Below are 72,089 nucleotides of genomic sequence, written 5' to 3' on the forward strand. Positions count from 1 at the left end.
GAACCAAATCAAATATTTCAATATTGATTGGATTTGTCACTTTCAAGATATTAGTATGAGGACAAGCAGGAACTGATTTTTGTTTTTCTTGATGAGTTTCACTATTTAGTGTCTTTAAGTTAGAAATCCCTGACAACATTGTCTATTTATAGAGACTTCGTTGCTGTTTTTACTTGTGTTGAGGTGGATGATAAAGCCAACTTTGGGATATTCATGCTAGAAAAATTAACTGCTATGCCTATGTATCTTTGACATTGGACTTTGATAAATTCCTTACTATAGCAACGATGTATGTAAAAATAAGACAAGTAATTTACACTTTTGCAAGGTTTGAAAGCGGATATCTGTGCCAAAATGTAGAGATTTTATACCAAATAGTTTGGGTTCCATCAGCTGAGATATATGCAATGATAGTATCAAGAGCCAAGCCATGGTGAAAAATTAAAATCGTGTAAAAGCGTTTATATTTCTTCAGGTTGCATCTGAACGTTGTTGCACAATGGATTCTTTTATTACTAAAAATTCAATCGCATGTGGTGTTCATTATCATACTTTTATTTATATTTAATTTGATTTTTACTTATATTAACCAGTCAGAAACATTGATTAGTTATAGACTTATAATTTGAACTAGTGTTGAGGGACCTCTACGATTTTATGGGTTTCAAATCACTTAGAACACTTGTGAAGGGGGGCAACGTGTATGAGATTAGTCCCACTCTAAAAGAATACGGGTTACTTTTGAGAAATCAAAAGGAGGAAAAAAAGAAGCTTATGGTTGATTAGGCTTGTGCCCTTGGCGTGTTTGTTCTTTCAGTTTGCAGCCTGTGAGAGACACGAGAGAGAAGCAAGTACAGTTGTGGAAAGATCTTATTCTAGATTACTGCAAAACGCAGAAGATATTTGTGGTTGGTCTTGAAGAAGAATTCCCTCTATTTTCAAATCCTGCCATTGAAAGTAAGATCATCATTCTTGACTGCTTATTGATTTTGTAGGATCATTGAATTGAATTGACGGGTCATACAAAGTGCTTCATTAGTTGTCTATGTTGCTTATTTCCATCTTTTGCCACATGGATTGTTTTTTGATTTGTTTATAGTGCAGGGTCTCTTAGTCATGAAGCCAGAGAAGCCTTCCTGTCTGCATTAGTTTCAGAAGGTTTGTGGTCACACTATTGAATTTGCATTTCTTAAGTTTGGTTGAGAGAAAACGCATAACTTTAATTCTGATTTGGCAGGACGAGCTGAATGGATGGATAAAGGACGAAAAAAATGTCTTATTCTCTGGCACCGGATTCAAGATTGGGTTGACATTATTGTACAGTTTGTAAGTTTGATTGTTAGTTTAATAATGCTGGTGCTCAGGCTGCTATTTAACGCATTTTAAGTTTTTGACTGAATTTTCCCCCATATTGACTAGGCGAAGGATAATGGATTGGAGGACGGTGTTGTGACAATAGAGGAATTATGCTCAGGGACTGAATCTCAAGGAACAGGTAATTTTCCGACCTGTATGGACCCTGTTTAGTACAACAAACATGGTTTAGTATAAAAGTCATCCTTCCCAGAGATTTAGCTTTTCAAAGGGGGTCTTCAAGCTCAGCTGAACTAAACATATAGTTATATTCAAGTATTCAACTGTCTAATATTTTTTTCCACTTCTATGCTTGTTGCTATTGAAATTGTGGTCGAAATGTTTTTTTTTTTTTTTGACGACAATTGACTTTCTGGAACTTTCTGATGTGCTGAAGAGCTTCATGGGATAGATCGCACCATCTTGAATCGTGCTTTGAAGCTGTTAGAACAGAAGGGGAAGCTTGTCATCTTCAAGGGAACTTCAGCTGATGATGAAGGTGTCAAGTTTTCTTTATAGTTTATAATTTTTTTGGGTATGTATTAAGAGGATACCTATAAACTGCCTGCCTGATTTGGCTGGATTGTTGATTGTTAAGATCAAGCAGAGGCCATTGTGCTGTTATATTCTACTTTGACTTCTTCCTTGTGCCAAGGCTCTGATCTTGGGGTAACTCTGGTCATACACGCTGAAGAGATGCTTCCTGTGCGCACTAAGGTGCAAGGATCAAAATTTGCCCCATGTTTTTTAAGTCAAAATTACTGTAAATAAATTCATTTGTCGTCTCGTTTCGTATGTTATTATAATTGAACTCTTGGTCTTGGCGTTGAAGGGCTGCTTTATAAACGTTTTTGATCAGGAATTACATAGTTGGAGAGGGCATATGATAAAATTGAGTGGAATTTTTCTTGCTGACACTCTGGAAGACACTGGGCTTTACGGGAACCTTATAAAGATCATGAGTTCTGTTGAAACAGCCAGATTGAAAATTTCGTGAAATGGCAAAGAATCTGAAGCTGGAGCTGTTGGAACGAGCAAGGGTATTGGTGAGGGCCATCTGTAATACCTGCAATTGTTATGCTTCGTACTTAGAGGCTAGGGCATCTAATTGAAGAAGTAATTAGACAGGATTTGTGGAAGAACATTTCACTTGGAAGAGAGGACCTTCTAAAATCTAGTGATCCGTTTTGAGGAGGCTTTATTATGTTATGTTTTAAAATCAATTGTAAATTCAAAACTATATATTTAATTTGTAATTAATTTTGAAGTGCTTGGATATATTTTCATAAAATTATAATTTTAATCTTTAAAATTCATCAAGGGAAAATATAACTATTGATCCCTCAATGTTGGTCTCTCTATTTATAAAATATGCCAAGAGAGATGATAATGTAGGATAACTAGTGTGCAACGAACATTATTTCACTATGCGTCAAATGGAGATTAGATTTTATTTTATGTGATTTTATATACATCAAACTTGTTTCTGTCTTTGTTTTGGTTTCATTTCCAAACCAAGATACTTATTTTTTAGGAGGCATTCAAACTAGCACCATGTCATCAGGATGCTACTCAAATGCCCAAAGATCTTCACTAGAAGGCAAAGAAGTTTCAAGCTTCAATAATTAAGCTGGTAGACTTAAATGCGTTTGCAAATGACTGTCATGGCCCAACAAGAAATTCATCATAATGAACGTTTTCTGACACTTGTCTTATCTGGAAGATACATCCATACAAACCCTCCTTTTTAAAACAAAGCAAATAGCGAATTATATTACAGTAAAAATATATTTCAGTACAAGAATTAGAGGCCATGCAAAGCAGCTAAATATTAAAAAGAAAAGATCAGTGTGAACATGCTTTATATTAAAATATGGGAGAGGCTATATTAAAGAGAGCATATCCTTGACAATCAGGTTGCGAATAATAATCCAAAATTTGAATATCAGGATTCGGGATAAGTCAACCCAAACGGTTTAATAAGCCAAGTGACTGATGGAATGGAACCATATCTAAATCAAATGTCCTGTTTGTGTCTCCCAAAAAGGGTCCTATTACTATACTGGAGGAAAAAAATAGCTTAAGTTCTAAGATTTCATTAGGATCAAAAAGCATTTACTTGTGGTCATGACCCCGTAATTTGCACTTTCATTCTCTTAAATTCATAAATTCATAAACATCCAATCCTTACCAAAAAAGGAAAAGACAAGACAAGAACATTCCCCTTTTGTTTGGAATATAGGAAGAAAAATAGAGGCAAGAACACTAGGAAGAAAAATGATAAAAATAGTTCAGTTTTTCCTTCTCGTATTATCTCCTTATTTTTTATCACGTTTCCCTCCATTCAAACCAAGCATCAAACTAAAATATAGAACTTGATCACAGTGAAACTCCATGCCAGTCAAAAGATGGCCTTCAATGCAAACTTTGCAAAGCACTGCCATGTTAAAATAACGTCATTGTTAAGTCTTGGATTCAACATCCTTGGCACGAGGCCATTTTCACTATTCACATACCACCCACCTTAAATGGTGCAGAGACGCAAAGCCCAATATAGTTCCTACCAGATAAATACAGCTGATTTTTTTTTTCCCAATATTCAATTTACAGAACCAAGAAAAAAGTATAACAAAACCAAGAAAAGAAACATGAGAGAAGAAAAACATATTTGTCCTCTTCCGGAGCTCATCAAAGAATCATACAGAAAATAACACATCTACGACTTTTTCAGCTGCGTATTCCTATCTGTAACTCAAATCACGTATAGTAGGCAAAAATTGCATGATCAATGAGCTTACAGTCATACCACAAATACAATAGCCACCAACTGATGAAACTGATCAGGTCCAACCATTAAAGGAACTACAGTCTTATTGCATCATGGGATACAAGGTCCTTCAACCAAAAGACGGAACTAAACATTCATCAACCATATCCAGCAGATTTGGATTTTCCAGTGCGGCAGCCACCCGTTCTTTATCATTTAGTTGTTTGTTAACTGCATATACATTTGCGAAAGAAATTGAATTTCAATAAATAAATAAAAACAAATGTCCAGTCATAATATAAGATTTAATAAGGAAAAAAAAATTCAAGACTCAATCAAGGACACAGAGCACGGGCACTTGTGTCAAATTACAGCATATATTCAATAATTTATCCTCCATACATAAAATTGTGAAACTAGAAGTTGCTCTTCCAGAGCTTCACGGGCTGAACAAAACAGTTAACCATCAAATTAACTGAGTTATTAAATCTGAATCTTAAACTAGCGGGATAAACATATATTTAACTCTCAGGAGCAACACTTGAAAATCTTCTGCAAAAGACAATCATTAGCGTACATCACTTCACTGAGGAAACACCAAATCAACAATATGCCTCCTCTATATAAGTTTTAAAAGTAACTGACAAACAAATGTACTCTGTGCATGTGTGCGGGTGTGAGAGGGAGGGAGAACCTGCAGCTTCAGTCGCATGAGATCCAGGCGCTACTCTGATGTCCACCTAACCATCATTTACATAAAGATAATAAGAAACAGATATAGTTGAGAAGACACACATTTAATGGCACAGATGTTCCAAGATCAGTAGAATTTGATCTAAACTCCGTAAACAATATACATTATACTTTGAATGGTACCACATATCAATAATTAGTGTATTATAACATTGATTTTATATACATAAATATCCTTTGTTTTATATATCAGTAATTGGCTTTTCATCATTATGTATCCTCTATTATATAAGCAACAACCAACGATACTCAAGAAAAATAAAATGATAAAAGCAAGCAAATGCGAAGATGTTGAATCATACAAAATGTTATTGCACAGACCCACGCAGTCTATCTGTATTGCTTCCAAGTATCATTGTAAAATGATATACTTTTCTGAAGTCTAATGACAAGCCATAACATACCAAGATTTTCAATGCAAGATCCACGTGTCAAGAGTCAAGAACCACTTTTCCTCAGGAATTTAATCCATATATTAGATTAACCTAACAAAAATAGCAAACTACAACAATGACAAACAAATGTTGGTACCTTGTAGCGTGGAGGAAGGCTCCTCATGAGTTTCACCCGTAAGCATAGACCTATGATAGTTGCCATGCTACAATGTTCAACTGTAGGAGTAAACGTAACCCTGATGCAAAGCATCAGAATCACAATGGCATTTTAACATACATAATTAAAGCCACCACCCCCCCCCTCTCTTCCCAAAAAAAAAAAAAAAATGTCCACACCACCACAACCACCCACACACACACACACACACAAAAGAAGGAAAGAAAATGCCACAAGAGCAGGAGAGGGGAAGAACAAACTGTTCACTACCTGACATAACTATGCTCATCATCAACTTCAATTGCATCCTCAGTTATTACTTTGAGCTCTTCTAAGGAGTATGGGTGCTCTGGGTCTTTGATATCCCTTAAATGATTTACGAATGTTAAGCAAACTTAAAATGCAATTGATTGACTTTGCGAGCAGTCTAATTTCAAACGCTTCAAATTAAATAATAAACATAAACAGAAGCACGCAAAACATATATGTATGTATATATAAATTGATAATTGAAAAGGATATCAAAAATTTCTTGTTGGTCTATTGGTTCTGCAGCATTTTCATCAGCAAAGGTGGGCATGGTGCGAGTTCGACGCTCTTTCTTTTCATAGACTATAGGATTAGCATTTATTAAGCCAGACACCATTTTGCTGGCCACTGTAGAGCTCTGCTTCAGCTTCAAATTTCACAGATTTAAGAAGGGGGCCTGTAGAAAGGATATGGAAAAGTAACAAATTACGGAAACAAATGAGAGGAAAGGTTTGTTGTCTAGTAAGAGAGGAATGCAAGTGGCTGCAGTGACAGCAATGCCCAGTTAGATTGATGGGAAAATTACAATGGAAATATTAAGAAAGTCAAATTATTCATTGAACTGGCGAGGCACTAATTCATGGTTTAATATACCTTAATCAAACAATGGCCAACCTGGTCATAATTAAATTAACGCATTTTGAATAATATGCATTTAAAAAAAAAATCATCCATAATCATAAAAAAGGCAACATCGATTCACACTACAAAGTCTTCATCAAGATCCATAATCATACAAGTTATAAAACACAAAAAATTAACACGTAATGAAACTCAACTGGAAATATGAAATCACTGGAAGATCAACAAGACGAAAAATAAAAGCCACGTTCTAAAACAGAACAATCTCAATTGGCAATACCTAATCACTTTGCATCCAAAGTCCCTTAAAATGCAGGACAACAAATGAGGGCCCAATGCATAAATGATAATGGGTTTGCAACTAGACAAAAAATCAGATACATGTATATGTAGCCATTAATATAATATAAATAAGAAACTATCAACTGCATGTAACTCAGCCTGGCAATAGCACGGGGCAACTAGCCAACTGACTACTTATGGCACTATCTTTCTAGGTTCAAAATTAAAAAGAGAAGATACAAAAATCTACTACACGAGCAAAAACAGTATGATAACAGCATCAACTCTAAATTACAGGATAGCATCAATATTGTCAAGTGTGCCGCAGCAATTGGGCAACAACAGTAAGGCATCAATGCACAACGCACCTGAAGAAGACGGTGGGGGGATTCAGCGATGGTGGATTGGGAGAGATTCAGCTACGGTGGTGGACTGGATGGAGATGGAGGTATATCAGCCGGAAGGAGGAGAACTAGGAAACAGATGGAGGAAGTAGAAAGGAACTGAGAAGGAGAGTTCACCGAGGATGAAGGAAGCCGGCGAAGAACGATGGGTCGGTGGAGGACGACGCAGCTTTGCCAGCGATGGATAAAGCGACGCGCACTGGAGAAATTCCGAAGGACCAAATCAAACTTCTCGGCTCGGGTATACCGATTTGGGATTTTTATATTTTAGGGTTGAATTCGGAATTTTAAATAAATAAATAAATAAAAAGAAAATATTCTCAATAGATTTTGCCTGCTTTCAGTAATAATAATAATTTTAATTTAATTTTAAAACTGATCACATATATTTTCCTACTAAAGATAATCTAAATATAGATAGTTTTTTCACCAAACTTCGTTATAACAAATTTTAATTGTAAGTCATGGGAAGTTATTAATAACATGATATGAAAACATGGAACTATTATTATTAAATTATATTACATTAAAATATTATAAAAAGAAAATTACCATGTGCCTCAGACGTCAGCAGTATTAGGCTCACTCGAGGCGTAGGGTTTGATCTTACAGGTTAGTTTTAGCTTGTCTCTTGTGCTCTATAAATGTATACACTACTTAGAAGCTATTATAATTATAATTATAAGGTTATGAATTGATACATTGAACTATAATTAGCCATCTCATGTTTGGAAGGTCGTGCTCTCAATGGTGATTAATTAATTAAATTGTAGTTGTTGGCTCAAAAAATTACGTAAAATTGTAGTTATAACTTTGTTATTTCTCCTTCTATCCTAATTTATAAGGTAATTTTTGGTAAAATTATACATACCAATACAATTTACTATCTTAATTTTTTTTATAAATTTTCAAAAACTCTATTCATAAATAAGAGATGGAGAGAAATAAATTTATTTGAGGAGTGAAATATTGAGGGATAAGACTAGAATAATTATCAGTAATAAGATTTTATTTTTGTCAAAACATTTTATATTTTAAAATACCAAAACACATGCAAAAATGTTTAAATGGGACGGAAGAAGTATCTAATAATAACTTAGTCTTATAGTTACTTAACTTGTAGCACGTGGTACTTATTCAGATATTAAAAAAAAACTAAATAGTTTTTTTCCCAGCAAAACTAAAATAGTTGGCATATTAGAAGATATTGGTCTGACCTTTCATCTTCGTTTAGTAGCTGTGAATGTAGAGTATGTTCAGTTTGTTATTAGCGAGGTTTATTGGATTGTTATTAATTTCACTTTGTTTATTGCTATCTTTGATCTCAAAGTGGGAGTTAGTTAGGGATTTAGTTTGATTTTATCCTAAATACTACTCATCTAGTTTTATATTTAGGATAAAGAAAGAAGATTAATTTTGATTTTATTTATACTTTTACAGGACATTTTACTGTATACATTTATTTTTTACCTCTCTATCCTTACTAAATTTTAAAACAAATTTAATGAGTTTGAGATTTTTTTCAGATTTGGTTAACTATACTGTAAGTAATTTATAAATATGACATAATATCTCAATAATTATCTCTTCTCTCTCATGTTTATTATTTTTCTCAAATTACCCGATAATAATGTCCTTGTATAATGTAATATCGATGATTATTATAAAACGCTTTCAACTACTCATCTGATTCTATTTATAAGTTATTTTCAATATGTTTCACCCATATTAAGAAAAACTTTAAAACTCATTAAATTTGTCTTAAAATTTAATAAGTACTCAACTTTATCCCTATTAAATATACATATTTTAATAACATATTTTCTCTCTCCAATATTCAATGGAGGGTAAAAGAGAAATTTTGTTATAAAAATTTAATGATATAATTTATAAATATAACCAAAAAAATTTTCTCTATCTGCTTTATAAAAAGGACCAAAAGGAGTAATTTTCTAAAAATAAAGAATGACGATTAACTCATTAAATATGTTTTAAGATTAAAATTTTTTTAACTTCACTCTTGTTAAAAATAGGAAGAGGAAGATACACGGCATACGATGAGCACAAAATTAAATTTATATTTGAGGTAAAATTAAGAATTAAGAAATGGTAATAGATAATCTTATATGTGTCTTACATCAAGGACAAAAAAATTCTTTGCAGATGTCGGACAGGCAAAGCATAAATTATGATAATAATACTTAAAATAAAATTATTAAAAGAAGAAATATTTTAGAAACACTGCTCCTATACATTACTGCAGCGAAAAGATTACCTTGGTCCCAAAAAAAAAAAAGCTAGAGATACTTGGAAAATTTCAACTCTCTCTTATAAGGGCTGAGGGTGTCTTCATTTCTCCATCCTACATCCCTGCATTTCCCTTCACTTCCTCAAAATGACATTGTCTAGAGTAAGAGAAAAAAAAAAGTCAAATAATGTTTCATTTTCTTCTCCACCACCAAAGCATGGGAACTTGGCTTTTTTTCTCTTCTAGAACAGAGTTGACGTGCTCACATAATAAGAAAGAAATTCTGACCAAGGAAAGATTTCGATCAAGGAAGGATTTTGATTGTAATTTGGTATGGTTCTATTTTTCTCTTATGTACTAATCATTTCTATCTCCCATTTAAACATAAAACTTGCTCAACATAATTGCCATTCTCTCTCTCTTTCTCCCTTACATTGATCATTTTCCTCCCCTGTATTTATGTTTGAATTTATTTTGAAACACGTTACTAATTTGCCATAGACTTGTGTTGCATAGAAATTTTTTAATGATAGTCACAACTACAGGAAAGCAATGCTAACCATTTTAACACGTTATTATCCCTTTAGCTTTGCATAAACGAATGCATCACCAAGCTCTTGGGTTTTTTTTTAAATTTGTTAACAGTTTCTTGTTAACTCTCATAAATAACAATGTTTTATTATTATTTTTATCTACTTACTCTTGGTTTTAGTGTTTTTGTTTTTTAGCTTTTCTTGTTAGCTTTAAAAAATGGTATGACTCCAACAGTTGATCTTGAATTTGATGATCTAGAAGAGGCATGGCAATATTGGATTGACTATGGTGGAAGAATAGGATTCAATGTTAGAAATCAAAACTCTAATAAGAGCAAGAAGGATGATTCTATCATATATTGCAAATATGTTTGCTCCAAGGAGGGAGTGAAAAAACTAGATAAAAGATATTTTAAAACTAAGAAGCCTCGAAAGGAAATAAGAACAGGGTGTAAAGTGAAAATGATAGTTAAAAAGGTGAATGAAAGATTTAGAGTTAGTGAACTAATTTTAGACCATAATTACCCTTTAGAGCCCCAGAGACTATTCATTTGTTAGCATCACAAAGGAGATTACCCAAAGCACAAGGCTATGCTTTGGAGGTTGCTGAAGATACAGGGATTAAGCAAAAAGCTTCTTTTAATTTAATAAGCAAACATGCAGGAGGGAAGGCTAATTTGGGGTATACTAAAGATAAGGTAAAGAGTTATTTAAGTTTAAGGAGGCAACGAGACATGGTTATGGTGAAGCTGGGTTTCTACTTCGCTATTTCCAACAACAATTAACAAAAAATCCTTTATTTTTTCATGCTTATCAAGTAGACTAAGAAGAGTAGATAACTAATGTGTTTCGGGATGATGCATGTATGTTGATAGATTATGCTTGTTTTAGGGATGTCATTTCATTTGATACAACATACTTAATAAATCATGACAACAGACCACTTGCCATTTTCTCAAGTTTCAACCATTACAAAGAAGTAGTGATATTCGATGCTGCTTTATTATATGATGAGACCATTGAGTCTTTTAAATGGTTTTTTGAAACCTTTTTACATGCACATAAGCAAAAAATGTCATTTACTGTGTTTACTAACCAAGATGTGGCAATGGCAAAAGCCTTTGAAGAAATAATGCCAAATGTAAAGCATGGCTTATGCATATTCCATGTCAATAGAAATGGGGTGAAATATCTTGGAAACTTAATGAAAGATGACTCTTGTTTTCTGGGTGAGTTTAATTGGTGCATGTATCATTGTAAGGAAGAAATAAGGTTTGAGGAATCTTGGAAAGAATTATTATCAAAATGTAATGTAGAAGAAAATCTATGGTTGATATCTATTTACAACTTAAAAGAAAAATGGACAACATGTTACATGAAGTACCCAAAGACTCTTGGCATAAGAAGTACACAACTTAATGAAAGTATCAATTCATTTATAAAAAGTTGCACTAATCCTGAATTGAATATTAGTCAATTCTTTAGTTTCTTTGAACAAGTTATTATGGATAAGCAGTATAATGAATTGCAAAGTGATTTCAGCTTATGCTAGAAGTTGTCGAGGTTGATTTTGAAGAGTTCATCTATGCTGTAACCAGATTTCTCAAGTTTACACACCACTAATTTTTGACTTTTTCCAGCATGAGCATGACTTACGTGATGCTATGTGTATAAAAGAGAGGAAAGAAAGAAAAATAACTGCAGATGATGATGCTATTATTATTGAATATGTAATCATAATGGTTGATAAAAAAAGAGAGTGGAGATTGACATTTGAGCCATCAAGAGAAGAGAAGGAGGCTGTTATTACTTGTAGTTGTAAGAAGTTTGAACAATAGGGAATATTGTGCTGTAATGCATTGAGGATATTGTATGATTAAGATTTAAAGCTACTTCAAAAACAATATGTTTTAAAGAGGTGAACAAAAGAAGCAAGGTATGGTGTAGTGAATGATATTAAAAGAAAGGAAATTGAAGTTGATCCTAAACTAGAATGCTCAAATCAATATAGGCAATTATACCCCATGCTCATAAAATTAGCTAGTGATACTTCTAAATGTCCAGAGGCATTCTCTATGGTTCATCAAGCAATGCTAGAGCTTAGAAAAAAAGTGTCTCGACTTCTCATTAACCACTCATCAGATAGTATTAATAGTGAAGGGGGTATTGATGATGATGATGCTGTAAGAATGATAGTTCAAGCATTGGATTCAAAAAAAGAGAACACAAAAAGATCAATCCAAGTTAGGTCGACAACCCAAGTCAAAAAAGAAAAAAAGTTAAGATTTTAAAAAAAATCTACCAACAAGTCTTCATGATGTTCAAAGGTATAATTTTTTTATTTTGAATTTTTTAATAGCATAATTTTTTTATAACATTTAACCGACATTATTGCAAGACACATAAAATATATTAGAAGTAAGTAGATCATCATCTTTGGTACAATATGGCCTCGTTGTGTCAAATATGCCGGTGCAAGTGCAATATGGCCCCGTTGTGTCAAATATGTCGGTTGCAAGTGCAATATGGCTTCGTCGTGTCAAATATGCCGGTGCAAGTACAATATGGCCCCGTTGTGTCACATATGCCAGTACAAGTGCAATATGACCCCTCGTGTCAAGTATGCTTTTGCAAGTGTAAAATGGCCCCTCGTCAAGTATGCCTGTGCAAGTAATGCTTTTGCAAGTGTAAAATGGCCCCCCGTGTCAAGTAATGGGCAGTATGCCTATGTGTGTCAAGTGTGCAAGTATGCTTGTGCCAAATACTCCAATAACAACACAACATAATCCACTTTAACAAAGTCAATATCATTCACAACATTAATGCTAGTGAGGATATTATATTTTAAGTTCTCAACTAAGTTAAATGTCATTCACAACATATTTCATACTATTGTCATTTTATTTTTGTGTTTGTAGGATTCATTGAACAATAATATAAAGTCACTTGAAGCAATTGAATTTAGTCAAGTATTTAAGAAAGGTAAATCATTGTCTAAATGTATTGAAACTTCTCTTACAATTCAATTACATTACAATGTTATAGATTCAAATCCAAATATGAATACAAATCCTCAATTATGAAGTCTTCATTTCAGCCCTAGCCTCTTGCTTTAGTCTCCATTTTGTTCTTAACAATATATACTTGTGGGCTAGTTCTCTTTTTTGTCATGCTAGCTCTTTGCTTTGATGTTGTTCTTTTGTTATAATGCTGCCCAGACTCATTTTGCATACTTGTAAGCTTGCTTCTTCCCATTTTGTAAAGCCCAAACACATTTTTGTTTTTGTAATCTGTACAATTTGCAAAGTGTAAGCAAATTATCGCTAGACAAGGAAGAAAATGAATCTGCAACACAATCCTTAAATGATTAGGTGGTCTTTAGTCACACACACACACTCATTCACTCACACACTCAATATGCAAAGATACATGCATATGCTATATAGTTTTATGAACCTGAGGAGAAGCTTTAGCAATCTTCTATAAGATTATTGCACAAGCCTCTAGACTAAAACATGATAAAATAGGTAGAAAATAACAGAACAAGTTAGATCAAAGATTTTGTTTACAAGTACAAATATTCTTAAAGTTAAGGAAAATTTATGCAAATGCAGAACCATATTCATTTAAATTGTATGTTGAACAAATTTGATCATGTAAATCAAACATAAGTTAACTATATTCATTTGAAATGCATGTTGAACTATCATACTCTATATTAGTACAATCTGCAATGATATCCGAAAGAAATCCTGAAGCTTCAATGCACACTGCCCCTTTTATTATTTTAGAAGGCCATTTAATAGAGTCTTCTCTTGTAAGAGAGGACATATTCTACTCTTTGACTTCATCATGTCATAATTCATGTAGTGAACGTTTTGAAAGGTCTTTTGAACCTGGTAAGAACAAGAAGAGGGCTAGGCCTAAAGAAAGTAGTAGGAGTAGCCTATTGGAAATTATGCCCTAAAGCCAATCATTATACTATACACATTGTTATTTAATGAATTTCTCTTTTGTTATCATAACAATTGCATGTTCAATATGATAACTGTATCCCTGGACAAACTATAATGATTGTCCTAAATGTCCCTAGTCAGTCATCTTTGAGGGATCATAGATGAAACAAGACTAGTATGACTTTCATTGATTATAGAAATATAAATTAAAGTCATAAGCGCTTGAAAGAGTACAAGGTGCTGGACCGACCCGCTATGAGAATGCTGCATGGTACAAGTCATAAGCTTATGTCATATGCAACTATATCACTAAGCCCTTTGACCTGAGATCATTATGGATTCCTACATGATGACTACTGAACTTTGACCTAGTTAAAAGTCACCTTTGATCGGGTGATCATAAAGGCTATGATTGAGTTTAGTGATATTCATGCGGAGGAATATGAGTGATCAAGATGGAATTTGTCTCTCATATTAAGTGAGAGATATTATTAGGCCCCTCGATGAGTAAGACTGAGAAAAACATATGGCCATATTACAATGAAAAGGATTTTTCTATTGCTACTGTCAGTTTACTCAGAGATCGAGAAAGTAACAGTCAGGTGAAGAAGAATGACAATTTCATGCCTCATGCTTGATCGAAATATTGCGTGACAAAAGGAATGTGATATGGTTACATGATAGGTTACATTATATCATCGATCCCCATATGAATTAGGTAGTTGCAATGTCTTGCTAGAGGCTACTTGTGACTTGTGGGCTAATAGCGTAATTAGCCTATTACCTATTTCATATGGGCCTACAAGGTCGCACACAAGAACAGCCCAACTCGAGCTATAATGTCCAAGTTCATTGAATTTGAAATATGTCTAGATTCAATGAATGTAATATAGGGTGAATGAATTATATATATATATATATATTTGAATATTTATCATATATATTATATATATATATATATATTTATATGAAATATAAAATTCAAAAATATAATATATATATATATTTATATATCCATATATGTGTGTATATATATATTGATATATATATATATAATATATGTATATGATATATAAAATTAAATATAGATAATATAATATATATATATATTTGAAATATTATGTATATATATAATATAATATAATATGTATATGTGATATATATATATTATGTTATGTTAGTTTTAAATTTAATTTTATATGATAGATTAAATTTAATAACTAACATGATATGAGAGAATATCATGTTAGTTTTATAATTTGAACTTATATGATAAATTCAAATTAGATATGATATTATGGATTAAATTTATGAGATAAATTTAATTAAATTTTTGTGGGCTTTTAATTGAAAGACAAAACCCTTATCTAGATACTATATATAGATAGGGACGTCCTTTATAAAGAAGTGACAAAGTTAGAAAAGTTTTGACGGCAAAAACACTCTGAGAGCCATGAAACACCCTTTAAAAAGAAAAATTAACGTTCAAAGAAGAACGGATGTTGAGAGCGCTAGCACGCTGTTTGAGTTAGAGAGCTGTTCGTGTAGATAGTGGTAGAAGGAGCATATTTGCGTTGTCAGCTCCTAAGATCCAAACTCTTAAAGAGAATGTGCACCAACTTTAAAGAATTAAAAGGTAATTCTTCCATCCATCTTAACTTAAATGAGTTCGTTCAATCCATATCAGGATAGAAACTTTAAAATTTTAATCTTTCGCTGCACCTCCCTATCCAACATAGGCTAAGGGACAAGCAACTAATCCAAGATCGTATTAAGGAGTTGAGAGAATTGGTGCCAAATAGAGCAAAGGTAGTTCCCTTTAATTTACATTTCCTAAAATTGTATGGGTTAATTTTGACTTTATTATAGTTGCGGTTCCTTTTGTAACATCTCAATTTTTAATTGCCTGATTAATTAAACCTAATTAATATAATTAAGTAAGTTGAGGTGGTGTGTGGCCAAGGAGGTCTAATTAGTATATTTGATTATATTTTAGTCTTAATTGTGGGTCCAGTACCAAGGCAAGCCACTTAGGCATTAAAAGGAGAAGAAAAATAAAGAGTGATGTTGCTGTGCCAGACACCGTGACGTGGAGATCATCCACTGTATCACACAGACACTTCTGATGTGAGGGAGGACCTCTTTGTGGCATGTATCGTGACGCATTATGCCTCCGTCGCGGTGCATGGCCATTTTCTACAAATATCAGTCACAAAAATAAGACAAAAATAGAAAGAAAGAAAACAAAAACTGGAAGAGGCGTGCCAAGCTCTACTAGGGTTTACTAATAGATGACATTGGAAGTATTTTGAAGGCTATAAACACCCAAGGTAAGTACCACACTCCTTAATCTCTCCACCTCTAATTAGTATATTTATGAGTTTATGATTAGGGTTTGATAGTGAAAGTAGAATTTTGGTCTATATAGGTTATAAGTTTAAATTTTTTGACTCAAATGGAGTTAATGAGAGTATATTAGAGAATCTAAACCTAAGTATAATGAGTTTTGGTGTCTTGAATTGTTGGGCACTATTAATATCTAAAAATCTCATTTGTTATGGGTGTTTAGAAGATTATGATGCTATTAATGAAAATTTAATGGCTCATTAATATTATTGAAGACTAAAAGTAATTAATAAACCTAAGAGATAGGCTTAAATTATTGTGGAGTAAATGTTAGGCAATTTAAAAGTGGAGATTGAGGATTTAAATGCTTGAGTTAATCATGTTGATGAAATTTAACTTGGTTGATTGTAGTGTTTGGCTCTTGGTCACCTATTTGGATTGAAAATTCAAGCTTGAAAGCTAGTAGATTGAGGGGGTAAACCTTTGGCCTCTAAAAGATTTGAGATAACCAGAGAAACCCTCCTTTAGGTGGTTATATGTTAATTGATTGTAAATTTATTTCTAATCATGAATGTTACATGTATGAATTGATTCTCAATGCAAAAGCATGTATTAGCTTCAATATGTATATGAAAATTTGAATGTGCATAATGCTATTTTTAGTTCAAAATACAAATATGACATCAAGATGGTTTTCAAACTATGAACCTGCATATGCCTTTGGAAAATGAATGTGATGATTGTGTGAGATAGATGTGTGTTAATGAGAAATGGATTTTAAGATAAGTGAGAATAATGTTGAGAAAATGATGAGAATACACACTTAGGTAGCGTATGGTCATGAGCCCAATATGATTGTTGTGATAATGAATAAATGAAAATGAAATTGTAAAAAAAAGAGTGAGTATTGATTATACCATAATTAATGGTAGGAGTTCACTTAGAAATTAGGAGTAGAGAAAAATTCATATGGTAATTAGGTTGCCTTTCGACACACGGGGATATAGCCTTGTCCTACAGTTTGTCGAGGGACTGTCTCATAGTTTGTCAAGGGACTAGAACCTAGCTATCTCCACCGGTTCAATGAGGAAAATAGGTTAGAATATGAGACACCTCAAGGATTTGAGAATGGGGGAAGTCATGGTTTGAGAGTGAGTCCTGTGATCTTTAGTTAGGTCAAACCTTACGATTGTTGAGCTTGGGTAATCCAGTCACATGGAGGAAACCCTATTCAATGTTATCGCCGACAGTTTCAGTCTAAGAAAATAAAGAGGATATAAGGTTAGTTGATCATTGCTTATACAAATATATGAGGTGTCACACGTGTTGAGTTATGGCAAATTACGTGAATAAAGGGTCATGGTCACATATCTGACAAAATGGTGACAATGTACCTAATATATGTGAGACAAAAATGGTATTAATGAGAAAGGATGAGTTATAATATGTGCGTGAACATGTTTTAAGTGCTTGGCTTCATATGCATGTCCTTAGCTGATAATTAATATATAACTATATAGGGTAGGTTTAACTTTGATTACTAAGTGGCTAGATTTACCCCTTTTATTTAACACTTTTTATACTCTAGCTCTGGTGCCAAGAGGGAGAAAGCTAAAGAGGTTAAAATTAGCATATTCCTTTCTATATGCCTCTAGCTTAGTTTATTTTGTGTAATAGTTTATATTTGCCAATTTCAGGATGCATGCCATCACACTTGCACTATTTTGTTGTTGAGAATGTTAGATTTGTATTTTGGGCCTTGAGTCTTTATGTATCTTGATACATATTTGTTATAAGGTTAAAATACTAGTGCAAGTGTAGAAATAGATATTTGAGCATGTTTTAATTGTTTTGGGTGTAAAGTAATGTCAATTTACCTTCCCCTTTATTTTCGGTAAAAAGGGGTTGAAGGGTAAATTTCTGTTATATTGTGGTTTCAATGTGTGTGATATGTTGTACTGGTAGTCTTAGGTCCAATAAACATGATCCAGGTGTTAGGAAAAGCTTTTGACACTTGTTGAGGGTTTTGGATACCCATTTTATGTGAAAGTTGTGAAAAGTATTTAAAATATATTTAGGTGTCCAACTTCTTGGTGTGACTTGTTTTGGAAGTAAAACCTATGCCATTAGCTAGTTTATGTAAAGAGCTTTCTATAGACACCTAGATCACGTCATTTGGATGTCAGACAAAGAATCGAGGTGCGTCAGAAGTTTCTCAATTCTGCTATCAAATGACAGCAGAATTAGTTGAATTTTTGTGTAACACGTTACGGTGCATAGCTCCTGAGTCACGGCGTGTGACATAGAGAGTAACATGCTGTAGCGCAGTGTGCACGAGCCGCAACACATTGCCCTATATCACAACACATGTTTTATTTTTCAACCGTTTTTGACTTCTTTCACTCCTTTGAGGCATCCCATGCTTTCATAATTTATTTTTACTTTGATATAAAGGATTTAATTGTTTTAAATTCATTGTCATTTAGAAAACTTAGGATCTCTTACTTTTAAATTAAGCCTTGGTAATCACTCTTTAGGTTAATCCTTTGATTACCATGAGTTTTATTGGTTAATTATGTTTAATGGAGTAAGAATATTACGCCTTTCATGTGGCTGAATAAATTCTGGTAACTTCAATAGTGCAACATTGATTCACTACTGGAGCGCACAATAAAGCACATGCTCTTTTTGCAGAGCATTACTAAGCATGTTGACAAGCTAACTAAATTTACTAGTTCCAAATACATTATGGACCTTCTCAGTTATGTTCTAGATATGATCAAAGAAAGTAGGTCTATTAAGATGATGAATAGAAGTCTAGTATAGCAATGTACACATACACGTGATGCCAAAATTGGAGTCTAGTATAGTATCTTTTTTAAAACAAAATAGGAAAAATAGAAATGCCCAAAAAGAAGAATATTCAATTTCTTACTTAGAAGCATTCAGTTTAAAATTAGCTCGTGAATTGGAACTTTAAAATAATAACAACTAAAAGTTATTATGTTTCCAAGCATTCATATATATAAGGAAACATCAAAATGGTCAGTTGGCAAGACAAATTCAGCCCTTCATATATACAGAGTCTAAGAATCAATCATTAGAGCTGCCTAGAATTGCCTTAAGCTTGATTACTACTCTCAAATATTCTTCTCATCTCAATCTCAGCATTCAAATAAATTCCAGAGCAAACACCTCCATGATGGGTTGTTTCAAATATCTTTCCTAAATTTGAGGCCAAGTTAGTTTTTTTATGTGTTCATCTTTGATGAGAAAAAGAGACATATATGAGAAGGATACAGAAAAGATATGAAAACTCAGATAATACCAATTGTCATAATTATGTTTTCATCTGAGCAAACATTCATACAAACTTTCTCCTGCTTGGAATCATAATTGAGGATCATTAATTAAGCCACCTCCAATAACAAACCCAAAGGATAAACAAAAGATAAAATTTTTGTAATTGATATAGAAGGATCATTAATTAAACCTTCTCCTGTTCAGAATCGTCCTTATTGAGGAGGTTGAAGGGATCGATGAAGAGATAAACAAAGCAAAACACTGACCTAGATGAGGAGATAATTGAGCCGACAGCGAGAGCAAAAAGGTCAACAGGGAGAAGATGATGTGAAGAGAAGCGAGGAAGCTAGAGTTGAAGCCCAATGTTGGTCCAACGACGCTGTTGAAAGTAGAGTTAATTAGAAGGTGGCTAAGTGGGGCTCAGAGGGACGAGATGACGATGTGGTTCAGACTTTAGAGCAAAGTGCCAAGATCAGTCTCTCAGATATCTTCCCCATTGGGTTGATGAGGAAGGAGGAGAGTAGTGTCGAGAGGGAGAGGGCTGAGTTGGGGTGTGAGGATTGATAATGATGTAGACGGTCAAGATCGCAACTAGAAATAAATGATGGAGATTTCACTACTAATTAAAACGGTGTCGTTTTGAAGAAGTGGAGAAGAAATGCACCGAAAGGAAGTGGAGACACCCTTTGCCGCTCTTGTACTTGGTATCTGTGACTCATTAGTCATTTCCTTCTTGCTTTTGTGACCTCGATAAGAAGGGGACCAATTTCAATTCTCATCCTTGATGTGAGATCTGAATTATTTAGATTTTAATTTAGATGATCCAAATTTAAAGTGTCATAATATATTATATTTAATAAAATAAAAATTTACAAAAATTATAAAATAATTTTAATAAGTTCTTTATTTTTAGTTTGACATAAATTTAATTTAGAGAGTTTAATTTAATCTTAAAATTTTTATAATTGATATATATTAATTATTCAGATGCACTCTATGCAGAATAAATTTGGATAATCAATATACATCAATTATAAAAATTTTAATATTAAATTAGACCCTCTAAATTAAATCTAAATCAAATTAAAAATAAAAAAATATTAAATTTATTTATAGTTTTATAAATTTTTATTTTAATAAAATAATATATAATAATATAATAATACTTTAAATTTAAATAATTTAAATTTTTTATTTCAATTTAAATAATTTAAATTTCATTCTAAAAATGAGCAGCATGAGCAGGAAACTCAATCCCAGAAGAAGTGTGTAGAATTTTATTTTTGAATCCCAAACACTTGCGTGCTTGCCAAGACGAAGAAACGATGTTCTTTCCTTTTCTACACGTGTCGTTTTCGCAGAAAAGTCCAAAGACAATGAACCTCGATCGGAGGCACTGACGTCACCAATTGGGTAGTGTACGTCATCGAGTGCGTCAAGACAGCCCTCCCACTATCACCTATAAATACCACCACCACCTTCAGTCCTTGCACGCACTCTCTCGACTTTCTCCGCTGTACTCTTCGATCTCTCCATTTCTTCTTTGCTGTGTAAGTGTGAGTGTTCCAATGGCCATACAACCCGAGTTTGAGCATCCGATGAAGGCCTTCGGATGGGCTGCTAGGGATTCTTCCGGGCTTCTCTCCCCTTTCAACTTCTCCCGAAGGTATGCAGATACACACACAGACACAGTACTGATATACCATCGATTTCTTCATAGAATCTATGCGTTCTTATTTTCATAACGTTCGCTTTTGGTCCATTCTGTCTTCGTTTTCGTTATCAACATGAGCCATATGTATTTTTCATTTGTTCAGGGAAACCGGAATAAACGATGTGGCGTTCAAGGTGCTCTACTGTGGAATATGCCACTCCGACCTCCATATGCTCAAGAACGAATGGGGCTTCTCCATCTATCCACTCGTACCTGGGTGCGTATACATTCATATGTACACTCTACAAGCCGTGTGAACATGATGAAACTCATTAGCTATCATTTTAACAAGTTTGTGTGTGTGCGTGTGTATAATAGGCACGAGATTGTTGGGGTGGTGACAGAAGTGGGAAGCAAGGTACGAAAATTCAAAGTGGGAGACAAGGTTGGTGTGGGATGCATGGTGGGGTCTTGCCGATCCTGTCAGAGTTGTTCCGACGACCTTGAGAACCATTGCTCAAAACGCATCCTCACTTACGGTGCCAAGTACGATGATGGAACTATCACATATGGAGGCTACTCCGACTTCATGGTCACCGACGAGCACTTTGTGGTTGGTATTCCAGAAGCGTTACCTCTTGATGCTGCGGCTCCTCTGCTTTGTGCTGGGATCACTGTGTACAGCCCTCTCAGATATTTTGGTCTCGACAAGCCAGACCTTCATGTGGGTGTGGTCGGTCTCGGTGGCCTCGGCCACATGGCAGTCAAGTTCGCCAAAGCTTTTGGAGCAAAGGTCAGTGTCATCAGTACTTCTCCTAACAAGAAGAAGGAAGCCGTTGAACATCTAGGAGCTGATTACTTTGTTGTCAGCCACGATCAAGATCAGATGCAGGTGATTATCTTCATCACCGGTGCATTGCCCTCATATATATTTGTTAATTCATACATATCTTCTAGTAATAATAAAAATTTCATGTTCTTTTGTATATCTGTGTAGGCTGTGATGGGCACCTTTGATGGTATAATTGACACAGTTTCTGCAATGCATCCTCTCTTGCCTTTGATTGGTCTATTGAAGCCCAATGGAAAGCTTGTGTTGGTTGGTGCGCCTGAGAAGCCTCTGGAACTGCCAGTATTTCCGTTGCTCAGGGGTGAGTATATAGGAAAAATGATTACATAAACTGAAGAATATTGTGGATTTAAATTTGAAATATATGGAAATCTGAAGCTCTACTATTACAAGTGGCTCTAACAACATATATATTACATTGGCAGGGAGAAAGACAGTTGCTGGAAGTGGCATTGGAGGGATGAAGGAGACGCAAGAGATGGTAGACTTTGCTGCAAAGCATAACATAAGACCTGACATAGAAGTGATTCCAATGGATTATGTGAACACTGCTATGGAGCGTCTCCTTAAAGCTGATGTCAAATATCGTTTTGTGATTGATATTGGCAACACATTGAAGCCAGCCACTTAAATTTGCTCGCGATTCAAGATTTCTGGGAGTACTTGCAGCTGGTTTAATTTGTGCCGATGAGAGTATCAATATTCAGCTATATATATATATATATATATAAAGCCTGTCATATTGATTTATGCATACTATTCCTTATTGATTCCTGCGAGGGATTGTGGGTTGATTATATGTAGTCTGCATGAATAAATGAATGCACTAAGGTTTAGCAAGATCGAGAGAGTGGCTGTGTAATTTTTTATTTTTATTTTTATTTTTTACTGGAAGAAATAAATGAAGGATTGCTTCTGGCCTCCTCTTGAATTAGATGTGTGGGTGTGGGTGTGATAAAGTCGAGCATTATTAGATGCATGCATATAATATATGTAGACGCATTGTAGTCCTTCCTTTTCGAATTATAATACACTCTTATAAAATAAAAATAATTAATAAAGTTGATTAAATATACTTTATAATTTTATATTTTCAAAACATAAATATAAATTTTTAAAAATATCTTTCATTTAATACTTCATTTGTAAAAAAATTAAAGAGGAGATAATATATGGAAGGGTAATATTAATAAAAATCGTTAATAAGATTTTATTTTTGTTAAAGTGTTTTATATTTTAGAACGTCAAATCTCTCAAAAAATGTCTTACAAAATTGATAAACCATATTAACTATAGCTCAAGGATCTTTGAGATGACAATATTGTTACAAAAGCCAAAGAATATTTTTTCCCTCCTATCTAGATAAATTTTAAAATTGACTCTATAATAAATAAAGGGAAAACATACCTTTTAGTACCTGCAATTTGTCCGTATTTTGCTATAGATTTCTGCACTTTTTTTTTATATTTTAGGTCTCTACACTTTTATTTTTTGATATTCTAGGTCCCTAAATAAACAAAATGAATAAAGTATAGAGACCTTGAATGAATGTAAAACACTAAAAAATAAAAATATAAGGACCCAAAACACCAAAAAAAAGGCCCAAACTAAGGTTTTAATTAGGCGATCAAAAGTAAGGTTGAAAGTTTTTATCATGTTTCAATCAAAATCGAGTAAAATGGCCTTTTAATTTTTTTTTCAGTTAACAAGACCACAATTAAAACTATGCAATTAAACAAAATTAGGAGACACCTGAATGTAAAAAGTTCTTACACTCTAGCACTGGATTATTAAAAATTCAAATATTAGAACTATCCCTATCAGCTTGATGAGCCAACCAATTAGCACATCAATTTACTTCTCCAAAAACATGATCAATGGAGACTTGTCAATCACACATACAAAGGTTCCTAATGCTTCTCACAAGATTTATAAAATGATGATTATGCACATATTCATTTTGTATAAGATGAATAGCTTCCAAATAATCACGTTGAATATTAATATGAGAGTAATTTTCTTCCAAACAGAGTTCGAGCCCTTTCAAGATTGCCTAAAGCTATGCAACAGTATTAGGATGATACCCTAGAAATTTTGCGAATATCTTTTTTCAAGATCCTTACAAGTCCCAAATGACCCTTGTCACATTCTATCTTTTTAAACAATTTTTCTTAAATAAACATGTAATTTGTCAAAACTCAATTTGTAAATACTTAGCATGATAAAAAAGTGTCTATCATGCATGGTAATGGAAGTTTGAATTACTACCTAAGTTTATCTTGGTTAAGTTGGAATATTTATATATATTTATGGATTTGTATTTATTAATAACATTAGAATATATTAGTCTTTATAATCATATATGGACCATGATAGGTGGATCACGTAAGTGAGCCCAATGAGCAAAGGCCTAACCTACGACTCTGTAGCAGTCGGTTATTCCCTATCTTTTAACTAACCAAGTCAAATATAATGAGAGATTGATTAATTAATTATTAAGGTAGTTATTGATGTAATCCATATAATACGATCATTTGATAACCAATACATATGACTCTCTTTTCATTCTCTCCACCATTTGTATAGTCATTGGAAAACTATGAGAGTCTAATGGGTTGTGAGTCTACCTACACTTAAGATAATCAAGTAGTCATAACTTGTAGCCATGGATTTTTCAAGTATGCACATGAATTAACTTAATCTTATTTTGATTGTATGAATTGAGATACTAGTGTTAACATATTATTGATTTGATCTTTGTTGTTTTAAAAAGGAGATAAAATTGTTAAAATTTGCTGATGTGAGATAAGAATATTAATGACACCCATGCAGGTTGATTAAAAAAGTCTAACTATTTAGTTAGAAAAAAAACACTCTAAAATTTTAAAACGGTAGAGAACATATAAGAGGTTATATTGATAAAAATAAAACTAATTTGAGAGTTAATTTGTTCTCATTTAATTATATATATATATATATATATATGGGAAGTCATTAATATTATAGACCGTAACACCCCTTTTTTTTTATCAAAGATCATACTTAGTCCTTTCCTTAAAAGATGTGAGGTATTTTTTGATATCCTGAATGTAACATCCTTAAATTTTAAACCAAATTAATTAAGCTAAAAAATTGATTAAATTGAGTTTATTAGTGAAGTGTGTGACTAGAGAGGTCTAACAGGCATGTTTGGTTTTAATTCCAATCCTAAACATGGATCCAAAGGAAGTCGGGTCACCTCGGACTGAAAAGAGGAAGAAAATCTAAAGAAAAGGCTATATTCCACATACTATAGCTTGTGGATCAGGCCGTTGCGACACATGCATGCTGACATGCTTAGGGAGATGCTCTTTAGGCCATGTGCCATGGCCATGAACATTTTTCTGCAGAAATATGTCTATTCTACAGCTCGCAAAAATGAGAGGAAAGGAAGAGGTTCACAAGAGCAACTGAAGAGTAGTGTTAGGGCTTGAAGAAATCAACCATTGGGAGTGTTTTAAAGCTCATAGACACAAAAGATAAGTGTAAATACTGTATTTTGTCTGGACATTTTTTAATAAAAATAATAATAAAATCAACCAAAAAAATAAAATTTTAATAATATAGATAAAATAAAAAACTTTAATTAATAGGGTTTAATCTTATAATTTTTTATTATGATTTTATTTATTTTAATTCATTAAAATAACCAAAAAAAATATAAAAATACATTTAATTCTTTTTAGGATTATATTTTAAAAAAATAATAATCTAACAAAATTAAAAAAAAACCTTGCTTAAATCTTGAAAACTCTCTCCTAAATTATCTTAACCATTCAAAAATATTGAGAGTCAACTTTTAAGAGTTAATTTTTTATAAATTTCTCTTCTTAAATTTTATTGTTTTCCATTTTAAAAAAAATAAAATAATATATATTTGTTTAAGTCAAAATTAGATTTGTTTAAATATCTTAATCTAATTTCTAAAGTTAATTAACAACAAAAAAAGCATTAAAAGCAAAAACAAAATATGTAATGGGTTGAATGAAACATTGATGATTTAGCATTTTATTACAGCCCTAAGAGGCTCTTCATCATTATAGAAAACACAGGCCAGAGCAGACTCAGTCACACATGCAGAGAAAAGATGCTGGACAAAAAATAGAGAAAGCAAAAGGTAGAAAGTGAGAAGAGCAAATGCAAAGCAAGCAACATACGGCAAAGACGTACACATACGATAGTCACGCACACAAAGGAAGGAAGAGCAGAGGTGTACGAAAAGGAAGAAGGGTGGCTCGGAAGAGGAAATCTAACTCTGTGTGAGGAAGGAGAAGTCAAATCAAGTCAGAGCCTGTAGATTCACGCTGCCCAGGTATTCGTTTTCTATATAAAGGGATGATGATGATCTGAGAAAAAAAAGGAGCAGACCGAGAGCTTAGACCTTAGGAGAGGATTTCTGGAGGGAGACCAAAGGATCTCTGAGTATTTTTAGAGGGAGACTGAAGTATTTGAGTGATTTCTAAAAAGTAGACTGGGAGAGGGATTTCGAGGAAGAGATTTCTAGAAATTTTGTAAGTGATTCATTTTTTGGAAAAGGGAACTAAGAGAATTAGTGGGATTCAGAGCTGATTTTAGAAGTAGTCTAAAGCTTGAAAGGCGAGAGAGATTTGGGAAATTTCTAGCCGCTACAATAGGTTCAAAATTTATGTCATGATTCTAAATTCATCTAATTCTAATCGTTGGCCTTCAATTAGTAGATAACAAATTTTGCTTCTTTTGTCTTATGTTATATGGTTGATTATCTTACTTATGTTTTCTTATTATGACTCAGTAGTGGTTTAGTAAATCTAGGGTTGGTATTAGAATTTTGCCTCGTGTTTTCTTGTCCATTTTGCAAAGAAATCTGGTTTAGTTTTATATATGCACGTGCTGAATGAGTACTTGTTTTGGCTAGATATTTTGTTCATGTTTAAAGCCATTTAAAGGCTTGCAGGTGGATTAGCAATTTATGATGCCTTTTTATTAAAATCTAATTTCATGATCTTATGGCTTGCATTACGAGAGCTATCTAAATTTAGGTGTTTAATGATATATTAGTAAATATAAGAGTATGATCTTTAGTTTGAATGTTGTAGGTAAAGGCTGTAGTTTGAATCATTGTTTTTCTTTCTTTCTTTTTTTGTTTTTTGAGATCTTATGGCTTGTACAATCTTCCATTAATCATGAAGCTTGCTTAATAGCTGTGAAGATTTGCTAAACTCTACACCTTATGCTATATCTTTTAAATATTTATTTATAAAAAAATTCGCAAAGTAGGCTTGTCATGGTTTGTACTATAATATATTCAATGTGTTTAATCTAGGTACATTTAGTTGTGTATAATTAATTCTCAAATTGCCTTTCAATCTTTTTAATTACTATACTCTAGAAAAATGCAACATGTGGTGGCATGGTTTGATCCTTATATCAATCTTTGTTCATTTATGGTAGTTTATTTATGCATACCGATAATCATGGCTAAAAACATATATATACCTCATGGTGCTTTCTATTTTCATAGGTTGTCATGATTTCCTTATAAGAGGCTAAAGTATATATAAAAAAAGAGCGATATATTTATGGTTTATTTGTGGTGTGAGATTTCAAAGTCTCCACAAGCATTTAAATTTAAAATGATCTCATACCATGAAAATCAATAAAATTTCACAAGTATGAGGATCAAATTTGCATATATTAATATAGGTTCCAAAGGCCCATTGTAACATACAGAAAATTTTAACCCTAATTCATTAACCTAATGAGGATAATTAGTAAGTTAATGAGATGTGTAGCCAGAGGGGCTTAACTTGGCATAATAAATGTGATTTCAGCCCTAAAAGTGGGTCTGGATCAATGGCGAGCCACTTGGGCAAGGAAAAAGGAAGAAAAAGTGAAGAACTATTCTCTATGTCACACGCCGCGACGCGTGGTTGGCTCGTCGTGGTGCACAAAGTCAATTTAAACATAACAAGCTCCTTTGTGCCATGTACTGCGACGAAGGGCATAGTGTGCCATGGTGCACGGCCAAAATTTTGATAAATCAGTTTGTGTGCTGTGTGAAAATAGAAGAGAAAAAGAAGAAGGGAACGAAGAGCTTGACTTTAGCTCTGCTAGGGCATGGCATTGGGTTCTCTTGAGGCTAGATTGAAGCTCTTAAACACCTAAGGTAAGATTATAGTACCTTCTTCTTCCTTTCTCTCCCTCATTTGTGATGATTTATGGTAAGGTTTGAGTTGGAAGATAAATTTTTGGTCCATAGGAGTATAAGTCCGATTCCACTAGTTAAAATGAGCATAATGGGAGTTGTTTAATATATTAGAATATCACATTAATGATTTTAAAAGTGGATGGCCTATGAGAGCATATATTATCCAAAAATTATCATAAATATGGTAGTTGGGAGAGGTTAATATGCATTAATGATGGTTTGAGGTGTTATTAATGATAAGGTGCATTAATAGAATTTAATGAGCCTATTGAGTATGAGTAGGTAGTGATTATGATTTGGTTAAAAATAGTATATGTGGAGTTTTATGTTGATAAAGCTTCAAGAGTTAGATAATGATGATATTCTTATGTTATGGATGTAGAGAGGTTCGTTTTGACACCATTTGAGCTTGTTGAAGCTTTAGGAAGTTGGTATAGTGAGGGATAAACTTTTAACTTCTCAAATGTTTGAGGTAACCGAGAAAAACTTAATCTTTATAGTTGAATATTAATTGCATTTGTGAAATGTGATTTTTGAGTTAAATTGATGATGTATACTGGCAAAGTACTTGATTTGTGAAATAGTTTTTGGAAAAGAAAACCTTAATTTTGTCACCCTTGACGTTTTGCAAAATTGATTGTGATTTATTATTATGGGTGAAAAATTGTGTTATCTTTTGTGTTAAATTGTGGAGTATTAAGTTATGTGAGTTCATGTGTTATGAATCATTTGTCAAAATGCATATTATGTGAAACATGTACATAGTATGATCATTGGCAAAAGTTCACCTAGGGAGAGGAGTAGATTAGTTGAAATTCACGTGGTATTGGTAGTAACCATTGGAATCGAGAATTAGCCTTAGTACTGATCGTTGAAATTGAGAAATAGCCATTATTCCATAGTTGTCTCAGGACTATCTCACTTATTTTATGAGGGACTCAAACTTAATTAGTCTCCACTGGTTTATGAGGAGGCTAGATTAAGGATACGACACCCTATGGTTATTAGTATTAGGGGGAAACCGGATTACATAATTGAGTGAGTTAACCTTGGCTCGGTAGCTCCTTACAAGTGGAAGGTTGGGTTAGTCCGTGAAGGATGTAGCTACGTGATAGTCACCGATTTTGTGTCGGAGGTAACAAGAGCATATAAAGTTGACATCTGATCATACATATAAGTCCAGCTACATGGTTGTTAGTTTTATGATCTGGCATGTATTGAGAACGTATGGTTGTTATTTTTGTGACCCTGAGTTATGTTTTTGTAAATAACATGATATAGTGTTTTATGGCAAGCTCGGTCACTTGGTTGTTAGTTTTGTAAACCATAGCCTAATGTTATGTGATATATGTGTTTGTTTGCCTAATTGCATCTGTTTATGATTAATATGCAATTGTAAAGGCCAAGTGAAACTAAGTTACTAAGTGGTTGTACTCACCCCTCAATTCTCAATATTTTCAGGACCTAGCTCATTGAATTCTTATCAGGAAAAATATATAGAGGCTTAGGATTTGTAGAGTAATCCTCTATATGCCTCTCTTTTGTTACTTACATGTGTATTTGTTAATATAATTACCAACTAGGATTATCTGACATGTTTTATGCACTGCTTGCATGATTTTGTGTATAACTAGTGTATTTTGTGCCCTGGGTTAGTGAGTTTTTATTGTGAACCATTAGATAGGGTGAAAATACTTGTGCAAGTAGAGGCATATGTATTTTAAGAAATTTAGAATGAAATTGTTGATTTTGTGCAACTTTTCCTCCCCCTTATGTTTTGTGAAAATTAAGGTTGAGTGGTGATTTTATGAGATAAGCGTTTTTAATTGTGTGTTAACATACGAGTCCGCTAGAGTCTATTGAGTGTGGTCAAAAGATTGGTATAAGCTATTGGCACATGTGGTTGAGTTGAGACACCTCATTTGTGAGATTTTGTGAAAATGTGGTCAAAATGGATTTTGGTATCTAATTTTTTATAGAAAATGAATTAAGTGTGAAACCAATGCCATTAGCTAGAGCTAGGAGAGAGCTCCATATAAACACCGAAACCACCTCAATCGGACGTTGGATGGAGATTTGGGATGCTTCAGAAATTCGTTCCCTATGCTATCAAATGACAGCACTGATTTATCAAATTTCATGCAATGTGCCACGGGGTATGGCACAGAGGAGACACGCCATGGCGCACGTGTATTTTTCTGTATAGAATTTGTTTTTGAGGTTCAAAACTCATTATTTAGGTCTCATTTGATTTTCAAGCTTTTGCTTTATTTTTGAAACTCTAATTTAAAGTCCTTAAATCATGTTTAAGATTTGAATTGTCAAAAATTGGGATTCTTTTGAAATAATTTTGAGAAATTCCTTCTATTAAGCTTTACAATTTGGTAATCCTTTAAGGGTTAAATCCCAAATTATCATAATTTGAAGTTAATTACGGTTTAACCTCAGGGAGGTTACAGTTTGGTATCAGTTTCTTTAGTTCTGCAAACTGGACTGTGGATTGGTGAATCAGGTGTGAGTTTGCTTGTGAATGGTGCATTTGCATATAGAAAGTTGGCAATTAACATTACACATATGTTCTTTTCCTCTTTGAGCTAGTGTTAACTATTTTCCTTTTGTAGAATAACTTCCATCTTTAGGAGGGGAGAATGTTGCAAACAAGAAATACTGCCTAGCAACATTCTGGAAAATGTATCAAGACAAGTGTGGGAAGTCTTTGTATAAGAGGAAAACATTATCCCTAATGAGTATGTTGAGTTGGGACAAGGCTCGGATCAAGCTAGAAAGCAACTGTAATGTCCGCCTTGACATTATTAGGACAACACTCACTCATTATTGTGATAACTAAGTTTAAATAAAATCCTCTAAAGAAATTATCACAATTCAAGGGTTTAAAGATAATTAGTTTAAAATATTGGGATCCTAAGAATTTTTTTTAAGTATTGTTTGAGCTCAAATCATGGTTAAAAATTAATTTAGAATAAGTATAGAAGCATGGGAAACAAACCACATCAAAATTAGGCTACAATCACCATTTTCTAGTAACAACCACACATCGCGGCGTGCACCTATTGTCATGACATTGACAGCAGATTGCTGTTATGATAGCCCTCCAAAATTTTAGAGCACGCCATTTCACCATTTGACATTCGATTTGAGCGATTCAAGTGTTCGCACGAAGCTCTTTAAGCCCTCTAGCTAATAGTACTGGTTTCACACTCAAATAATCATCTGTTTGAAAGATAGATACCCGAACTTAAAATGATTTGTTTTCACAACAAAACACACACCAAGATGTCCAACTCACAATACCAAATGTCATTAGTCCCAGAGACACCTTGACCACCTCAGATAGACCACACACCATGTAACAATTCAATCATAATACACAATTAAGCATTTCCATTCAAAATAACCATTGAAATCCCAATTCACAACAATATAAAGGGATGGATAAGTTTTAACAAATATGTCACTTGGTCATTTTGGCATATAATTCACTTCAAATTCATCACGTGTAATTGTAATTTGGCCCAACACATATATAACCCACACATTATCCTTGGACTAAGGTACGCATACCTTTAACAAATCCATACAAGTGATATCTTAATATATATCATGTTTCTAAGTTGGCAATATATACATGTATATACTATATTCGTTACAATACCCAATAAGAGAAAGGGAAGAGATATATAATGATGCTCTTCACTTTTTAAATGTCCCTTCCTTCTCCTTGCCCCTATCGGAGCCCTCACCTATAAAATATAACCACGGGGTGAGATAAACATCTCAGTAACTAATATAATTCATCAAATGTTTATTACCACAACTAACCATGAAAAAATATCAAAACTATAGTAATAACAAGTATACCATAATTATGACATAAGTATATCTTTTCACAACAAAACACATAATTTCACACTAGCATAATCATCTAACCACCAAACCTCTAATGTTCCTCGACATGAAACTATAGGCTTTTCTAGAGCAACCACTTGTTAACCCGAGCACACTTTCAGTGGTAGAAATACTTAACCAAAAGTAATCTAACCTGTCTATAGACTATAGTTTTTCCTTCTTCACAAACTTATACTAGAGGCATTGTTGACTCCTAATCGTACCTTAACAGGTACTAGGGAATTGCCAGACTGCTCAGATATGCCATGGTGACAGTCTCATATAATGCTGCACTGAATGTCTCATGGTGTCAGCCCAACCATTTGAATTTTTTACTCACATATCTTCACACAATTATCCCCACATATCTTGGGTGAACTCCCACCCCCTATGATCATGCTTTTTCACAATTTCCATCACTTTTCGTCACATTGCCACATCACAAACTTATATACATAGTATATACATATCAATTAAAATCAACAACTTTTTATAAATTAATTTTTCGTGTTAAAATCATTTACAATGTCAAATTATGCGCAAAAGTCTTTAAAACCATAAATTTGTCATTTGTAATTGCTTCTACACAATTATAACAGTTAATAAACACAATAAATTATATAGTTACCTCAACCTTTTGTCACACAAAAAGGATTATCGTGGCTCAACGTTAGCTACACACATTCTATATGCATGATAAGGCTCGAGCAATGCTCAATCTATACCAATAAGTGACAATCGTCAATTATCACTCCGGATAACTCCGAATTCTCTAGGTTTTAAGTGTCTAAAATATTCAAATTCCTTTTCTAACAACATCAACCATTCTCAAATACTCTAACCATCCTATTAAACATCCTAACACACTAAATTCACTGATTAATGTCCCACATTATCTCAAAATCCATAAATTATACTTAGGGTTCATCCAAACCTTTACCAAAAATTCATAATCACAACAAGACTCATAAACTTAGGGTTAGAGGCTTGATTTAACTCTCCAAGACCTTAAATAAATCAATGGGTTCAGTTTGAACCCAAGGGAACTGAAATCAAAGCCCCTATTGCCTCACCAATCCAGATTTTTGCACAATAAGGGAGAGGGAGATGAAAGGAAGGCTTACTCAATGTATATGAAGCTAGAAAGGCCTTTAAAATTACGTTGGAAGCAAGCCCTAGCAGCCCCAAGTCTCTCTTCGTCGCTGCTCTCGAGTTCCTTCTTTCTTTCTTCTATTTTTTGAGTCTGATTTGTGATCTGATAAGTGCAAATTTTGCACGTGTGCCGCGGTGCGTCAACACGCCCGCCGCGGCGCATGGCACAAAACATCCCATAAAATTTTAAACTCCCTTCCGTGCCATAGCCCACTTGAATATTGATCTAGCTCTCTTTTAAGGCTATTCAAGAATTCAAAAACTATATTAATCTCCCATAAACCTTGTTAAATCAATAATTTATTTAAATTGACTAAATTATCCTTGAAAACACTGATAATTTCCAATTGAGAAACTTAGGATGTTACACATACCTCTGGAACTCACAGAAATGCAATGTTTTATGATCCCTAAGTAAATACACTATTCCTTGAGGTAATCCCATGCTTTTGCATAGTTATTAACTCTGATTTATTAGTAGTAAAGTCTTTTAAAATGGATTTTGTTTTGAAAATTTGGAACACTGCCTTTATAACTTTTTTTGCAAACCTGGTAAACTTGTTTTTACCGTAATTCAATCTCTTAATTAATTGAGATTTGAAGTTAATTATGATTGTGAGGGAGGATATTATACTAAATATTAAAAATGTAATACATTTTTAGTATTTTAAGGTGTAATTAATGTGTTTTTTTTCAAAAATGTCCTTAATAAATAAATCTCTATACATTTATTTTAAAGTGAAACACTCTATTAAATAAAGATAAATATAAAAAGACAATGTTAATTTAAAGAAATTAAGTAATTTATTGGAGTGAATTTTGATTAAAAATATCTTACATATTTGAATGGAATGAGTATTCAAATATAAAACAAACTAAAATTGTTGGATATATTAGAAGATATTGGGTTTGGTCTTTGTTTAGTTAATTAGAATGAATATTGATTGTGTTAAGTTTGTTATTAACTCGTGTTTAATTAAGGCCCTAAAATCTAGATTTGAGTATGGTAAGCAGACTAAGCCTACTCACTCAAGATGTGTCTCCCTTATGTGAAAATAATTTCATCAATACTTAAAAATTATTAAATTACATTTCTTTCTAGAAATTTAAAGTAACTCTCACGATTAAAGCACTGTTCATATACATTATGCTAACAAAAATGTGAGATTTAATATTTTTTGAGCATTATATAATAAAATATCTTATATCCATTCAATTGTTATCATGTATATGAGATACTTATTGAGAACGAATGGACTTAAGTCACTCATTGGATCCAAAATTCTAAAATATATTTAAAAAATCATGCTTTTAAATAGCATGAATTATTAGAATGTTATCCTGCCTTTTGTTTTTAAAAAAAAAAACAAGAAGAATGTTATCCTACCTCCTGTGGTAAATCTTTACCTGTAAATGTTAGTTAAGTGTTTGTTTTAGTTATAAATATAATATTACAATGCCATTTGTTTCTTATGGTTATTATTATTTTTGAATTATCCTCATAGATATTATTGCATAATGTATAAGTTATATTAATGATACTTAAATGCAAATTATTAAAAAAATTAGAAGAAGCAGCACATAATTTTTATAAATAATTAACATCCCTAATTAGGGAGTATATTTGTATATTACCATATTGGATTTTTTCGTGTTTACAATGTTAAGCAAAATAAAGGTTTTAACGTTTAAAAAAATAGAGACAAAAGTTTGCTCAGAAACACTCCTGTACATTATTTACTGCAGCAAAAAGATTATACGATTGGGCCAAACTTCATGATCAGCTAGAGAGAGTTGGTTTAGAGTAATAACCCCACTTCCTTAAAATTGTAAAGTGTTTTTTAAAAGGATAAATATTAAAAAATATAAAATATTTTTAATATTTTAAAATATAATTAGCATTTTTTAAATATTATTAATAAATAAATTATTTTATATTTATTTTAAGTGAAACACTCTATTAAATATATAAAATGATAATGTAAGTTGAGAGATAAATAATTAATTTATTGGAATAAAATTTGATTAAAAATATTTTATATTTTTTAATAAAATGAGTATAAGGGCCTGTTTGGATACAATTTGAAAATCAATTCTGGCTTGAAAATTTTTATCCAAACATCCCAATTTTTCAAAGCTTCATTAGGCTTCCCAAACTCAACTTGGAAGAAGCTGAATTTTGTTCCATTCAGAAATTTAAACCCCAATTTTATCAAAATTAATTTTTTTAAATTTATTTAGATATCATCACATTTTAATAATCAATTTTTTATAATTAATTTTTTTTATTGAAATCCAAAGGGGCCTAAAGAATTATGCCACGCAAATTCAGAAAATAACAAGTGTCAATTTTTTTTAAGAAAATATACGATAGTGGATTGTTTTGATCATGAGTATCGTTTTACTATTTTTTAAAAAATATATTTTAATAATTTTTAAATATTAAAAAAAATCTGATGCCTGCACGCTTGAATGACTGGGCAACTTGCCCATTTCAAATCATTTGAATGACCAGTCAAATTTTACGTTCTACTTCTTTTTTTAATCATGACCTCAATCACCAGGCGCTCATGATGAGTGTACAGTGATGAGCATCTGGATTGTCTAAAATTTATAAAATTTATTTTTTTTAATTTTATGTTTTATTTATTATAACGAATTATAAAATTTTAATAAATTTACTTTATCATTAATTTAGAATTTAGGCAAGATTTAATTTAAATTATCAAATTTAATATTAATTTTTATAAATTAACTGTCTATTCAAAATATATATGAATAGTTAATGTATTTTGAAATTCAAATATATTTAGATAGTCAATGTATTACTATTACAACATAAATTTAATCTGGATAATTAATTTATAATTTTTTAAAAATAATATTAAATTAAATCATAAAAATTAAATTTATATTGTTCATATAAATTTATTAAAATTTTATATTTTATATTTTACTAAATGTACATTAAAATATAAAAATAAAACTGATAAAATTAAAAATTTACACAGTCCACATTGCAATGAGCCCCAAAACCAAACGCAATCAGCAGACATGTAGAATTTCATTTGAATCCCAACGTTTGCGTGTTCGCCAAGATGAAGAAACGATGCGCCTTCCTTTTTAACACGTGTCGCAGAAAAGTCCGAACAATCAACCTCGGAAATAACTGACGTCACTTGTTGGCGTAGTGTGCGTCATCGAGCTCGTCACAACAACAGCCATACCAGTTCCCACTATCGCTTATAAATACCACCACCACAATCATTCCTTTCTCATCCTCTCTGATACTTTTTGATCTCTCCATTATTTCTTCTTTGCCTGTGTAACTGTGAGTGTTCTAATGGCCGCACAACCTGAGTTTGAGCATCCAACAAAGGCCTTCGGATGGGCTGCTAGGGATCCTTCCGGGCTCCTCTCCCCTTTCAACTTTTCTCGAAGGTACGCACAGACACACCCACACCCACACACACACAGGAGATACAGTAATCCATTTTCATGACGTTGGCTTTTGGTCCATACCGTCTTCGTTTTCGTTATCAACATGAGCCATATATATTTCTCATTTGTTCAGGGAAACCGGAGAAAAAGATGTGGCGTTCAAAGTGCTCTACTGTGGAATATGCCACTCCGACCTCCACATGCTCAAGAACGAATGGGGCTTCTCCGTCTACCCACTCGTACCTGGGTGTGTACTTTCATATGTATACTCTAAAAACTGCGTGAACAAGATAAAACTCATTTGTCATCATTCTAACGAGTTTATATATATACACAGGCACGAGATTGCTGGGGTGGTGACAGAAGTGGGAAGCAAGGTGCGAAAATTCAAAGTGGGAGACAAGGTTGGTGTGGGATGCATGGTGGGGTCTTGCCGATCCTGTCAGAGTTGTTCCGACGACCTTGAGAACCACTGCTCAAAACACATCCTCACTTACGGTGCCAAGTACGTTGATGGAACTATCACATATGGAGGCTACTCCGACTTCATGGTCGCCGACGAGCACTTTGTGGTTCGCATTCCAGAAGCGTTACCTCTTGATGCTGCGGCTCCTCTGCTTTGTGCTGGGATCACTGTGTACAGCCCTCTCAGATATTTTGGTCTCGACAAGCCAGACCTTCATGTGGGTGTGGTCGGTCTCGGTGGCCTCGGCCATATGGCAGTCAAGTTCGCCAAAGCTTTTGGAGCTAATGTCACTGTCATCAGTACTTCTCCTAGCAAGAAGAAGGAAGCCGTTGAACATCTAGGGGCTGATTCCTTTGTTGTCAGCCGCGATCAAGATCAGATGCAGGTTTATCTTCATAGCCAGTTCATTGCCTTCACGCATATTTGTTAATACACACATATCTTCCAATGATAATAACGTCATTTCTTTTGTATATCCGTGTAGGCTGTGATGGGAACCTTTGATGGTATAATTGACACAGTTTCTGCAATGCATCCTCTCTTGCCTTTGATTGGTCTATTGAAGCCCAATGGCAAGCTTGTGTTGGTTGGTGCGCCTGAGAAGCCTCTGGAGCTGCCAGTATTTCCCTTACTTGGGGGTGAGTATATAGGAAAAGCGATTACATAAACTGAAGAATATTATTATTTAAATTTGAAATATAAAGAAATGTGAAGCTCTCTTTCAAGTGGCTCTAACAACATACATATTACATTGGCAGGGAGAAAGACAGTTGCTGGAAGTGGCATTGGAGGGATGAAGGAGACGCAAGAGATGGTAGATTTTGCTGCAAAGCATAACATAAGACCTGACATAGAAGTGATTCCCATGGATTATGTGAACACTGCTATGGAGCGTCTCCTTAAAGCTGATGTCAAATATCGTTTTGTGATTGATATTGGCAACACATTGAAGCCAGCCACTTAAATTTGCACGCGATTCAAGATTCAAGATTGCTGGGAGTCCTAGTAGCTGGTTTAGTTCTTGCTAATGAGAGTATCAACATTCAGCTATATATATACATAGCCTGTCATATTGATTTATGCATACTATTCCTTATTGATTCTGGAGAGGAACGTCGGTTGATTGTATGTGGTTTGTATGAATAAATTAATGCACCAAGGTTTAGCTTTCCAATATATAAATATAAGTGTGTGTATGTGCGCGCGTAAGATCCTGTGTCACAAATAAATGAACGATATAATGCAAGTGCATGAGGTGATGATTTAGCAGCAAGACCGAGAGTTGCTGTGTGCCTGAGTTGTTTTGTTTTGATGATGGAGGGAAGAAACGAAGGATTTTGCTTCCTCTAGTTCAATTAAATGTGAGGGTTTGGGTGTGATAAAGTCGAGAATTATTACATGCATATATATATAATATATATATGTATATATGTAAGCATGTAAAATTGATAAACAATATCACCTAGAGCTTAAAAATCTCTGGTAACAACACTATTATTGCTATCAAAGTTACAGAATATATATACATACTTTAATAATATATATATATATATATATATGAAGAGATAATATACATAAATACTTTAATAATGTATTTTCATTTATCAATATTTAATAAAAAGTAAAAGAGAAAATTTATAATAAAAGTTAATGGCATGCTATTTAAAAGTTCTTTCTCTTTCTGCATTGTAAATAGGATCAAATAATTTTGTAGACAGGTAACAACGGATCAGGGGTCTCTCCCTTTTTTTTCCTCTCTTTCCCTCCACTTCCCCCATCTCCACCATTCAAATTTTTTTATTAAACAATTTTTTTAAATGAAAAAATTAATGAATGGTGGAGATGGGAGAAGTAGAGGGAAATGGAGGAAAAGGAAGTGGAGAGACCCCACTTCCGATAACAACACTATTATGGCTACCAAAATTACAGAATATGTATACGTACTTATATATATATAGAGAATATATAGGTCAATATTTAACAGAAAATAAAAGAGAAAACTTACGATAGAAGTTAATGACATGTCTTATGAATAGGATAAAAAAATTCTCCTCTTTATGCCTAGTAAATAGGATAAAATAATTTTTAAAAAAATTACTACTAATGTTACAGTAATTAGTCATCATATAGTTTCTAATTAGCTTTGTGTAATAGCTACTTGGAATGATTAATTTAGTAGCCCCAATTGATACACCTTTTTAATCATAATCTTTTTCATATACTTTTTAAAAAGTTAACATATATGCTTCGGTCCTCAAAAATAGGAAGAATTTCAATGAAGATCCCTTGACCCCACTTAATTTTAGTCAAAAATTTTAAAATTTCAAAATTTAATTGCACATGTGGGGGACCAAAATAAAATTCAAGAGATGACTGAAATAACCTTAATTATTGTGCTTGATAAAGTTAGGCGCATGAACAATTTATGTAGGAAAAATAAACAAGAACAATTACTATGTAAAAATGAACAATTAATATAAATAGAATTTGTAACTCTCATTAACAATATAACACCATTATACTTGTTCTTTTTTTATACATTAATTATTCATTTCACTAAGGATAATAAAGTCCTTTCAATTAGTTCTTTAATTTTATTTCAGTTCCCTACATGTGCAATGAAATTTTGCTCAAAAATATCCTCGGCCAAAAAATAAAATTTTTCTTGTAGTTATCACTTACTATCTTATAGCTAGCTAAAAAATTTAACTCATCATCCTAAATCCATCCAGTGAGGTAAAACTGAAATTTTATACAAAACTATAGGACTAATTATAATTAAAGTTGTATTTTTGCCTAATAATACATACTCCCTCCAATCCTTATTATAAGGTAGTGTTTAGAACAATTTGTTGATCCTCAATATAGAAAGGTGAATTGAGAATTAATTATTATTATTTTTCAATTTTACTCTTATTGTGAATTTAATTATATGGCTCTTTGTATACTGTATATCTCTCTTCTTAATTTTAATAGGGTAAAATTGAAAAAAAAAATTCATTTCAAGACACACTTTAATTTAATAAATTAACTGTCAATCCTTGATTCTAATAAGGTAATTGATTATGTGGGCTGTGGCATTTACTGCAGACTGCAGTAAAGGAGGCATCAACGTTCAGTGTAATCCATTACTAACTTTTGGTTCCAAAATTCGTCAATGGCCAGTCATGTGATTTACATGATTCTTTTGAAACTTCCCTTTAAGCAAATAACTGCTTTTTAGTTTCATTTAGTTCAAACAAACCATGATCGCTGCAATTTATTAGTTGTTTCTTTGCCACAAATAGGCCAATACATAATGTCATTTAGCTTCCATTATTATTTTTCTCCATATTTTTTGACTCATTTAAAACCCTGTCCCTGTGCAGTGCTACACAAGTCACAGACTATGACGGATTTGGATTCGGTGACTATATTTAATATAAGCACTGAGTACCTGTATCATCTGAACCGTTAAAATTCAGATCAAAGGTTATAAATTTATATTTCATTTAAAATTAATGAATAAGTGAGTTTATTTAAACTATTGATCCAAATTTTAATTACTCATATAAGATAGGCATTTAGTGCTATACTAAATACAGTCACCGAATCCAAATCTGACTATGACACTAGTTCGATTTAAAAACTTGGTGATTTTTTTTTTTTTACTAATTCATAGCATGGTCATATATAACTATTCATTGAAATTACTTAAATTATTGTAGCGCTGACTTTCTTCTAGTTAATCTTATAATAACCAGAACTTGCAAATTGCACGCTTAGTTTATTAAAATTTTGTACGTAGTAACTAACTTTGACAGGAACATTTATTAATATAACGTGTTCAAATTCAAAGCAAACTAATACTATGGCTTTAACGTAAAATAAGTAAAATTAAAACAAAATTTTGAGAAATACATCACTCCGGCGTCCGTAAAGATCGATATTACTTATGACCTTCGTCGAACTCCATGGGCCCGGAGATAACATGTATGGAAATGAACGTGGTTTCTCTTGTTACCTGGTCCAAATGAAGCCTTACAAGTTGGCAAAAAGGGGAGGGGAAAAAAAATGCCCATGATTAATCGGTATTCGGTAGAATTTCCTTTTTCTTTTTTTCTTTTTTTCTTTTTACCTGAACCAGTACAATTTCATCTGGATTGATTTTATTATATATTTTTGTGGCTGCCAAGAAACGATGTGACTTTTCTTTCTGACACGTGTCAATGAAGGGTTCGTCACCAAGTACGTAAGGACAACCATCCCACTATCATAAAAGCACCACCACCACCTTCGTTCCTTTCTCGCACTCTCTCTCTGCTACACTCTTTGATCTCTCCATTACTTCTTGTCTGTGTCAGTGCGAGTGTTTCAATGGCCGTGCAACCTGAGTTTGAGCATCCAATGAAGGCCTTCGGATGGGCTGCTAGGGATTCTTCTGGCCTTCTCTTCCCTTTCAACTTTTTTCGAAGGTGCACACACACAGCTACAGTATTTTATGCTTTCTGATAATCATAGTGTTCACTTTTGGTCCATCTTGCTTCATTCTCGCTGTCAACATGAGCCATATGTTTCTCATGTCTTCAGGAAACCGGAGAAAAAGATGTGGCCTTCTAAGTGCTGTACTGTGGAATATGCCACTCCGACCTCCCATGCTCAAGAACGAATGGGGATTCTCCGTCTATCCTCTCGTACCTGGGTACGTACATTCACAGTTACACTCTACAAACTGCTTCAACATGATGAAACTCGTTAATATAATTATCATTCTAACGAGTATGGACACACATGCAGGCACGAGATTGCTGGGGTGGTGACAGAAGTGGGATGCAAGGTACGAAAATTCAAAGTGGAAGACAAGGTTGGCGTGGGATGCATGGTGGCATCCTGCCGACCTGTCAGAGTCGTTCCGACCACCTTGAGAACCTCTGCTCAAAAGCTATCGTCACGTACGGTGGCAAGTACGTTGATGGCACCATCACATATGGAGGCTACTCCGATCCGACTTCATGGTCGTCGACGAGCACTTCGTGGTTCGCATTCCAGATGCTTTGCCTCTTGATGCTGCAGCTCCTCTGCTCTGTGCTGGGATCACAGTGTACAGTCCTCTTAGATATTATGGCCTCGACAAGCCAGGCCTTCATGTGGGTGTGGTCGGTCTCGATGGGCTCGGCCATATGGCAGTCAAGTTCGCGAAAGCTTTTCGAGCAAAGGTCAGTGTCATCAGTACTTCTCCTAACAAGAAGAAGAAAGCCGTTGAACATCTAGGAGTTGGTTCCTTTGTTGTCAGCCGTGATGAAGATCAGATGCAGGTGATTATCATCACAAGTATTGTTGCTATTATATGTGTTAATATATATATATATATAAGCCTTCTAATAACAGTGTCATGCATGTTTGTTTGTACATATAACTGCGTAGACTGCGACGGGCACCTTGGATGGCATAATTGACCCAGTTTCAGTCGTGCATCCTCTCTCACCTTTGATTGATCTATTGAAGCCAAATGGCAAACTTGTGTGAAGCCTGAGAAGCCTCTGGAGCTGCCAGTATTTCCTTTACTTATGGGTGAGTATATACGAAGAAAGATTAAATGTACTGAATATGTATAATGTTATTGATTTATAAAGGTGAAAATGGAAATGATGTGAAGCAATTACAAGTGCTGCAACAATATTTATATATATTATATTGGCAGGGAGAAAGACAGTGGCTGGAAGTACAATTGGAGGCATGAAGGAGACACAAGAGATGGTAGACTTTTCTCCAAAGCATAACATAAGACCTGACATAGAAGTGATTCCCATCGATTATGTGAACACTGCTATGGAGCGTCTCCTTAAAGCTGATGTCAAATATCGTTTTGTGATTGATATTGGCAACACATTGAAGCCAGCCACTTAAATTTGCATGCGATTCAAGATTTCCGGGATTACTCGTACGCTGGTTTGTGCTTGTGTGTGTGTGTGTGTGAGCTACTATATATATAGTTTGTCATATTTATTTTTGTCTATATTCCTTATTGAGTACTCTTGAAAGGGATATGTTGTGGGTTCTATCGGTGGTTGTTTGTGTGAATAAATTAATACATTACATCGAGGTTTAGCTTGCCAATATATATATATATAATTCTCTGTCACAAAAGTGAGAATAAACTTCACTTAGTGATGAGATAAGAATCATTGGGATTTAAATTTAGTGATTATATTTAATATAAATATTGAGTGTTTATATTATTTGTTAAAATTTAAATAAATAATTTTAAATTTATACTCTATTTAATATTAATTAGTAAGCGAGTTTATGAGAATCATTAATATAAATTTTAATATTTCAGACGGTACAAACACTTGTAAAGCACAGTGATCATCGAATCCAAATATGAATCGTTGTCGTCTGTCTCAATTTTCAACAAGCCGTGACAATATTTTAGCAGTGATAATTTTCCTTTCCTGCCGCAACTGTTGCTGCTGATTCAGCATAGACATTTATTGTCGTCACAAATAAAATCAATAGAAATCGGGCCAACATTAGGGCGGCAAAATTTTCAGCAACAACTCTTCAATTTTTAGAAGCGACTTTTTTTTTTGGCAATGCTATTCCTTTCATGTCCGCTCTTATCTAACAGTATAACTTAATTACAAATGAATATGAAATTTTATTAATTTCAAATATTCACTAAGGATATTTTTTTAAAAAAATCATCAATCACTTCTCAAAAATATCAAATTACCTTGTATAAACGCTTATGAAATTGACAAACATTATCACCCTAGAGAACAAAAATCTCTAGAAACAGAACTATTTTTTGCTGCCGAAGCTAAAGAATATTTCTTTTTTTAAAAAAAAAGCTTTATTATCAGTGTTTTATAATAATTTTTGGAGGCGACTTTTTTTTGGGCAATGCTATTCCTTTCATGTCCACACTATCTAATAGGATAACTTAATTACAAATGAATATGAAATTTTATTAATTTCAAATATTCACTAAGGATATTTTTTTAAAAAAAATCATCAATCACTTCTCAAAAATATCAAATTACCTTGCATAAACGCTCATGAAATTGATAAACATTATCACCCATAGCCCAAAACTCTCTAGAAACAGCACTATTTTGCTGCCAAAGCTAAAGAATACTTCTTTTTTAAAAAAAAAAACATTATCATCAGTGTTTTATAATTATTTGGTAAACGTGAAGTACGAAGAAAATAATATTTTTTAATAATAAAATTGTCATAATTTAATTTGATGGTAACATCCATACACTTAAAAACATAGTGATTTGATTTTTGACTAACACAAAACATGTTCATTACTAATACTAATTATTAAAAAAAAAACATGGTCATCACTGATTGAATTTCTTACATTGTAGCGTTAACTCGGTTCTGATATTATGATAACCTGAAGAACTTGTAATTCCTTATTAAAATTGTGTGCGTAATAACTAACTTTGACTGTAACATTAATTAGTATCGCGAAAAGATCGATATTATAATTATAAAGCCTTGGTCAAACGTAACTTCATCAGCCAGAGATGATATATGTGGAAATGGACGTGGTTTCTCTTGTACTACTTGGTCTTGATCGATCGGCAATCAGTAGAATTTCATTAGAATTAATTTTATTTGTATTATATAATTCGTGTCTGCCAAGAAACGATATGTTCCTTTTCTTTTTGACACATGTCATAGAAAGATTCAAGTGCACCAAGTTGACTTCCCACTACTACAGTGAAAGAAGCACTGTAAATTTAAATCGTTAAATTAAATTTAATAATTTAAATTTGATAGTTTTTAAAAGTATAAATTAACTTATATTGTTAAAAGTTTTAATAGATGAGTAATAGAATGAAAACGCAGTGGAAAAAAACCAAGTCCCAAGCTGATGTCTTGTGTTGGAGTAGTGATGGTCACCGAGTAGTGTTGACATTTATATTAATTACACGGGTTAATTAGTTGATGCATGTTTTGCTCAAAATATATTATCATCACATACATTAGGACGGTACGGTGGCAAGCACATTGACGGCACCGTCACATACGGAGGGTACTCTAAGTTTATTGTTTCCGACGAGCATTGGTGGTTGGCAGCGTAACCTCAAGATGCTAGAATCACAGCGTATACGATGAGCATTTTGAGGTAATCAATTAGTGCAAAAGTTCATTTCTTTAAAAACAAAAATTAAGATACAAATATGCCCTTAAAGTTTTTACGTAAATGCACCTGATAGGCTAAAGTTTTTTTCTGCACAATTTTGCCCAATGTTTTTCAATTTGATTCAATTTTATGTTACTGTCAGGGTTTAACTGCTTTGACTTGGTTAAAATTTTGTACTGTTATCTTGCCATATTGGAATCCATCTGTCACTTCTCTCCTCCAAACCTAGATTGTTTGAAGCCTCATGCCCTCATCGTCATTATTGTCTCCCGTTCGCTTCTTCTTCTTCCACAGATTCCAATCCCCACTTCAATGCTCTCCCCTTGGTCTGCCATTACTGCCACCTCCTCTTCCCCCCTCCCCTTAAAACATCATCAAAACTAGTAACGGTGGTCGACTCCCCTTCCTTACTACTGACGATGGCTAACTTCCTTTTCATTTCTCTCCTCCAAACCTATTAGAATCTCGTTCTCGATCTGTGGCATAAGAGGTGTCTCGATGATGGCAAGCCAAAATCCGAGAAGGCCAAGTAGATTTGAAGAAGTAGGCACATCGATGATGGAAGGGGTTCTCGTCCAAGTTGATTTTGTGCTTGACTGAGGTTCCTCATTTTAATATCGTGGTGCCAATTCTGAGATAGACGAGTGTGGGATGTTCAGGGGTTTTCTTTTTGTGTGAGATAGTGAAGGTTTCCCTTGGTGTTGGGTTTTTTGTCCTTGCTCTTTTGTTTTGGTTCTTCATCCTTGCTCCTTGCTTTGAGTCTTGTAGCCTCAATTTCTAGGTTTGATTTGTATTTGGCTTTTTTTTTTTTGGCATGTAATTGATTTGTTTCTGGTTCCGTTTTTTTTTTTTTGTTTGATTTGTTTTTGGCTCAATTTTTTTCAGGTTTGATTTGTTTCTGGTTCAAACGAGGAGGGCGAAGAGATGACAGATATGTTCCTTTGATTCTTCATCGGTTAGCTTTGCCATCCACTATTCACCTCCCTTTGCCAGATATGATTTCCTCTACGGTTTGGGTTCAAATGTTTGATTTTGGTTCCCTTGATTTCTCGAAGGTTTGGGTTTGAGGGTCTCGATCTTGTTCTGAAGATATGATTTTAGATGCTTCATCTTTTTTGGTTATTTGTTAAGCAAAATTATTTTCATTTGCTTATTTTGTTGTAAAATTTGGAGCCAAATATTCATTTGTTGAATATTGATTGTAATTGTGGATATGGAATGTTTTGTCCGTAAATGATGGAATATTGATTCTGGAATTTTGATTTGAAGATGTTTCACCGGCAATGAAGGATGAAGATGAGGGGGGGAAGGGAGATCCGTTAGCTTGGGGTGAGATGGATGAGATTACGTATCAAAGTCAAAGAAATATCTGACATGGCAAGGGAGAGAAACGTGATGTGGACGTCCAATGATGTACAAAACAATTAAATGTTCAAAGTTAACAGTGGCAAAATTATACTAAATTAAAAAACTTTGGGGCTAATGTTATAACAAGGGATTTGACCTTTAACCATCCTTACCAAGAAATCATTGAACTGAAAGGCCTCGCTTAATTTCATGTATAGGGAAGCTAATATTAATGTTGATTGTTTAGCAAGAACTTGTCATTCACTTGATAATGTTTTGCACATCTTTGATCAACAACTAGCTTTTTTATAAGGGTGTGATAGTTTGTAACATCACAAAATTAATTCAAGATTAATTAAGCTAATTAAAAGCAAATGAGTAATTTTAAAGGAATACTTAGATATATATAATTGTAGTTAGAAAATTATTATTTATATTTAATCTAGATAAAATTTTAAGTTATGATTTTCTTTAGAAAATAAAAATAGTAATAATATTATTATTAAAAGGGAGAATCACATTTAGCCTCTTTTAAAAGAATTAATCACAGATAAGGACTAAGAACAAGTTATATTTCTATTGTAATAATAATTCATTTAATATTAATTTTTATTTGTGATTAATTTCTTTAGGAAGGGGTTGGATGTAATTTTTTTATTAAAAAATATATAAAAAAGAAGAAAAAGGAAAAGAAATATTAAATTAAAAAATTGAAGAGGGAGGGACGGAAATTCCGTATGTGTGTGTTTGGTGTATATAAAACAAATAATGAGAAATGAAATAAAAAATTGTGGAACCCACCTCACTTTATTTTGGATTTAGAATCTCTCCACTTTTTTTTCATCCATTTTCCTCCATTTCTTCCATTCCCACTATTCATTAATTTTATCATTTAAAAAATTATTTAATAAAATAATTTGAATAATAAAGATTAGAAAAATGGAAAGAAAAAAGTAGAGAGACCCCTCTTCTCTTTATTTCACACCCCCTTGGCCCCTCCTCTTTTTCTTTTTCATTTATCTTCCCTTTTTCCATTTGCCGCCTCGTTCGAATAGAGAGGAGCGAAGAACAAAAAAAAAAAAAAAACATTCATGTATTGGTGACAAAAAAAAATTTAAAACTTCATGATGGAATATTTTTAATGAAATTTTAAATTTTCTAAAACTATATAAACATTATAAATATAAATATTTTTATTAGTCATATTTTCTCTATATAACTATTATAAATATAAATATTTTTATTAGTCATATTTTCTCTTTATTTTTTTATTTTAAGATTATCAAAAATTTAAGATTTAAAAAAGGGATGAATTTTTTATAAATAAATAGGGTTATTAAGGTTGTTAATAATATAATAAATATTTTAGAATATTATTTTGTTGATAACATTTGAATTTGAGGCTTTTAAACTCTAGACCTCTACAGATAAATTTTTGGTTAAATTTAAAAATATAAATTAATTTGTTGATATTTTGATAATTATTTGAGATAAAAAATAGATTATTATGGCTATAGAATGATAATTGTAAGCTTGAAACTAAACTTGCAATTTTTAGGTATTTTTTAATGAAAATTTATGAAATAAAAAGAAAAATTTTGATATTAGAAAATTATTTAAAGAATAATTTTAGCCAAACTTCAATAAAACTATTGTGAAAAAAGTTATTGAACCAAGCAGATAGATTTAAATACATGAAATTGGATTTTGAAATTCAAAAGGTTAAGACTAAGGCCTTAAAAAATAAAATAAAATAAAATAAATCCTTAAGTGTTGGAATATGAGTGGAAATTGTATTAATAATATTTAAAATATTGAGATATAATTAATTATAGATTAATTTTTATTTAACACCATTCAAGTTTTGGAAGTATTGATTTGAGGGTAATATTTGACCTCTCAAAAATTGAAGTAACTGAAAAAAAAAATTATTTTATACATTTATATGTTAATTAATTATTTATGTTTGTGAAGTAAATGAATACACACACAACCTTCCAAAACTTAAAATTATTGTTTATAATGCATATGTGGTCTTGCTGAGATATTATAATTTGTGATAAAGTTAATTATAGTACATGTAAAGAATTTGAATGTGATGATCATGTGTGAAGAAAAAGAAATGAATATGAAAGCTTACTTGTAATGTGAAATATTAATATTAATTTATGCTTTTATGGGATAATATAATGTGACACGATCTGAATAACGAGATTAAGGGTTGATGATAATATGCATACCCTTGATTATAAATTGTGTATTATATGAGCATGTTGAGTTTGTATATGATGTTAATGTGATTTATGTGATAATATGAAAATTGATGCATCAGTCATGATTAAAATTCGATGATTTTTGATACTTGTTAAGCATGAAAATTGATGAACATATAGGATAATTGTGAATTTCATATATGAGAGTTATTGAAATACATTTTCTTATGAGTATGATCATATAGCAGGAATTCACCTTAGTGAAGGAGCTAGCAATTGTGCAAAATCTATATTGATATTGGCTATTAACCATTAATCATAGGGATTATAACTACTACTTACCTTATAGAGTATTGTAGCATTTTTTTATTATAGAACTTAACCTTGCTGACCTACCTAGAATTTTGGGTAGAGTTAGTCGTGGGTATAACACCTCATAGTATGTGATTTGAGAGAAATCATATTCATAAGTAAGTAAGGTAATCCTAGCCCGATACTCCCTCATGATATGATTAAGACCTTGGATAGTTTCACCATATGGATGATCCTTTTTAGTTGTTGGCCCATAAATTTATGTTAGAGAAAAGAAGGAAAATATAAAAAAAAGATTGATCATGCATTTCATTATTTTTATGCCATTTGAGTGATTGATGACTGTGTTTGAAACTACAATTGTAGTGGTGGAAATGAGAACATATGATAAATATGTAAAAAAATGTACATATAAGCCTTTGTGCTAATTTTGTACGAACATTCAATGCTTGTGGACAATCGTGCTAATTTTGTATTTGACTTTATTCTTAAAAGTATTTACATGAGTTGGATGTTAATATGATTAACACAATCTTGATAAGATTATTTATATGGTTATCTTGATAAAATTATTAGCCATTTACATTCATGATTAATTATTATATATTTGTATAACTTAGATATACCTTGATTACTGAGTGGTTATACTCACCTTTTTCTTTAATATATTATGGAAGTAGCTCATTTAGGAAAAATAGAGGAAAGGAACATTAAGCCAAGTGATAATAATCACTTCTGTAAGCCTTCTTTTTTTTTTTATTTTGATATGAGTATTTAAATTATGATATTGTCAACTAGGATAATATATTATTGATCCACTTATATTATGGGTTTTGTATTTGGTGAAAGTGCATTTTGGGCCCTTACAAATGCAGTATGGTGCTTATATTTATATTAGTAGGCCAAAATACTTATACTAGTAGACATAGTTATTATATGCATGATTTGAGAATTTGAATATTGTTGTAGTCTCCTCATGTGTTTTGGTGTCTAAGGGTTAGTAGTTGTTATTAACTATATATGAATGAAAAGAAAAATTCATGCATGTAATAAGCTATTGATGAATAGATGAAATATATATATATATATATATATATAGTATAATGACTAAGTGATAATCATTTAATAAATGTGATTGAGACCTTAGCTCCCTACTGCTAGTTATGGAAGGGTTTGAGTACCTAAGTGTTATGTTAGTGAATATATATACTATGTGGGGTAGGGCATAGAGAAAAAATAAGGGAGAAATTTTTTTTCCCATCTTGAAATGTGTTTATTAATGTTTAATCAATCTCATGCTTCTGTACAGGTTTAATTAAATTATGTGAGTTTTTAAATTATCTTAAAGACTTGGGATCCCTTTGTTTTAAATAGTTTGTGAAAATACATATTTTAAAATCATCCTTACTAATCCTCCATTAACTCTAAAATTAAGGTAATCATAGGATTAACCCGATTGAATTACCAAGTTTGTAAAATTTACATAAATGGGATCTAAAATTTTAAAACTTAATATGCTAAAAAAAATATTTTCATAAACAAAAATTAGAGAAAAACTTGTATACGAAAGCATGGACATCATACAAGGTAAGATAATATCAAATTGGAGTCAAAAAAACAAAAGCAATGATTCTAGTATAATAAGTTGCAGCATGTGGCAAAAAATGTAGAAACCCATGATAGTAAAAAAAAAGCTGTCATGATAGATTTTCTAATCAAACTTCCAATGCATCTCAAATCTTCATCCAAGGTTCGATTGAGGTAATTTAAGTGTCTACAGAAAGCTTTTTTTTGAGCTCTAGCTAATGGCACTAATTTCACATTCAAATCATTTATTAATCAAAAGTTGAATACTAAAATATAAACTTACTCATTTATGCTTTCAAAACATAGCTAGGGTGTTCAAAATTCTAATCAAGTACCATAAGCTCACAACTACTTATAGACCACACTCAATAGACTATATAGGACTCTTGTAACACTCCATACTTAACCAAATATACATATAATGTGATTTCACCATTCAACCTCAAAATTTCAAGAAAATACAAGAGAGAAGAAAATTAACTCAAATCATTAATGTCATCCCAAAATACCTCAAAATATACTTTACAGTACTTGTACAAGTAAATTGACCCTAAACAAGATTTACAGCCGCAACTCGCTAATCTCAAGGCACAAAATACACAAGATTTACACCTTGATAATGCAAGTAGCACAAAAATTGATAAATGAGTCTTAGTTGGCAATTCAACAACATAAATACACAAACAAAGCAAAGAGGCATACAAATAGGATTTACACTGAAATTCTAAGCCTTAGTATGCTTTTCCCAATCTAGATTTGATGAGCTAAGCTTTAAAAATATTAAAGATTGAGAGGTGAGTACAACTACTTTGTAACCAAAATCCATCTGATATATACAATTGTATATTAATTAAAAATATATGTAATTGGCAATAAACATATATACTTGCACATACGACAAGTACAACCATGGTCACAACAACAACAACTATGTGACCGGGCATAAAATGCATATGATCATATTTATATCAATTGTGCACAATATGAGGTCACTAAACTAACAATCATGTGTCCTTAATATATGTCAGACCATAATAATAACAACCATGTGGCCGAATCAAAATGTATGATCAAGTGCCAACCTTATACTTATTACCTTCGACATGAAATCGGTAAGTATTAAGTGGATACGCCTATCAAAGACTAACATAACATTTTACTTGTAAGAAGTTACGGGGTCAGGGTTAACTCACTTATATACTACGGTTTTCCCTTATACTAGCAACCATGAGGTGTCATATCTCTAATTTAGCGTCTTCATAAACCAGTGAAAACTAGTTAGATTCGAGTTTCTCATAGGACAAGTAAGATAGTCCTAAATCAATTATGTGATAAAAGCTACCTCCCGATTTCAAAAGTCGATGCCAAGGCAAGTTTTCGATTCTAACAGTAAGCCGCCAATACCACGTGGGTTTATCAATCTATTTTTATCATCAGGCAAACTCCCGCCAATGATCATGCTATGCACATATAACAAGTTGTATGCATTTGATACATTTTTCAATTATATCATGTATATAAGATTCTTTCCTTTTATTCTCCACGTGCCATTAAACACATAGCATGCTCTCAACTATCATTATCATTCACACATGTAAAACATGTATATTGTTTACAACCATTCAACACAATTTTCAAACATGCCAAATTTACATCAAAAATTTCAAATATCAATCATGTTTTCAAAACAATAATTTCAATCAATAAATAATTAATATCTAACTATACAAACTAGGTTTTTCTCGATTACCTCAAATCTTTGAAAGATCAAAGGTTTACCCATTAATAAAAAAATTTCATAAGCTATACCAGAACTTGAATAGGGCACAAAATGATTAATCGATAATTAATCATACCAATTATCATTAATATCACCATAAACACTCTTCCAACTTTCATAAATTAATACTTTAATTACCTAAAATTCCAATCTCTTGTACTTAAACATAGCCATTAGGTTTATTAACTCACATTAACTCCATTTAGCTTCCATTAACTTAAACAATTACTAATATAATATCCAACAATCTAAAATCACATTTTGAATGTCTAGGGTTCATTCAAAATAGATAACCCAAGTTTATAACTTTGTAAAAACTTCTAAATTATGTGTAGAATACTTTAACAACTCCAATTCGTCCCATTTAGACCAATGTGTTTGGACCTATAGTCTTAAATCTAAAAATTATTATCTTTCAACTTTAAATCTTACTTTCAAAATATGTATAGAGAAGAAGAGATAAAGAAGACATATCTAGGTGAAATCAAGCTTCAACCACCTCCAAAATATCCAAAAGTTGATGCCCTAGTAGAGAAAATACTATCTTGGTTGCATTCTCTTTGTTTTCTAGCTAACTCTCTATTTTTGAACTGATTCATGCTTTTTGAAAAAATTGGTTTAAGAAATTATGCTACAGCGTAAATTTTTGTATTATAGCATAACACACTGTAAACTAAAAATTTAATTTCTCTCTACAATTTGAGTTCAGGTGACCCAATTTACTTTTGAACCCAATCTAAAGGCTAAAGTTAGAGCTAATAGATGTCTCTAACTATTCTTAAGCCCAATTATACATAAATTTACATAATTATCCTTTATTAGATTAATAAATTATACAAGTTGTTTTTATGTTTCACATATTAAGAATTTATTTAGGTTAATTTTTTATATAATAATCTTTTTTTTTAAATTTTAATTTAGGGAACTTTGACAGAGTTGATAAAAGATTTGGTGTTCTTTTGATTTTACAATTGTAACACTACTAGCTTAATACTGCTATCTTTTTCCCATTCAAAAAAGAAAAACGTTGGGGTAAAATTGTGTCAAAAAGTTTTAAGATGTCAAGTACATCAACATAAGAAATTTGAGGATAGACTTGTACTTTAACACTAAAACTAACATGCTTATTAGAGTTATCCTTCACAGTATATCGTTTAAGGTATTCTTTAGAGGGTGTTCATTATAATCTCACCTCATATTATAATGTGACTTTTCTACAACCCTCATCCCAATAGGGTTTAGGATTTTGTTGATCATTTTATACCACACTTGTTTAATTGTAGTTTCCAAATTAAAGTGTCTTATTTTTCAACTGAATGATACTTTTAAATTAGAGGCCCAAAAAAAAATTATACTCTCCCTTTCTTTTGTTTATAAGATATCTTTTAGAAGTGATTTATATATCTAAATATAAAATAATTTAATAAAAAAATTTTATAATTATACTTGTTTCAATATTACAATTCCCTTCTTATATCTTTCTGTATCTATTTGATGTTTCACAAATAAAATTATATTAAATGAAAGATATTTTTAAAAAGAAAAAACATATCTTCATGTCCTTATAATTTTACTCAATTTTGAATTAGATCTCTTCAATTTATTTTGTTTTCATTAAGCCCTTATAGTTTGATCACTTCAACTTTTTAATCCCTCAAGGTTAAAATCCTTAAATTTTTCCTTTAAAAAATAAAATCAAGAACTTTTATATTTTTATGAAATGATTACATGACTTTAAAATTAATTAGATAATTTTATAATTCAAAATTTAGATAATTAGCTTGTCTTCTAAATATTTTTTTATACATATAGAAATTTTATTAAAAAATTAGTAAAATGTAAACAGCGTCTTAAATTAATTTTTATTTTTTCAATTTTGACAAAAAGTATTAAATAAGAATTTTGATAAAATTCAATAATATTTTTGTATTTCAAAATTTAATAATTAATTATTAATTTTAAACTTTAGGAATTAACATATACTCCCTCCCGTTCTTATTGTAGAATACTTTCAATCATTTTACATTTATTAAAAAAATTATTTTTTATATTATAAAAAAGTGAGAGATACTTTTATTTTTGCTTATGACTTTAAATAATAATACAATTACATTAAATATTTTTACGCTAATCAAGAAAGGATAAAATTAAAAAATAATTTAATTATTATAATACATCCTATATTTTAGATCAAAAATTACTTCTAAAGTATGCCTTATAAATAGGATCGGAAGGAGCATAAAAGATGAAACTATATGGGCTTGATTAAAATAAAATAAATAGAAAATACTTAATTAAACATTGAATGAAACTATAAAGACTTGTAGATATATTTTTCCTTTTAAAAATTTTTATTTAAAAAAAAAGATTATAACATGTATTCAATAAATTTTATTAGCATGTGTAATTTTCTCAAGAAATTTCTTATAAATTGGAATAGAGAATGTATATGCTAGATTAAGATAAAACTTTTTTCCCATATGTGTTTGGTTTGAGGGGAGGAGAAGGGAGTTGAAATTTTGATAAGTTCATCAATTTAAAAAGAATATAAGTGAGGTTATAAAATTTTAATAAAAAGAATATGTAAAATAGAAGAGTAAGGAAAATTAATTAAAAACTTGTAATTCTGCTTCTCCAAATTTATAATTTTACAATTTTATTTTAAAATTTTAATAAATTTGTCCAATATTAATTTGGCTAGTACAAATTAATATTAAAAAAGTATACAATTTGACAATCTAGATAAGCTCTAGACAGTTTAGATATAATCTAAATAATCTAATTTAATATTAAAAAATTTATAAATTTTACAAATTAACTATTTAAATATACTCTAAATAACTTAAATTTAATATTAAATTTTTTTATTTTTATTTTAATAAATATAATATTAAAAATATTTAAAAATTAATTTAAATAAGCAGTAAAAATTATTTTAAAGTAAAATGAAAGGTGAGGATTATTTTTGATCCTGATGAGTACTCGGTGCTCATTGCATTGACAAACACTGAATGCGAACGGCTAATATACTCACATCAAACACGCCATTAGTACTTTGTTTGCCAGCGGCTTGCCGTGAAACACATGTAGATGCGGTCCCAAGGTTGTGTGTTCGTGTGTGTACTCGTGATTGGTATCAAAAAACGCGCTGTTGGGGCGGGACAATTTTGGATGTGGAGAGCTCAGTTTCTTATTTTTTATTTGTTTTTTATGGAATAATTTCCCTTTGGGGGTCCAGAGGTTAAGTAAATATTGATTTAGATAATTTTAAATTTAAGAATTTTAATTACAAATGAAAAAATTAAATTCCAAATATAATTTTCAGTTTGCAATTACGATTCATGTTTGTAACTATTTAAATTAATATTTATAATTTATTTTTTTTTAAATTTTTATCAGAATCCAAACGTTATTAATTATTAATGTTGGAACTTTATTGTCATTCCCCCTATTCGTATGATATCCCGTAGAATGAACTTATGCACTGTTTGGTACATGGAAGTGTTTTTGATTATCATCATCGCCAGTCCAATATTGCCCTCATATATATATATATATGTTAATGCTTACATATGGACCTTGTTCTTCTGATAACAGTATCATGTTTTGGTTGTACATCTGTGTGGGCTGTGATGGGCACGTTTGATGTCATAATTGACACAGTTTCAGCTGTGCATCCTCTGTCGCCTTTGATTGGTCTATTGAAGCCAAATGGCAAGCTTGTGTTGGTTGGTGCGCCTGAGAAGCCTCTGGAACTAGGGGTGTTCACGGGATGGGACGGGACCGGGACACCTACATCCCGTGTCTCGTCCCGGAAAAAAGATCGGGACTGAATTTTGGTCCCATGTCCCGTCCCGCCGTCTTGATAAATGGAATAATATCGAAAAAAGATCTGGATAATAACGTTTATTAAAATTTTAAATCATATAATTTATTAAATTTAAAATCAAAACAACACAAGTACATAAATGACAATAATTTAAAATTAATTATTAAATTATATTAATCACAACTACACATTATACTAACAAATACAGGTAATCTTTATGCTATAAGATTAGTAACAACAGGCAAGTCAAATACAACATCAAATCATTGTTCTTCTACTTTAGTGAAGATGTGTTAAGCTAATTACTCTTCGAAAAATAAAGCAAGAAATACGTTATAAATAAAAGTTATTAAATAGATAGATATACAAATAAATTATATTAATATAATTAATATATTATAAAGGAAGATATCGTCATGTTTACTTCATGCCATTAAAATTATCAATATAAAAAAACTTTAGCTTTAACTAAGAATTACAAGTATTAAATTATAATTGATATAATTAATATAAGTATAAATTATATTAATATAATTAATATATTTAAAATAAAAAATAATATATATAATATTCGGGACGGGACGGGACGTCCCGATGGTAATCCCGTGTCCCGTCCCGTTCCGAACCCCTTTCCTGTCCCATCTCGTAAAGTCTCGTCCCGATTATTTTTGGACCGGGACAAGACCCGTCTCGATATGATCGAAATGATACTAGACCAATCGGAACGGATTTAGACTAAACACCCCTATCTGGAACTGCCAGTATTTTCCTTACTATTGGGTGGGTACATAAAAGAAAAATGATTTCATAAACTGAAGAGTATCATGATAAACATGTGACAATATATATATATATATATATATTATATTATATTGGCAACACCATGGAGCCACACCAAAAAAAAATGTGTAGATTCGCATGCGATTCAAGATTTCTGGTTGTGCTAGTAGCTAATTTTGTGTTCACCATGGTATATCAACATTCAGCCACATGTATCGCCTGTCTTAATGATTTATGCATGTTCCTTATTGACTCTTGAGAGAGGCCTTGTGGGTTATGTATGCATAGTGACGTACATAATTAAATAAAATTTAAATTAAAAAAATAATATTATACTCATAATGTATACATGTGTAACAAATAAATTCACCATCAACAATATAAATTATAATTTTATAGCATGTTAAATATGGATAAATTTTAATTAAATTTGGTATGAAAAAGGTAAAAAATTTGTACTTATAATTATCAACATCTTTTAAAAAAAAATCTTAAATTATATTATATGCACATGTGAAGATCAAAAAATAAAGTTAGCTTCTATGAGGATTTAATTTTTAAATTTTATCTCATTTGTTTTAAGAGTTTCCCATAGTTTTGGCCCAAAAAAAATAAATACAAGTTTCTGATAGTTCAATCGCAGCTAACTTCTAACTAAACTCAATTACGGAAATGATTTTTTTAAGAATATGATTTATGTAGTTAATTTTATATATTTAATATATTTATATTCAATCAAATCATAATAAATCTATTTTATTGTATTGATTAAATTAATAACAAAAGTGTATTATATAATAAATAATTTTTAAAATATACATATATTTTTGTGACTATGTGATGAGAACCAATCATTCATACGGTACCATGTTTTGACTAAAAATATCCACACACTTTCATTTTTGCATAATTGATTATGTTCTCCCAAATCACGTTTAAGGCTTCTCAATTCCAGTTTCAATTATACTTGGAGCCTTCATTACCTGTCAACATTTTTCCCTTACCAAGTATCCCCCTGGCATTGTGTGCACGTGTGAACACAGGACAATCAACAAACATCGAAGTGACTGCTTTTGCACGCAGCTGGAGAAAAAGAAATCTGAAAAATGAGATAAAAATATTTATTATTTATTATAAAGAGAACAAAACATTAAACATGAAAAAATTTTAAAAATTGTAACATCCATAAAAATATTATTAAATATTAATATTATAAATTTATAATAAAAATTAATTTAAATTTATATTGTTTATCAATATATATATGTGTGTGGTTAAATAACTTTTAAAATATTAAATGTATTATTATTATATTTTTATTAAATAAATTTAATAATATCATATGTAATTTTATTTACCTTAAAACTCATGTTTTTTTATTATAATTCATACTTCTAAAATTAATTTTACTTAAAATCATTCAGACATTTTTAATTGTATTAAAATTAATTTAAAAAAATATCATCACCTTATAATATAATCAATTATAATTAAAATATATTATTATAAATAATTTTTTTAATAATTAATTATACTCAATTAAAATTTAATTATATTTTTAATTTAATTAAAAATAAGCATGAAGGTAAGTTTTCCCCTTTTTTAATCTTTCGGTAAGAGCTCGGGTCATGATCTTATGATCTGACGGTTTTTGACAGGTGTCATAGAAAGGTTCGAGGACATTGACTGCGAGTGTTATGTTCGTCACCGATGACGTCAGGACAGCCCTCCCCACCACTGTCACTCATAAATGTCACCACCACCGCCCACGGCACCAACTCCATTCATTTCTCGTACTCTCTCTCCCTCAACAGTGTCAATTTTCGTGTTCTCTCCACCTTCATTCATTTCCCTTACACTCATAAATGGCCGCACAACCTAGGTTGAAGCATCCAGTGAAGGCCTTCGGATTGGCTGCTAGGGATTCTTCCGGGCTTCTCTCCCCCTTCAACTTCTCTCGAAGGTACACACACAAACGCACACAGTAATCCAATCAATTTCTTCATTGAATGTATGCGTTCATATTTTCATAACGCTTTCCGTCTTCATTTTCATTATCAACATGGACTATATTTCTCATTTGTTCAGGGAAACCGGAGGAAAAGATGTGGCGTTCAAAGTGCTCTACTGTGGAATATGCCACTCCGATATCCACATGCTCAAGAACGAATGGGGCTTCTCCGTCTACCCACTCGTACCTGGGTACGTATACATTCATATATACACTCTAAAAACTGCGTGAACATGATGAAACTCATTTCTTATCATTCTAATGAGTTTATGTTTATACACAGGCACGAGATTGTTGGGGGTGGTGACGGAAGTGGGAAGCAAGGTGCGAGAATTCAAAGTGGGAGACAAGGTTGGCGTGGGATACTTGGTGGGGTCTTGCCGATCCTGTCAAAGTTGTTCCGACGACCTTGAGAACCTCTGCTCAAAAACTATCCCCACGTCCGGTTCCAAGTACAGTGATGGCACCATCACATATGGAGGCTTCTCCGACTTCATGGTCGCCGACGAGCACTTTGTGGTTCGCATTCCAGAAGCGTTACCTCTGGATGCTGCAGCTCCTCTGCTTTGCGCCGGCATCACAGTGTACAGCCCTCTCAGATATTTTGGTCTTAACAAGCCAGGCCTTCATGTGGGTGTGGTCGGTCTCGGTGGGCTCGGCCATATGGCAGTCAAGTTCGCCAAAGCTTTTGGAGCAAAGGTCAGTGTCATCAGTACTTCTCCTAACAAGAAGAAGGAAGCCGTTGAACATCTAGGAGCTGATTCCTTTGTTGTCAGCCGCGATCAAGATCAGATGCAGGTGATTAATTATTATCACAAGTAGTATTGTTGCTCTTTTATATATATATATATATATCTATACGTTATATAAACACACACATGCACACCTTATGATATTCTTCAAATAATAATATCATGTTTTATTGTATATCTGCTGTGTATAGGCTGAGATGGGCTCCTTTGATGGCATAATAGACACAGTTTCAGCGGTGCATTCTCTCTCGCCTTTGATTGATCTATTGAAGCCCAATGGCAAACTTGTGTTGCTTGGTGCGCCTGAGAAGTCTCTGGAACTGCCAGTATTTCCTTTACTTTTGGGTGAGTATAAATGAAAAATAATTTAACGGTAAAACGGAAATGACATGAAGCTCTTACAAGGGCTGCAACAATATTTATATGTGCATTGGCATTTGGCAGGGAGAAAGACAGTAGCTGGAAGTACAATTGGAGGGATGAAGGAGATGCAAGAGATGGTAGACTTTGCTGCGAAGCATAACATAAGACCTGACATAGAAGTGATTCCCATGGATTATGTGAACACTGCATGCGAGCGTCTTGTCAGAGCTGATGTTAAATATCGTTTTGTGATTGATATTGGCAACACAATGAAGCCAACCTCTTAAATTTGCATACTACACATTAAAGATTTCTGGGAGAACTAGTTGCTGGTTTGTGCTTTTATATATTCAGCTATATATATTTGTCATAAATAAATTACTGCAGAAAGGTACGCGCGCGCGCATATATACATGATCGATGAGATTCTCTGTCACAAAAATGAGAAGATACAATGCAATTGCAGATGTGACTTCACTTAACAGCAAGACAAGAGTCGCTCTGTTAATTAGTTAAATAAAGGATTGCTTCCGCCGACTTGAATTGACCACGTGGGTTTTAGTGTGATAAAGTTTAGCATTGTTACTTTTATACTTGCTACTTCCAAAATTATAAGATAGAATAGGTTTAGGGAGAATTTCAATAAAAGTCTCTTGACCACACTTGTTTTAATTTAAAAGTTTTAAATTTTTAAAATTAAAGTGTAACGCAAAGGTACTAATTTGATATTAATTTTAAAAAAATGACAAAATTACCTCTAGTTTAAATTAATATTAGAATTTTTCTATTTCATTTATTCATTATCCTATTTTACTTATTAATTTACTTACAAAATATTGTTAATTGTCCTACTTAACTTTTATCATTTTTTGTGTTTAAATTATTTCAAGATAACTTGTTGATTCATAAACTATATGTTGTTTATTTATTTATGAGTTGTTATTAATTGACTTATTTCACTTATTCATTACTAGATTTTCATTTGATTTCAGTCTAGAAAAATGAATAAGTAAAATAGGGTAAATAATAACATTTTATAAGTAAACGAACAAGTGGAGCAATACAGTTTTGATATTGATTTAATGAAAGGCAATTTTATCATTTTTATAAAAAATTTAATATTAAATTAATACCTTTAAAATGTAGTAAAATTTCAAAATTTTAAAAATTTTGATTTTAACTAAGTATGACCAAGGTGCCTTTATTAAAATTCTCCCATAAGTTTCACTAACTCCTACCTGAAAAAAATCTCTAAAATTATTTAAAATTAACTACGTGCTTTTTTCTAGTCCTCCCTTATTTATTAACAAGGCAACTGAATCATAAATAAATATATAAATCCTATTAATTTCCTGTATATTATGTGAAAATTATGTCAGATAGCAGGCTCAAGATTTGACAAATCCTTCCAGATCATAAAGGAATCCAAGTAGCGGTTATTTCTTATTTTGTTTGCTTAATCAGGGACCTGATACACAGAGCATATCAGTACGGTCCTTAGCCGCTGTTTGGGACTCCCCTAGCAGGTAGAGTGCTCGTGAATTTCCGAAAGAGACCAGAAACAAATATAAAACCTCATCAAGATTTTATCACCTTGAGGGCAGCTGCTCGTACTCACTCCTTATCCGATTCACTTCAGGGCGGAGAGAAGCATTCTCTTCCTTTAAAGCCTCAGCTCGCTGGGCTAGTTCATCACATTCAGCCTGAAATAGCACAGAGACACTAGAATTAGAAATGTGGCAAGCATGGTCGGCCAACTACAAGCAGAAACAGGTTACATCACCTGCTTGCGCAACCTAGATCTGCGAGCTGATTCCCCGTTAGATTGCTTTCGTCTTTGTATCTTTAGCTTTCTTTCATCCTATATGTTAACCAGGACATAAAATGATTTTTAGAGGGGAAAAGAATTGTAAAGAAACCAATCATGCAACAACAATATGGTCGTTTGAGAAACAGTGATCTTTGCAGCTATTGATTATGATCATTTGCTAGAGATCTAATGATTAACTAATAATACTGCCGCGGATCCAAACTTTGAAGAAACATCACAATGACTAAAGTAAATGTCCATATAACACAAACAATCATCATAAGGCTAGATGCATCTACCAAGTATTAGTAGCTCACTTAAGACCAAACAAAATTTTAATAAAGAGGAAGAGAAGAGACACCTACTTACAATTACAATTTGAAGGGCGATAAAAAAGCCAGACATACACATGTTTGTTTTACAAGCATAGAATCTAATATTTCCTTGAATAATTATTTTACCAGCATTCAAACAAAACCAACTTTTGTCCATCAAACACACATAATAGTAAATAAACCAAACAATACAAGCCGGTAAACCTCTGTAATTGCATACATCGTTTTCATATCAAATTCCATGCTGAGTACCGCATGTACCAGTCAGCAACGCTATATCTAATCACTGGAAGATTAACAAGACAAAAAATAAAGGCCATGTTCTAAAACAGAACAATCTCGATTGGCAATTCCTAATCACTTTGCATCCAAAGTCCCTTAAAACGCAGGAAAAAAATGAGGGCCCAATGCATAAATGACAATGGGTTTGCAACTAGACAAAAAATCAGATATATGTATATCACTATATGTAGCCATTAATGGAATATAAATAAGAAACTATCAACGGCGTGTAACTCAGCCCGGCAATAGCACGAGGCAACTAGCCAACTAACTGCTTGTGGGCTTGTGAAAAACAATAAGATAACATCATCAACTCTGAATTACAGGATAGCATCAATATTGTCACATGTGCGGCAGCAAATGATCAATTACAGCAGGGCATCAACGCAGAACTCACCTGAAGAAGACGGTGGTGGATTGGGAGAGATTCAGCTACGGTGGAGGACTGGGATGGAGATGGAGGTATATCAGCCGGAAGGAGGAGAACTAGGAAACAGATGAAGGAACTAGAAAGGAACCGACAAGGAGAGCTCACCGAGGATGAAGGAAGCCGGCGAAGAACGACGGATGCCGGTGGAGGAAGACGGAGCTCTGCCTGCGATGGATCTCCAGTTACTTAACTTGTAGCACGTGCTACTTGTTCAGATGTTAAAACAAGGGTTAAAGGTAAAAATGTTGTGAATTTTTTTTTTCCAATGCTTGACATTTTAAAATTTTTTTGGGAGCATTTTTATATTAGAAGTTTTAAAAAGATTTTGCCCCAACACTAAATATCGGTAACGTTGATCGTTAAAGTAAAATTTAATCAGGATATTTTACCATTTCACCCTCCTTTATCTATGCATTTTTCAGTCTCTGCTTTCATTTATTAGAGGAAGAAGAGTTAAAAAATTCACTGAAGATTGAAATTGAATACTAAACACAGAAGGAAGGAGGAAAAAATATAAAAATAACCTTGATCAAACTTTGATTTAATGGTCAACATCTCTAATATTTAACAATGGGACAAAAATGCTTGCTTTTTTAAACTTTCATAGCAAGAATGTTATGATAAAGGTTTAGGATGCTGGACGTTTTTTAAAAAAAAGTTTCAGGATATTTTTATTCTTTAACCCTTAAAACTAAAATAGTTTTTCCCCCTTACAAAAGTAAAATAGTTGTACATATTAGAAGACATTGGTTTGATTTTCATCTTCGTTTAGTTAGTAGCTGTGAATGTTCAGTATGTTGACTTTGTTATTAATGAGTTTTATTGGATTGTTATTAATTTTACTTAGTTTATTTTATGTTTTGGGCAGATAAATAAGATTAATTTTGTTATTATTCATTGTTTATAAGACATTTTACTATTTTTTATGTTTATTTTTTATTTTTTAACACTTATTAAATTTTAAGATAGAGTTACTAAATTTAATATTTTTCTTAATTTTGGTGAAATATCTTAAAAGTGATTTATAATTATGATATAATATCTCAATAATTATCTCTTCTCTCTCATATGTATTGTTTTTCTCAAATTACCTGATAATAATATCCTTGCATAATGTAATACCGATTACTATCATAAAGCGCCCCCAACAAATTTACTAGAAATAGATAATGACAGTTAACTAATTAAATATATTTTAAAGTAAAAATTTTCTAATTCTACCCAATTAAAAGTAAAAAAAAAAGAAATACACAACATACGATGAGTGTAAAAGTAAATTTATAATAGAGATAAAATTAAGAAATGATAATAAATAACCTTATATGTGTCTTGTATGGAGGACAAACAATTTCTTAAAAGATGTCAGACAGGTAGAATATAAATTATGATAATAATATTTCAAATACTGCGGCAAAAAGATTTCCTTGGCCAAACAACGGCCAGAAATTTCGACTTTCTATTGTACTTGGTATTCACGGGATTTAGTTTTGGTGCCCATCATTGTGCTCCGCGATAATGCTTGGTCGTTTCACGTGTTTCTCCTTAGCTTTTTTCCTTTCTAAAACCACAGTTATTATAATAATAAAAAATAAATATTATAAAATTATTATTATATTAAATAAATAAATTTAAATTTTTCAAATTTGAGCTGAACAGCTCAAACATGGAATTTGACTTGAACAGTTTATAACTATATTAAAAAAAATTAAAATTATAATTAAAAATATTTTTTAAAATATTTTTGAACATTTTATTGATGGTACACAAGTATTCATTTATTAGACGCAATTTTATTTGAAATACTATCAAATATTAAATGTAAAAAATTCTTTTAATAAAAATTTAAACCTTGTTTGCAGAGCAGCTAGCTCATTCTAGTAAATTTAATTCCTGTTCTAAACTACTCAAATAATTTTTCTAACTTTTCAATATAGTTTTAAACTATTCAGATTAAATTCTATATTTGAATTGTTGATGTCAAATTGCAACAAATTAATTTTATTTATTTCATATAATAAAAATATTTTTATAATATTTATTTATTAACATAGTAATTTTGTGATTTTAGAAGAAAAAAGAAGGGGAAAAACTCATGAAATGATGCAGTTTGCCCGCTGAGCATAACGAGCACCGATATCGATTCCGTATCCGTGACTCATCTCCTTCTTCTCATGAAATCAAAAGATGCGTAGAATTTCATTTGAATCCCAAACATTTGCATGCTTGTCAAGAAGAAGAAACGCTGCGCTATCCTTTTTTACACGTGTCACTATCGCAGAAAAAGTCCAAAGACAACGAACCTCGATCGGCGACGCTGATGTCACCAATTGGCGGTAGTGTACGTCATCAAAGTGTGTCAAGACAAGGGGGCCGTCTTTGGTGTCGATTGCTGAGCACTGAGGTGCTTATCAAGTAGAAAAAATATGAGCATATGAATGGCCCAGTTTTTTTAATTTTAATTTTAATTTAATTAAAATAAAAATTTATAATTTTTTGATAAATATATTTATTATTAATCTGAATAGTATTTATCTAATTTAGATGGTATAATTTAATATTATAATTTTTATAAATTAAATATCTATATATATTTTGGATAGTCCAAATTCAATATTAAATTTTTATCTATAAGGTCTAGATTAAAATTTTTTATTTTTTATTTTGATAAATATAATATTAAAAAATAGAATATATAATATTTTAACTAGAAATTTTTAAAAATATTTTTTAAAAAAAATTATAAATTAAAAATTTTAAATCTGGACTAAACAAAATATGTTTTGATAGTCAATATATAAAAAATATAAAAATTTTAATATTAAATTAAACTCTTCAAATTAAAAATGGTCCATATTAGTCATGAAAATAATTATGAAATTTTTTGTATAATTTTTGTAAGAATTGATATAATGAATTTAAGATATATAGTATGTTTGTATACTCATAAGTTGCTATAGGAATTGGTACATGTGCATATTTTTCACAAATACTTGTGTGCATGTGTGACCCGTGGATCCTAGCTTGTTGTGATGTATATAAGTGTGTTGAAGTGGTTGTGGTTATCTAGGCTAGGGATTGAGTATGTGTGTGAGTGTGTGTGTGTTCTAGATGTGTGATGAATGTAGAAATTTGGCCATTAATGTGAATGAAAATAGAAACGTGAGATTTTTACCTAAGAGAGTGTGATGGGCAGTTAGTTGGCCATAAGTGTGGTATTGTGCTCATAAATGTTTAGTCAGGTGCAAATTATCTCATTGGATGTGATCAAGGTTCTAAAAGTGGCCAATAACTTATGGTTTCAAAATGTGATGCTCAAGTGAAAAATTTTAACTTAAATTGATCAAAATACACTTGGGTGTCTAACTTTTAAATGAGATATTAGATTTAAACAAATCTAGTATCATTGGTTAGATCTTGAAACAAGCTTCGTGTGGGTGCTTAAATAATTTCAATCAGACATCATATGCAAAAATGATGCACGTCTAAAGTTTGCATTAAAAATTGCTGTTTTGACAACAAAATCTGATTTGTGCATCATGGCGCATGTGTTCACATGCCATGACATACGGCACAGAACGAATGCCAGTACCTCTATGCCATATACCACGATGCATTGCTCGTGTTATGCCCAAATTATGTTGTTTGAAATCAATTCTCCTTGAGGTTTCCATACACCTGATTTATGTACTTCTACTGTGTATTGTTAGATTTAAAAAGACTTTTAAATCTATTTATTAGATTGCGTGGAAGGTTAAATGGTAATGTTAAAAAGGGAATTACATCATACATGGAATACTTTCGCTTAACCTTATTAAGCTGTTCAATAAAGCAAGTTACAAGGTGACTATCTTGATTGAGGACACCTCCAGTTCCTACTCCAGAAGCATCACAAGCTACTTCAAAGTGCTTGGAGAAATTAGGGAGGGCTAGAATAAAAGGCTTCATATAATTTATCTTTAACGTTCAGAAAGGCTCGTGATCCGGTAGCGGTCCAATGGAATTTATCTTTCTTCAGGCAATTAATGATAGGGCTCATGATAGTATTAAAATCCCCGATAAAGTGCCTATAGAAAAATGCTAAGCCATAAAAACTATGCATTTCTTGAAGAGATGTAGGTTCAAGTCACACAAATGGCCTTGACTTTTTTAGGATCAATAGGTCATCCTTTTTTGAAAACAATGAACCTTAAAAAAATAACTTGCTTTTGTTAAAAAGAATACTTAGGAAAATTGACAAAACTTTTCTTTTCTAAGGCTAAGGAATACTTTATGAAGATGAGATAAGTGCTCTTCCTTGGACTTGTTAAAGATCATAATGTCATCAAAGTAGACAACTAAAAATTGGCTCGAGTAAGGTCAAAAGATATGGATCATAACTCTTATAAATGTCTAGCTAAGGGTATTTGTTAAACTAAAAGTCATGACTAGTAATTCATACAACCTATCTTGTGTCTTAAATACAGTATTCCATTCATCTCTTAGCCTAATCATGACCTGGTGGTATCCACTATGAAGATCAATTTTGGAAAACCAACTAGAACTTCAAATTAGATGAAGTAAATCCTTAAATCTAGGAATGAGAAACCTATACTTAATAGTGATCTTATTAATGGTTCTACTATCCACACATATTCTCTAACTTCCATCTTTCTTAGGTGTCAATAGGGCAACCATAGCACATGGACTAAGACTATGTTAGATAAAGCTCTTCTCCAGTAAATCGTTTACTTTCTTATTAAGTCTTTCCCTATCTTTAGGGTTCATCCTATCGTGTGGCAAGTTAGAAAGTTGTGACCTTAGAACTAAGTTAATGACATGTTAGATTTCTCTCACTGGTGGTAAATCAGAGGAAGCTCATTTAAGGTGATGACACTAAATTCTTTTAAGAGATAGGCTATTTTCTTTGGTAGCTCAGTATTCATTAAGGTAGTAATCCTACTAGAAAACTTAAAGACTACAATAAGGATAACATTAGCCTCTTTGAACTCTTGAGCAAATTATTGCTTTTTCAGGAAGTGTAAGCCTTAGAGACTTTGATTGTGAATCCTTTAGATTCTTAAGACTCTTATCCTTTTATTCAAGTTTGGCAGGATGTAGTAGGATAGTTTTGCCTTTATACTTAAACACATAATGTTTGCTTGACTATGACTAGCAACATCAAGATCATAAAGCTAAGGGTGTCCTAATAAGATGTGGGAGACATCTATAAGGATGACATCATAAAGGATCTTTTCTTTATAATCTCCTAAGTGAAAAGGCACATAACATTGTTAAGTAACAAACAAGGAAGTGTTATTAACCCAAGCTACATGAAAAGGTTTTAGGTAGGGTTTAGTCTTTAGGCCAAGTCGAGCTACTCCTTGGGCAAAAATCACATTCCTCTCACTCCCCTTATTAATGACTAGTTTACATGACTTATCTTCGCATTTCACAAAGGTGTAAAAGATATTATTCTCTTCCAAGAGTCTTTAAGTGCAGGGATAGACAGGAGACATCTTATTACCTTAAGGTGACTTGATCTATAATAATCTTTTCATCCATATCAAAGGACCACTCAGCGGGATCATCTACTATATAAGGAATATCCTCAGCAATCATGTCCACATCAAAAGTAATGCACGTTGTAGGCATTTTGATGCAACATAACCCTTAGAATGACACTTGAAACATTCAATAACTGAGCCATTAGGACAGGAACTAGAACTGATAGATTCATTAGGCTTCCTTGTACTACTCCTAAAACTAGAGGTTTGGCTAGAAGGAAGGTGAGAGCTTGACTTAAGGGGAAAACCTATAGTTTAGTTAGTAGGAGGAAGGTTGTGAGTTTGTCAAAACTCTATGTCTTGCATGGTAGGATGCCTAATAGAGGGGTGCCAAGATAAATATTCTATCTCGTGAGCTTTATGATAAACTTCCTTAAGGGTTTCAGAAAAGTTGATCTTGAGTTCCCTTTAAATGTCAAATCTAAGACCATTTATAAACTAGTGAGTGTTGTCATAAGGTCATTCTTTAGGTCATATCTAATTGTAAGGTCATCAAAACGAGATATGTAGTTAGAAACCATAAAGCCCTCCCATAATCACCTATAAATACCACCACCACCTTCATTCCTTTCTTGTAATCTCTCAACTCTCTGCTGTACTATTTTAGTCAGGGAGAAATTACAACAAAAAGTCATTTCTTTACATTATATCCCCTTAATAACTAATGTAAAAAATCTAAAATAATTGATATTAAAAGTTCTTCTTGCAACAGTATTTGTTTAGTAGAGTAAGAGGTTGACGTATTGATTAAAGCTTTTAGAAAGAAATCCTATGACAAATTCCTCAACAAGTTATTACAAACTATTGATTTACATAGTGTGAACTTGAGGGGGAGTATTGAAGATATATAACATTTTTTACATGTATTTCTGCTATTTGTTATTATATGGTTATCTTGTAGTGTACCTATACAATGGCTAGAGTTGGGAATTCAAGCAGGCCAAGCCTAAGCCTAACTCTCTAAGAAGCCTGAATAGCCAAGCTTGGCTCAAATTCCTTCGAGTTTCAGGCAACTTGAATACTCAAAATTCTATTTTTAAAATCATTTTTAATTAATTTTTTCACTTTAAAATTAATTATTTTATTTTATAAAAAATATAAAATATCTTTTTTTATACTTAAATGATGTATAGGACTTACATATGATATTTTATATAAAATAATCTAAAACTTAATTAATTAATTAATAGTTATCATATTGAATATATTTTGTAAAAATAAAATTTTTATTTGGGTATTCGGGCCAAGCCCAATTGGGTTCAGGCTTGGCCCGAACATAAAAAATTATATTTTTTTGAAGCCTGGCCCTAACTTTTTTCGGGCGAGTTCTGACTAACTCGTCGGGCTTGGCTCAAATTACCATATCTAACAATGGCATTTTAGTCTTTCATACCTTTTGTAATGTCTACATAAATCCTTGTACCCTATGGTTGTTTCATTAATGCAAAATATAGTGATATTCAATTAAATGAATATTCCATATTCATGATTTTCTTATGTGATCTGTCGACATACTATTGTTAACACAAACTTCAATTTTACCAAACATTAATCTAGACACATACTTAAAAAGTTGAAAAGAAAAAGATATATGCTTCAATCATCAAAAATATCTTCAACTAAAAAATAAAAAGTCCCTTGTAGTTATCACTTATCCTATAATTAGCTCAGTCATTTCCTAATGAATTAAAATTTTTTACAACTCATTGCTAAATCCATCCACGGGTAGCCTCACTATTATAGAATTTATCTTTTATAGGAGACTTTTTACATCGATTAAAAGGCACTTGTTCTTAAAAGTAACAGTGGTGGAATTTTTTGTAATATTCATTGTCACTGTAAGACTTTCAACATTAGATTCAAATTAAATTGCTTTTAAAAATACTTTTAACATGGCTTGTCATTTAACCTGATGTTAAAAGTTTTAAAAATTTAAAAATAAAATATCAAACTTTTAACAGCGAGTGGCACGTCACCAGCTATTGAAAGTTTTTCAATAGCAAGTGCCACGTTATCTACTATTGAAAGTTAAAAATTTAAAAAAATAAAATATCTCACTTTCAATAGCAGGTGACGGGGTACCCGCTGTTGAATGTATTTGAAAATATAAAAAAAATTGTGCCTCGTTCCCCTCCTACTTCATCTTCTCCGACGTGTGACCCTTCCACTCCCTCTATCTACTTCGTCTTCTCTAGCAGACCCTCCTGTTTCCCTTTCCCTCTATCTCGACCCCTTCCCCCTTGCCTCCCTCCATCATGGCCCCTTCCCACATTTCCCTCCCTCAGTCTTGGCCTCCCTCCCTTAATTCCCTGTCATCTTAACCCCCTCCCCCAGCTCCCCTTTTTGCTTCCTCCTTTACTCTACCTTCCCCTTTCCCTCAGCCTCTCCCCCTTAGCTCTTCCTTCTTCTTACCTCTTTGTGGTCTAGGTATGATTCTCCCTTTCTTTTCTTTTTCAACTTTTAATTTATATATATTAATTATTGCTTAATTTTAGTTTTCTTTTAATTATTGTTTAATTACTTTTATTATTTTTTTATGTATAGTTGCTTATTAGGAGTACTATTAATAGTTGGTTAATGCCTTAGATCATTGTATGTGTAATAAAATTGTTGTTGTTTGAATTGTTTAGGTGTATATTTATTATTTTTTGCTTGTAAATTTTTTTATGTTTACTTTTTGGGGAAAATATGACAAAATATTTTTTATTTCATTATTTTTCTTAAATTTCTTTAAATTTAGTTCTTATTAATATTAATTGTTGTTAGAAGTGCTATTAGTTGTTTCATAAGGCCTTAGGTTGTTGCATATACTTGATTATTTATTTGATGTAAAATTATGAATTTTTTCTTATAAAATATTTTAAAAGTTTTGAGAGGTCTTATTTTTAGGAGTAATTTTACTAAAAAATTTTAAATTTATTATTTTTCTTAAATTATTTAAAATCTTAGATTAATTAGGGATTTACATTTTTGAAATAGTTTGAAGACAATAACATGCACATTAGTTTTATTTTCCTTGAAGTAGTGACATATGGATTGTAATTGAATAAATGCTAGATGAACAAATGATGTGTATGATAATGGGATGAAGGAGATTTTGAAAGTTTCCAAGAAAAATGTTATTGACAATATTGGGAGATTCTACTGACCTTGTGTAAATTGCTTAAATGAGAGGAGACTAAGTATTGCCAAAATAAGAGAACACTTAATTTGCTATGAAATTTGCAAGAATTATACGGTATGGATTTAACATGGTGAATAATTAAAAAATCGTAGTGGTACGTCTCAATACATGAAAGTTGATTATAATCTTAATGATAAAGTAGATATGGATGAAGATCGATTAGAAGACATTATTCATAATGTTAGGAAAAAGGCCTTTAAATGAGCGCATGTGTATAATAACTTGTGCACTAATACAAAGAAGCCTTTATACCCAAGGTGTACTAATTTTCATCTATGGTCTAAGATGTTAAAATTAGTTACATT

The 72,089-nt window shown here is 32.0% G+C and overlaps 4 protein-coding genes, 1 long non-coding RNA gene and 2 pseudogenes across 11 annotated transcripts in view; 6 read left to right on the forward strand and 1 right to left on the reverse strand.

The window, feature by feature from the left end:
* Window positions 1–2,665, forward strand: part of LOC129322832 (vacuolar protein sorting-associated protein 25) — a 3,716-nt gene extending 1,051 nt beyond the window's left edge. The window contains exons 3-9 of one of the 5 annotated variants that reach the window (XM_054969247.1): window positions 818–957; window positions 1,105–1,158; window positions 1,238–1,326; window positions 1,420–1,495; window positions 1,751–1,852; window positions 1,952–2,070; window positions 2,213–2,649. In XM_054969247.1, coding sequence (XP_054825222.1) covers window positions 818–957; window positions 1,105–1,158; window positions 1,238–1,326; window positions 1,420–1,495; window positions 1,751–1,852; window positions 1,952–2,070; window positions 2,213–2,350 — 718 coding nt within the window. In that variant the 3' untranslated portion in view covers window positions 2,351–2,649. Of the gene's footprint in view, window positions 1–817; window positions 958–1,099; window positions 1,159–1,237; window positions 1,327–1,419; window positions 1,496–1,750; window positions 2,142–2,212 lie in introns of those variants that run through there. The other 4 variants (XM_054969248.1, XM_054969252.1, XM_054969250.1 and 1 more) reach the window with 4 other exon arrangements.
* A 1,133-nt stretch (window positions 2,666–3,798) lies between these two features.
* LOC129321210 (protein AE7) lies at window positions 3,799–7,230 on the reverse strand. 3 transcript variants are annotated; one of them, XM_054966902.1, is made up of 7 exons: window positions 7,120–7,215; window positions 6,967–7,030; window positions 5,946–6,131; window positions 5,696–5,799; window positions 5,405–5,504; window positions 4,815–4,860; window positions 3,799–4,351 (listed from the first exon to the last, which is right to left on the reverse strand). In XM_054966902.1, the coding sequence occupies exons 3-7, from the start codon at window positions 6,069–6,071 to the stop codon at window positions 4,251–4,253; spliced, it is 477 nt and encodes a 158-aa protein (XP_054822877.1). In that variant the 5' UTR covers window positions 6,072–6,131; window positions 6,967–7,030; window positions 7,120–7,215; the 3' UTR covers window positions 3,799–4,250. The 3 variants fall into 3 exon arrangements, with proteins under 3 accessions (XP_054822877.1, XP_054822876.1, XP_054822878.1); XM_054966901.1 differs by having other exon boundaries at window positions 6,894–7,230; XM_054966903.1 differs by lacking the exon at window positions 6,967–7,030 and having other exon boundaries at window positions 7,120–7,229.
* A 13,665-nt stretch (window positions 7,231–20,895) lies between these two features.
* LOC129322368 (probable mannitol dehydrogenase) lies at window positions 20,896–22,826 on the forward strand. The gene is made up of 5 exons (XM_054968692.1): window positions 20,896–21,054; window positions 21,206–21,319; window positions 21,421–21,934; window positions 22,040–22,193; window positions 22,318–22,826. Exons 1-5 carry the CDS (start codon window positions 20,957–20,959, stop codon window positions 22,521–22,523), a joined length of 1,086 nt encoding a protein of 361 aa, XP_054824667.1. The 5' UTR covers window positions 20,896–20,956; the 3' UTR covers window positions 22,524–22,826.
* A 13,646-nt stretch (window positions 22,827–36,472) lies between these two features.
* Window positions 36,473–38,279, forward strand: LOC129322367 (probable mannitol dehydrogenase). Its single transcript, XM_054968691.1, has 5 exons — window positions 36,473–36,617; window positions 36,751–36,864; window positions 36,955–37,468; window positions 37,568–37,721; window positions 37,842–38,279. The coding sequence occupies exons 1-5, from the start codon at window positions 36,520–36,522 to the stop codon at window positions 38,045–38,047; spliced, it is 1,086 nt and encodes a 361-aa protein (XP_054824666.1). The 5' UTR covers window positions 36,473–36,519; the 3' UTR covers window positions 38,048–38,279.
* A 3,160-nt stretch (window positions 38,280–41,439) lies between these two features.
* Window positions 41,440–43,030, forward strand: LOC129322896 (probable mannitol dehydrogenase; annotated as a pseudogene).
* A 2,436-nt stretch (window positions 43,031–45,466) lies between these two features.
* LOC129322897 (uncharacterized) lies at window positions 45,467–47,036 on the forward strand. Its single transcript, XR_008596305.1, has 3 exons — window positions 45,467–46,007; window positions 46,112–46,281; window positions 46,496–47,036. It is a non-coding gene; the product is annotated as an uncharacterized LOC129322897 (long non-coding RNA).
* An 11,831-nt stretch (window positions 47,037–58,867) lies between these two features.
* On the forward strand, window positions 58,868–60,797 carry LOC129322380 (probable mannitol dehydrogenase; annotated as a pseudogene).
* The last annotated feature ends 11,292 nt before the right edge of the window (window positions 60,798–72,089 follow it).

This window comes from Prosopis cineraria, unplaced genomic scaffold (genome assembly GCF_029017545.1).
Source record: "Prosopis cineraria cultivar Desert tree isolate PC_DT_omini unplaced genomic scaffold, ASM2901754v1 PC10, whole genome shotgun sequence".
NCBI classification, from domain to species: Eukaryota; Viridiplantae; Streptophyta; class Magnoliopsida; order Fabales; family Fabaceae; genus Prosopis; species Prosopis cineraria.

Coding starts and splice junctions, on each gene's coding strand:
- LOC129321210 (XM_054966901.1), bottom strand. CDS start 6,071: ATGGTGTCTGGCTTAATAAATGCTAATCCTATAGTCTATGAAAAGAAA. Junction 5,505..5,695: donor GATGAGCATAGTTATGTCAG/GTAGTGAACAGT, acceptor GCTTTGCATCAG/GGTTACGTTTACTCCTACAG. Junction 4,352..4,814: donor TCATGCGACTGAAGCTGCAG/GTTCTCCCTCCC, acceptor ATGTATATGCAG/TTAACAAACAACTAAATGAT.
- LOC129322368 (XM_054968692.1), top strand. CDS start 20,957: ATGGCCATACAACCCGAGTTTGAGCATCCGATGAAGGCCTTCGGATGG. Junction 21,055..21,205: donor CCTTTCAACTTCTCCCGAAG/GTATGCAGATAC, acceptor TCATTTGTTCAG/GGAAACCGGAATAAACGATG. Junction 21,935..22,039: donor ACGATCAAGATCAGATGCAG/GTGATTATCTTC, acceptor ATATCTGTGTAG/GCTGTGATGGGCACCTTTGA.
- LOC129322367 (XM_054968691.1), top strand. CDS start 36,520: ATGGCCGCACAACCTGAGTTTGAGCATCCAACAAAGGCCTTCGGATGG. Junction 36,865..36,954: donor GTCTACCCACTCGTACCTGG/GTGTGTACTTTC, acceptor ATATATACACAG/GCACGAGATTGCTGGGGTGG. Junction 37,722..37,841: donor AGTATTTCCCTTACTTGGGG/GTGAGTATATAG, acceptor TTACATTGGCAG/GGAGAAAGACAGTTGCTGGA.